The sequence below is a fragment of the Argiope bruennichi genome, chromosome 10 (genome assembly GCF_947563725.1).
Source record: "Argiope bruennichi chromosome 10, qqArgBrue1.1, whole genome shotgun sequence".
Classification (NCBI taxonomy): Eukaryota; Metazoa; Arthropoda; class Arachnida; order Araneae; family Araneidae; genus Argiope; species Argiope bruennichi.
Window position 1 is genome coordinate 53,416,339 of NC_079160.1, and position 72,089 is coordinate 53,488,427.

At 30.4% G+C, this 72,089-nt stretch overlaps 1 long non-coding RNA gene across 1 annotated transcript; it reads right to left on the bottom strand.

The window, feature by feature from the left end:
* Positions 1–8,102: 8,102 nt before the first annotated feature.
* Positions 8,103–49,048, bottom strand: LOC129988647 (uncharacterized). The gene is made up of 3 exons (XR_008785664.1): positions 48,671–49,048; positions 10,153–10,213; positions 8,103–8,312 (listed from the first exon to the last, which is right to left on the bottom strand). It is a non-coding gene; the product is annotated as an uncharacterized LOC129988647 (long non-coding RNA).
* Between the last annotated feature and the right edge of the window lie 23,041 nt (positions 49,049–72,089).

Below are 72,089 nucleotides of genomic sequence, written 5' to 3' on the forward strand. Positions count from 1 at the left end.
ATCGAAAATTATGATGACACTAAAGTCGGTAGTGGAAAAGGAATTGTCTCTTGAACAAAAATTAGAATTAGCGATAAATAAAAAAGAAATTCAACAAACCAAAATACAATTCAGAAATCAGCTATATCCAAAACCATCCGACGAGAAAATGATTTATTTAAAGATGAGGGATTTAGAGGTAAATACTTGGAAAAAGTATATCGCGCATTGCTAACAGTATCACCAACTAGCGTAGATGCCGAAAGAGCGTTTTCGACAGCTGGTCATTTTTACACAAAATTACTTTTCAGGCTTAATGACTGTCAATTTATGCCTTATGTTTTTTAAGATCACATTTTAAAAATTTGTAATAGTACCATAGACTGAATAGTGATATTTATACTTTTTTTGGGATTTAACTAAATAAGATGTCCCTTTATTTTTTTTTGTGATTCTTTATATACTGTTATAATTTATAGGCTAGAAATTATTCTTTGTGATATTTACACTCTCTAATAAAACTGGCAAATAAAACAAAGAAACACCTGTGTTTTCTTTCTTTTTCTAAAATTTCTAATACCGGTATTAAAACCGGTATCCCTGTATTAAGATCTAAAAAATACCGAATACCGGTATTGAAATTTTGGTCCAGTATTGCAATCCCTACTACCAAATACACATAAAAAATTTCATGAAAATCGGTCGAGCCGTTTCGGAGGAGTTCGAACACAAACACCGTGACATGAGATTTTTATATATTAAATGGTAATAGATAGGGTTGGAATAGGGAAAAATATTTTCTCTAAGTTATATAAAATAACAAAAAACGAAATCAATATCAAAGTTAATATATATATATATATATATATATATATATATATATATATATATATATATATATATATATATATATATATATTATAAGGATTACATATACATATTACTTACACAAAATAGCGAAAACTTAAACAAAAATTTTGAATAATATTTATATTGTTTTCACTAATTTTAATTTCTCCTAAGAAAATAGGATTTTTATAAAAGCATAAAATATCGACTGAACGGTGGCTAAGTCTTGTTCTTATTTTGGACACAATATTGCCTGAAATTGAAAATACTCGCTCACTAGCTTCTGAGCTTGATTTTATAATTTTCATGAAATCAAATAACAAATTTATTCGTTCATTCAAATAATGGAAAGTCAGCTTTCAGTGTCTTTCGATTTGTAAGTTTTCCTTCAGGGTCTTCAAGAAACTTATGAATTGATTTTTCCACGGCTTCTTTTTAAAAAGCATTACTCTGTTGAGTAGTTTCTTCTATTTGCTCTTCAACAGAATCGGTTTCCACATAAGAATTCTAGACAATATCTTTCCAGATAACTTAATAATTTTGGTTTTTGGAGCTAAAGAAAGTACATTAGATTTCTTCGCTGAACTAGAAATGTTTTATGGATTTTGCAAATACAGCTAAAGAGTTGGTAATTCTATTTGTCTTCTTTTTTGAATTCGTTCTTCTAAAGCATATAATAATTTCAAACTTGTTTCAGTGTTCAAATTTTTTAGTTCATTTAGCAGAAATTCAAATATATCTTCACTTGTTAATAAAGTCGCCTTAAGCCTTTAGCTGCTAGACAAATCGGTCCCAACCGATAAAATTAATTTTTTTTTTTTTGAAGAATTTGGAAGAGAGATTCAGGCACTCCATGCTTGGCTATAAATTGCCTATTTGGCGTCCCTGATTTTTTTTTTTTTTTTTTTTTTTTTTTTTACTGCGTATCATATTAAAATGATAAATATTTACATAAAGAAGCATGGTAAAAAAAAAAAAAAAATAAAAAAAAAAACCCCAACTTACCTAAATTTGGAAAACTATAGAAAAAAAAATGGCAAATAAAATGAAACACACATATATGCGCGCGGACACACATATCCTCGCATTAGAAAGAACAAAAAGCAAAAAATATCAGAATTAATCTTTGATAAGTGATCAATTTTTTCAAGGCCAGAAAAACCGTCAAATTCTACAAACGCATGCGCAGTAAGAAAAAGATACAATACATGTTATGGTCCCGTCAAGAAAAATACTTGCCTTCCACCGAACAGCATTTTTCAGCCTTTCTACGCATGCGCTGTCGACTGGCCGTCTTATAAGTGGCCGAGTGTAAACCGGCATTACGCTTACAAGTTGTGTAGTAAAGATTCTAACTGGTATAATGAATTTGTGCTTAGCACATAAGAATGTCTGCATTTGCTGATTCTCAAAGAAGAGAAGCCGAATGTCTGCATTTGCTGTTTAAAGCATCTAAATGTTGCATTTCCATTAACAATAAAAGTGAATGTTTGCGTAGTTAGTTGTATGTGTTGATACTGTATGTATCATATCATTCGAGTTAGCTTCTCATTTTCTTATAATTTGGAGCTTCGAATTAAGTTTCTATCCTCTAAAATAAATTAAAGAAATGAGAACCTAATTCCTGTCATTATGAAAATTACTGGAGTAAATATCACTATGAAAATTACAAGAGTATCCTTCAACTTTATAGCTGTATGAGTTTTTTTTCTCTTCTAAATTAACTGATTAGTTGCTGAAAATAAAATATGCCATCTCCTACTGAAAATGTTAAGTGCGTTTACATGAAATAATTTTGAAAAGAATAGCCTTATGAAGTGATAGTATTTTTACTTCTAATCATGCCTTAAAAATTTTCTTTGAGCAGCAAATATTTATGATAGAAACTAAAATGCTGTGAAATTTTATACTTTGAAATGCAAATCTAGTTGTGCGACCATTGACATTTATGTCAAATGATGATTGTTTCTAGAAAGGAGTTGTTTTATTTTTTTAATGCAATTGATAAAATTTAAATGCTTGTCAAGTTCCTTTCTGAATTGAAATATCATTTACAGAAAAAGTAAAATCTTCACAATCTAGTTGGAAAGAACGGAAAAAAAAAAAAAAATACCCAATCCAAAAAATATAATAGAAAAACATATAATATGTATAGCTTTTAAAAAACAAACATCATTTGGCATAAATAAATGTTAATGGCCGCACAACTAAAGTTGCATTACAAAGTATAAAACTTAACAATATTTTAGTTTCTATCATAAACATTTTCTGATCAAAGAAAATTTTGAAGGCATGATTAGCATTAGGAATACTACCACTTCATATGGCTATTCTTTTCAAAATTATTTTATGTAAACGCACTTAACATTTTTAATAAGAGATAAAATATATATTATTACATTGATCAAGCTATGAATTGCTTCAATATAATGTAAACATGGTATGTGACAAAATTTAAAAAGTTCACAAGAGAAAATATCGAACTTTTGCTGAAAACTTTTCAAGCATTAGTACCGTTACCAAATGGATTTGGAAACAGAATACAAGATTGGTTTATTGCACTTGCGATTAATTGTAAGATCATACAACCAGGTTACGGTTTTTATATATCTAAACAAAATGAGTTTAATTTTCTAAATCATTTTCCTGACTTAACTTTAAGAATTTAAATCCGAAGCTATTTGAATTTGTTTATGATTTGTACTGAAACTCTTGAAGTGACATTCCGTTTTTATCTTAATGAATTTAGTCACCATATTTCTGTTCGGAAACTACAAAATTGAGATATATAATCCTCTGAAATTACAGGAATCCTTAAATGCATATAATTAGGTATAGATTTTTGAGTAATTGCTGAATGATTTTGTTCAGAAAAATATCGATCCAATGTGTTTATTCTTTAAGCGGAAACATTTTTTTTTCGTCCTTCGATCAATTAACTTGATGGTCTTCAGTAACTTTCGTTTTATTCTGATTAAGTATGCGAGGAAGGTTTAACTAATCAAGATGATTACGAAGATCTCCTTTACAGAATATGGAAAAGCATTCTTCTCTTTTAGCACAATGAGTATCCTTGAAAATATTCGTCCATTTATGCATTGATTGACTGACATGTATTTTTTCTGCGATTCAATAGTACAGAAAATACGATGTGAAAAATATTTAACTGATCAAGGAAATTTATGGAGATGTCCTTTACAGAATACGAAAGAGCATTCTTTTACTTTCTAGTACAATCCTAGGTATCCTTGAAAATATTCGTCCATTTATGCATTGATTGATTGACATGTATTTTTTCTGCGATTCAGTAGTACAGAAAATACAATGTGAGAAAGATTAACTGATCAAGGAAATTTATGGAGATCTCCTTTACAGAATACGAAAGAGCATTCTTTTACTTTCTAGTACAATGGGTATCCTTGAAAATGTTCGTCCATTTATGCATTGAATGAGTGATATGTATTTTTTCTGCTATTCAATAGCGACAAAAATTCAAACATTTTCCATTGTTGAATGTCCCAATTCCAGATATTTTTTTCATATATGATTTTAGAATTTTTTTTTTCTCACAATATGCGAGCTGTTTGAACTAAGTACATTAATAAAACCGTTATATTCTGGTTTCCACTCTAATCATTAGCACTTTGGTTCACAGAAGTGTCATCCATGGTGTAGTGTTCATCTTTTCAGTCTGTGGTCTGGATTCAATCTGGGGACCAACCAGTTATAAATCGTGAACAATCTCAAATTTCACTCGCCGCCCTATCGTCCCATCTACGTTATAATACAAGATAATACGATAACTACAAAACGAAGAGATCTAGATTGATAAAATTTGGTACACAGATTTAATATCTATAGTGTAATCAAATTTTGTACCAAATCTGAGGAGAAGGTTTACTGTCTGTCGATCTGTACCTTCAGAAATATGTAAACACTATAATTCAAAAACGTAATGGCTTAAATATATCATATTCGGTATGGGATTTTGTAACTACAAGCGTTATTTTGTCTCATATGTTTATTTTAATCGATTGGGAAAAGTACGTTACAACAAAATACAAATTCTATTTCTGGATATAATTAACACATGTCAGAGATTTATCGCCAAAAAGACATGCCAAGGATGATTGGATAAATTCAGTAAAAATGCTAAATTTGCGCCAAACTGCTTCGTAACTGTTGTTTTCTAATGCTATGTAAGGCATTTTCAGGGATAACACTTTATTAGAGAATATGCGAGAAAGCTTTGGAGAGAACTCCCACTGGTTATTTCATATAATGCTTGATATTGTAAATAGATTTTAAGTCGTGTTCTACTTGATAAATTGCTTTAGTAATTTAACAGTCCTGCCTCTTTTTTTCACACTGTCAGATCCATTTATTCTTTGATGAGATAGCTTTATTGTTATTTGCAATATGCTGTATTTTAGTTATTATATTTTTGCTCATTTTTAAAGTAAAGGATTTTAAGAGACAAAAATATAAACTATAAGCATTCTAAATCTTTTCTGCAAGGAAAGCTGTATAAGTATTGATGCGATATTGGTGGAGATTATCATCATCTTATTCCAATACTTCTCCGTGCCTTCTGGCCTCCTTATTGGACCTTTCGCCTTTAGAAGAGCCAATTAATGCTCTAAAATTTAATGGCTAATTGGGTCCTCTTGGATATTGAATGAATGAATGAAAGGCGACACTCAACTTTTGTTGCATTGAATGCTAAAATACACTCGATTGATGCCGCTATTCAATGCTGCAATATGTTGAAAGCTGCTCGAGTTGTACAGGGTTTAATGGCGTACAGGCGCTTTAACGAAATTTATTATGGGATACATATAATATTAAAATATTATCTATAACAGATAATTTACAGTGTCTAATCATGTTTTAACATGTATTTGGTGTATTAAAGCAATTTAATTCAACGGGTTTAAAGCAATGCTGGAAACGACTAAAACTGTGAGGGGATCTTGTAAAATGTGTAATAAAAATTGAAAGCAACTAGGGAGAACAAATGCAAAAACTGTATTTAAGATAGTTGTTACATATTGTAAAGACTTTGGTTCACCTTTTCTATGTTTGGAGTGTTTCATATCTCAATATGCGTGAAGATTAAATACATATTTTACGTATCAATAAAACCTTTATATGCTTTATATTGTATTCATTTCTTTATATCACTGTAGTAAAAGTGGTAATAAATTTATTGAGATTTGTTCAAATTAAGCATTTCTCGAAATCAATGGCGCTCCGATAATTGGTGGCTCCTACCAAGAATACCGGTCCACTCCCCACCCCCACAATATTCAATGTTTTAAGGTTATTGCATGACATCGAAAAACAATTTAAAATATTGCTAAATGTAAAGGTTTATATGAATAATTTGCAATAATAATTAATAAAAATAACCGAGTTCAGTGGGAAGTATTAAATATTTTATCATCTACAACAGGGGTGGGCAGACCTTTCCAGAGTATGCGCTACTTTTAATTTTTTCAAGGTGTTGAGGTCCACTCAGTGGCACAGGTATAATGAGCTAAAAACGGTCTACAATATATTATAACTTAATAATAAATATGAAATATGTACTTACCTACAAAATTACAAACATAATAATGGTAAGATACAAACATAATAATAGCCACAAATATAATATAAAATGATGCATTTAATATCAAACAATTCAAAATGTATTAGAAAATAAATCATTTTCATTTAAAGTTAGTTCTCGTAGTTATAGTTAGTAGAAATTTCGGTATATAATTACTAACTGCTAATCTGTACTGGATTCTAAGTGGTCGTTCTGTGGGACAGAAATGATACGTTGTCTTGATTATGTTTATTGTTGTTTATTGCAGATTCACACAGGTAGGTGCCGGCGTCCTGGCATAGGGGTAGCGCGTCTTCCCCGTGATCTGGGCGTCTCGGGTTCGAGTCCCGGTTTGGGCATGGTTGTTCTTCTGTTGTTCTATCTGTGAGATGTGTGAATGTGCCCTCCTGTAAAAAGGGGTTGTGCAAGCGAATGAGTGATGCGTGAGTGGCAAAGTCGTACTCTTGGCCCTAGTTGGCGCTGCTATAAAAAATAAGAGACGTTCCCCCTCAGGCTTAAATCGCTGTCTTCGTAACAGTGGGCTTGTCAGTGGCAAGTGCCATAAGAAACAAACAAACAACACAGGTAGGTGGAGCCCAAAAACGATGTTAAATAATATGCAACTTTTTTCAATTCCTACTATTAGTTCACACTCTCCCTATATATATTTATATATCTTGTTCAAATTTTCAATCGTTAATAAAATACTTTTTATTCATCCACTCAAGTTCAAATACATTTTTTAAAAACTTGTAGTGGATGCCACTTGATGTTAATATAGTTTTTTCAAATATTAATTCATTAATTAAATTTAATTAATTTTAGTTTTATATGGGAGAAAAAAAATTTCTCTCATATAAGATATTTAGCAGAATATAAATTTAGGAACAAATACCGTCAGTGGCGAAATGCTCGCTGGAATTTTTTTTTTCAGATTCTTTTTTCATTATGGGTTCTAGTCTGAGTCAAGGAGGAAACAAAATAGAAAATGAAACTTGTGAATAAATTAGCTAGAGAGAAAGTATATGTGAAAGAGAAATTTTTTCTCTTTTGCCACTTAATATTGTGATTCTGTCATATATACATATAAATATCAATTGTAATTATTTAATGAAAAATAAAATACAATTTTTCTTTGTTGACCTAAGTAGGAATTGACTTAATTTTTTTAAAAAAATATTATTTGTTTTAAGTTAGGATACTTTATTTTGTCCATTAGATTCTAAAAATTATTCTTAGGTTCTGAACAACTTGCTTTTAAAACTGTCATTTTTTTAAGGTGAAAACTTCGCTTTCCTCAAGAAATAATTTATTTTAAATTAGTTCTTCTACATCAGCATTGCCAAATGGATAACACATGAACGTAACAATTGGTTTCTAGTCTAGTAAATTTTTGAAAACGTCCCTCGAATTCGGAGTGTAGTTTTATTAGTTCAACACCATATTCCGTTTTTAAAGAAATTCGTCAGAAATTTTTTTTACGTATCCCATAAATGTTTCTTTTAACAAGCGCGTCTTGGGTCTTAGTAAAAGCGTTCACCCCAAAATGTCTTTGCTGTACACCGATCGATCGCGATCGACTTAATGTCCACCCCTGATCTAGAAGATGTCAATTTCAAATCAAATGGAGAATGATGTCCGAAATAAAGTCAATTATAAAATAAAAAGCATTTAGCGAAGATTGCATTGAAGAATTGTCCTCTTAAGTAAACCTTTATTAAAAGTCAATTTTATATACACATTTTATTTACATTAGTATCACATTCTATATACACATCAATAAAATACCAGCTCATTAGAGATTATTCAGAAGTATTTTTGCCGTCAAGAGATAAAACAAGATTTCGTCTTTAAAACCACAGTATAAGACAGTTGTAAATCCATATAGCTCCTGGAAAAAGAAAAAGCAGGAAATTTAATTAGGATTTATTAAAACAACTAAAGATAAATTCTTGTTCATTTAGAAAGCTTTTTAATAAATTTTAAATTTATTTTATCCCATTTCTAGTGGGTAAAAATTTTCCCGCTATTTAGCTTTTTATTGAAAAAGGAATTTATAATAGGCATATTTCAAGCAAGTTGCGTCCTTAACTGAAATTTAAATTCACAGCCTTTAAAAAATGATTAATTCCCATTTTGGGCTTTTTAACAAAGCGCGTGACTTTGTTAGAAAGCTCAGTATATTCTCATTTTCATAGCTCGAATTTTTATGTAATTAAAAGGTAAAAATATTGGGATAAGGGTTAGCTACTTCTACATGGGTTTTGTACGATTCAAATGGAACGAATTATTGTCTCGTCATAACAAGCATCTTTTGTGCCAATTACTTTTTAATGGCTACTTTTAAGAAATTGGCGGTTGATAACACCAATGTCACAATTTTCAAGTTATTGTTCTTTTCTTTTTCAATATAAAGCTGTTCTTTATTGTTCTTTTTCAATGACTTGCATGTATCTTAATGAGAAAGAAAATTCCGCCAAAGAAATTTTTAAATAATCTAAATTTTCCTATTCTCTTAGTCCAATCAAAGTGATTATAAATCGATTTTCATTATTCTGTACTGTAAAAAACTTGCAAGATTAATATGAATAGATGTAAGGACATTATAAAATAATTGTCAATCTTAAATTCACAATAATTCATAAGGTATTACAATCAGAAAATAAATGCAATATATAGTGGATGTCGAATAATGTGATCACGGTTAAAGTTATCATTCGCTTTATGTAATCAAAATTCCATGAACCTGAATCAAAAAATATAGATATACACGAAAATATTCGTTTAGCCTGATCATCGCAATGTTTGATGTTATCAAGGTTTGAAATAAAGAATTGACCGATCCTTCATTTTCAACCCATAGATATTCAAGGCTTTTGACAACTGAATTAGCGAAATTTCCATCGGGATTGAACTATAATCCTAGATACAAGAGCGTCTCACCTTTGCACATCTACACCCACATCAAGTCTACAAATAAAAGGCTTGCATATATTTTGAACAGCGCCATCTATTGTTAAACATGCGAAGTACTATATAAATGACAATGGTTTTGGGTTTTACCAATTTACTATTACTTGATTGTTATCATTTTGAAAGTTTTCCATTTAGTATTATTGAGTTATTCGGTGTATAAAGATCCCAATCATGAAACGCACCAAACTGCATTTTCGACTTTCATTGCCTTTTTTTTTGGTTTGTTTGTTTGATTTGAAAAAAGCTGCTGCCGAATCCCATCCTACACTTTTAGGAACTTGTGGTGATGTTCCATCATGTCCCAATTGTCGGTTTTGGTTTCAACGATTTAAGAGTGATGATTTCGATGTCAATGACAAAAAACGGTCTGGAGGATCAAAAAAATTCGAAGACAGTCAAATGCCGAAAATTATGAGACGAAAATGGGAAACAGTTGTAGAAAATGATAGAAATTGTTTTTATTAATATATATTGTACCAATTTTTCTCAATAAATGCCTTTTTAAAGTGAAAAAATGATCAAAATACATGTAAGCATCTAATACATACCCTTTGCAAATTTATCCGAATTTCTGTTTCAGTAAAGACTGATTTACACAAATGATTGCGTCGAACTTTTTAATGAAATTAATCCAAGAATAATTAAAAGCAAATTTAACATTCTTGATTAAAAAATTAACTAGGCAAAACTATAATACAGAACGTGCACAGTTTTTTTTAAAACTACTTGCAAGAATGCCATAAAATGGTACTTACACTAAAATTTTGTTCGTTTCATAGATTCAAACAGCTGCCAACTATCCCCAGCATCGCTTAACTGAAAGTAAAAATTTTAAAATTAAATTCATGTTAAAAGCATTATATTCAGTTCTCTAGAGCAAAATTAGATTCTTAAAAATGCACTGTCACAATAAAATAAAATGCGAGTCAGTGTCATGATAGCTGTCTATATTATCTAATATGACATAAATAATGACGAGTTTCATAATTCTTTATTTGGTACTCACTGGTAGAGTACTTAAATGTCATTCTTTGCATTCATTTTCCATTGTTTCAAAATTACTGTTTAATTTAAAACGATTTTCTTATCGTTGCCACAGTGTTAGGCAGTAATATTATATTCTACTTTACGGCATTTTAGGTCAATGTCCTTGGTGCATTTAGATTAAACAAATTCCTTGAACTCTTGCTTGATTATGTGATGTTAAAGCTTCCAGTAAATTGGTATAGTTTAAATTATAAGATTTGAGTTCCAAGATTTAAATCGAATTATAATTATCTGTCTTATTGCCTTATAAAGACATTGAATATGTGCGCCATTATGGATCAATCCTACTTAAAAGTGTAACTACCCCCCCCCCCTAATTTTATTTCTCCCAAATCGAAGAAACACAGAAAATTCAATTCTAGATATATCAAAGAATTTAATGCCGCAAGTTTTTCAGTCGTAGCCTATTTTATTTCCGATATCATATAGAAGCAAATTTCTAATCAAATAATGATTCAAATTCTGTTATCATATTTCTATTAAATTTCAAACATACTGAAAATTCTTTAAAACTTTTAAGAAAATGCAGCATAAGAAGTTGACGAACTATTAAATCTAATTAGAATATTAATCCTTTAAACTCGGAAAAGTAATCCGATGCATTATTATTAACCTTATACAAAGGCTTATTTATTATTCCGAAAAATAAATACATACAATAATTTTTAAGTTGAATTTCCCTGAAAAATTAATCTATATCTTTCTTTTTTCATTGTACAGGCTCTTTTAACAATCAAAATAGAAAAATAAATAAAACGTCAAAATGATGTACCGTCTTGAATGGGGAGCGAGAGGCGCCATTCGAATGTAAAAGGTTAATACAATATTGTCACAAATTTTCATAAAATATGATTAACGCATTTTTTGAAATAAGCAATAACTTCTCATTCTTAGAAATTTTTTTGTATATCCGCAACTTACATTATCTACACTATATTAGGTATGCAAAGTTTAATTTTAAAAAATTATTTTCACAGTAATCTGAAAAATACTAATTTTGGATTTTACTAGGCAAATTCATGCACTTAAAAGGATTTACTTACGACGTGTTTCAAATATAAATTTCAAATCCATGCCATCAAATTCTGGTCGGATCTTGTCTGAAATCATCAACACGATTTTATCAAAAGCCATCGCTAAAGGTACTAGAACGACTAGAGCACCCAGGGCAATTGTAAACAAGTCGTAATTTTCCATCGTTATACAGAAATGTCTTGAATTAAAATAGCTCGGATTAATTACTAAAAATCTTCGTTAAAATGAAAAGTCTATAGTCCAGACAGCTAAAAATAATTTTGTTGCTCTTATTATTGATTCATTATATTTTGTTTCAGACCTAAATTTGATTCAGAGAACACGTGGTGTTCTTTATCTGCATGCATCCACAATAGGAAGTTACAGTTTGTAAGCACCATCTGTGTGAGGGCTTTTTAGTTTTGTGGATACAGGTGGTTTTATTGCAGCGGATAAAAGGTTTTTGTTATTTATTATTATTGTTATTGAACTAGCAGCTGCAATTACACAATGGACGCTTCCAATAACAAAAAGAAAGCAATGCAATTCGCCATGTGGCCTATATTTCAAATGTTTCAAATAAATTTCACTAAACATCAATCAATTATTACTAACTGATAAAAAAAACACAATTCCTTTTTTAACTTTTAAAGAAAATTAGTTAGTTTGTTATATAAACGTCCTGTTTTAAAGAAACAGTAGGGCTATTTTTGGACGGATCTTGTAATTTTGAACCGCGATCAGATGACAAAAACGACACCTGAGCCGGCAACCCCTCTCCAAACTTCTACACCACACCACACCACACCAGAGGGAGCACGTTTGGTCCCGATGCATTTAATGTGCACCCGATCCGCTTACACGACGGTTCTTCGGGGTGAAATCGGATCTCGAACCTGAAACCCAACGGTTCCGAAGCTGAGGCCTTACCACCGCGGGCATACTTTTAAAGAAAAATATAGTATCCAATCACTATGTTCCAAGAAGAACCTTTTTAAGAATTTTACATTTTTTACCCAGTTTTTCAGGGTCAGGAAGAATTAATGGTAGGCTTGGTTTAAAGATAATTAGTTTCAAAGAATGTAATTCTATCATATTTTTTCATATTAGGTGTACCATGTACGTAGACCTTTTGCACATTAACCATATAATCTCATATTGGTGTGTTTTAGAAGTTTGGATAGAGGACTACAGGTTCAAGTGGTGTCCACGTCAACTGACCATGGTTCAAAAGTATGTGTTTCGAATTCATTATGCGCAATTATTTATTATTATTATAAAATTTATTTTTAGAAATATATATTGTTATTTAGAGAGAGTAATTTTAGAATAGTCATGAGCTTTATATTGGTTCTAATATTTCTAATTGCAGTTGTGGCCCTGATGACAGAATATGAGCTTCAGAACTTGATTTCCCCTATGAACCATCTTTTACTTGGATTTAATGCTCATTATGTGGGTCTGAGGCTCATTTTATCCCCTTGGTGGGAAAATTTGAAGTGAGGAGTTGGTTTTAACATTGCTCTTCTTAATATTTGACTATGGCTTCAAATCATGAGTTCTATTTAAAAACAGTCTTCGTGTAAATTCAAAATGGGATGTAAACAAATGAAATCAACCAATCATATTTTTTTTTATAGAAGAATTCTTTGGATGCAATCGCTATTGCACAAATGGCTGTGAAAAATCGGAAAATCTTTGATAAAGTGAATGGAAGTATTTCTCTTTTCAGATATTACAATCGAATTTTTGTGCTGTAAGGTAAGTTTTTTTTCCCTCACTTTTCTCCAAATTGATACATTTTAGGGGGAAAAAAACCCTTGAGAATCTCAAGTTACCTTTCCCTAAAGTTAAAAAAATAACTTTTAAATAAATGCTTTTTTAAGGATCTCGGAAGTTTTTCTTTTTAAGTTTCAGTCGTGGTTTAGATTATCATTTACAAATATATAATTTTTAGTTTCAGTTTTGTAGTTAAAATAAATCTCTTTGTTATTTTTCTTTCGAAGCATTTATTTCTTCGATTTAAACGATTCCTAGTATATATTTTTTTCATTCGATTACTTCTTGGATTTCAATGACTTTACGAAAATTTTATTTAATTCTTTGACTGATGTACTGTCTAACTTCTTAAGTTTTAAATGGTGTTGATAGATTACTTGATAGTTTGTAAATTTTACTTTTCATATTATAACAAGAAAAAAGATAGGGATCGTTTGTGATTATAAACAGAGGATAGTTAGGATCTCAAACAATTATGTTCTGGTACCTTAGTAATAGATGTACAAAATGAATAATTTTAATACGTTATTGATATGTTTTTCTATATTTATACATATAATAAAAATTATGTTCAAAGTTATGCTGTTTTTCACAGTGTGATCGGTAAAACCTTTTTAAATCCTTTCAGCCATTTACACTCGGATTGTGCCTCTCATTCACCATTCAAGATGGTTGCATCATTTTGACGTTTTATTTTATTTATTTTTCAATTTTGGTTGTTTAAAACGCCTACAGAATGGTAAAAAGATGTTGATTAATTTTTCAAAGAAATTCGACTTAAAATATTTATGTATACTTATTTTTCAGATCAATAAAAAAATCTTTGTATTAGGTGAATAATTATGTATCGAATTACTTTTCCAAGTGCAAAGGGTTATATTCAAAATGGTGTCTCGCATAGGTGCTGAAATAATGTGTACCTATAGTAAAATGACTATGCTGTATTTATTAAGAAAAACTACAGCGCCTCTAACATAGAAGTAAGGAAGTTAGAAAAATAATTAAACATATAAAGGAGATCGGCCAAAAAGTCTCGTTAAAGTGCATGTTACATCATATTAATAATATAGAAAACACTTTCATGGAGTTATTTGTAAAATTGACGGAGATAATTAGGACTAAAATTACAAACTTTCCGTGCCTTGAAAAAGGATTTATTGTAAATTTAAAACATTCTTCGGTATTATCATACATTTTTCCACGCTAAGCAACGGCAAAGTGAAATTTAACAACGAAGGAAATAAATAATAATAATAGTAATAAATCTGAAAAAACTCGCTCATTTCAAATGCAAGGAGGAATACTGGAGAACACATTTTTCAATATTTGGACATTAATCAATTGCGGTAGATTAAATATTAAACTATATTTAAAATGATAATTTGGAATAAATTTTAGTGCAGTAGAATTCAAATTGTACAAATTCCCACGGGGGTGGGGGCACCTCGTAATTGAGGATGAGAAGCTTCCGATATGGAGGTTGATTATCACCACATTTGTGGATACACGAAAAGTTGGAGGTCTGGCTCCTCCCATCGATGATGGAACGTACTTCCTTAGTGAAGTGTTGTGCCGTAGCCGGTGATGATCCTTTGGACTCAATCACAGTTCCCTCCAGTATTATTGTTGCTGCGGTCTGGTCATTCAAGTCTTTCCGTATGCCTTCCAGCGGGTCGGAGTAGTTTGCGATTGTGATTATCAGAATTGTTTGGAAAGCACGCATTCATTAGTTTTAGTGTTTTGCGTACTAAAAAAAAAATCAAATTAATATAAAAAGAACTCGAATCGAACCCAATCTAGATATTATTATTGTTGTTGTTGTTTCTAATGGCACTTGCCATGGACAAGTTCGTTGACGAAATCAGCAATTTTAAACCGAGGGGGCGTCTCTTGTTTCTTTATAGTAACGCCAACTAGGGCCAAGAGTACGTCTTAGCTACTCACGCATCACATTCGCTTGCATAGTCCCCTTTTACAGGGGGGGGGGGTGGCGGCACATTCACACATCTGACAGATAGAACAGATGAAGAACAACCATGCCCGATCCGGGACTGGAGTCCAGATCGCGGGTAGGACCGCTACCCCTATGCCAGGACGCCGGCTAGATATTATTTAATTATAGAATCGGTTTTTACTTTCTCGTATACGTAGTGTAGAGAAAGTATCGTAATCGTCAAAAAAGAAATTTTGACGTATCTCCACGTTTTAGATCTCTGAGTTTGAAAAACACATTTTTAGAAAATATTTGTCTGTCTGTGACAAAGATAACTCAAAAACGCTTTGAGCTAAACGGTTGAAATTTGGTATAAAGGCCGTGCACACAATTTGCAAATTTCTATGAGATTTTTGAAATCTGATATCTGATAATTTGTATATGTTTAGTGAAAGTCTGTCCGGCTATTCGAATATACGTAAACACGATAATTACAAAACGAAGTGAGCTAGATAGATAAAATTTTGTACACAGATTTATCATCTATAGTGTAGACACCTGCCAAATCCAATGAAAGGTTGACTGTCTGTCTGTCTGTACTTTCAAAAAGATGTAAACGCGATAATTCAAAATCACAATCTCTTAAATATATCAAATTTGATATTGGAATTAGTAACGACTAATTTGTCACAAAATCCCATATCAAACTTGTGTAGTGTATAGTTTATGTCAAAGTTTTGTTCCAATCGATTCAGAAAAACGTGTCTAAAAACATATTGTATTTTGGAATACTATTAACGCATGTCAGGGATTAATCGCCAAATAACTCGCCAAGGATGACACGATAGATTCGGTAAATATACTGTATTCACGCCAAAAGATAATATTTCGTAACTATTGTACTTTCAATGCCATGTAAGGCGTTCTCTGGCATGACTAGTTTATTAGAGAATATGCGAGAAAGTTTTTGGGAGACTACTGCGATTGGTTTTAAAAAATTACAAGGCAACATATTGTTTTAGAATTTTTAAACAATAGAATATAAAGATTACAGAAGGTAATTAGGAATATTAGAATAATGTAACATTCAAACGATACATGATTTGAATATCAGTTCGAGCGCAAAGCTCTTATAGATTTGATGAAAGCATTAAATTTATATACTCACAAAACATGGAAAAGAGTATAAGGAAATTTCGGAGTTTTTTAAAGGTGAGGGGCCCTTAAGTAGTTGCCTTCTTTGTTTATTTGATAGTTTGGCCCTACCTCAGCATTTCACTGGCTCCGCTACGACGACATAGAGTTGCATGCATATTTTACACTTAAAACATATATAATCCAATTTTTTATTCAAGCAATATAGACAGACCTTTGCTGAGATCACACTTACTAATTTTGGGTGTTAATAAAACTAATTGTATAAAGAGTAGAAATAAAAAAAAAATGGATTTTATATCTTTTATGCCTAAAGTACGCATGCAATCCAATGCTTCCGCAGCGTCGCCAGTGTAATATTAAATCTTTGTTTTTCGCAATATCTATGTAATTCTTCGATTATCCTCCTTTCAATCAATCAAAATCTGCCCTAACCGAGCCAGTTCTAGAAAATTAAACTGTGCTTTTCATTCTTTTAAATAAAATTAACAAAGTCTGAGTCGACAAATTTCTCACAACTAAAATTATACAATTTTCAAACGCTTGGAAAAAATTAGTGCTGCCATCTATTGGAAATAAAATTAACTTTATATATATATTTTAGAATATTTTTTTATTTTACGGTTTCCTTTATTTTTATTTTTTTCTATAATCTTCTAACGAAAAGGAGAAATATCGAGTTTAATTTTTCTCAATGAATTTTTGTCAAAATATTCATTTCATATGCAAGAATAATTCTGTAAAAAAATGTTATTCATTTTTATAGTATTAGTTGTCTTTCTGAAATTACGGATATAATATCGAATATAGATTTTAGAATCATTCAGATTCTCACCTTATGCTACGAATTTTTTGTTTATTATTTTAATAATTATTTGCGCTCACTGTTCAATAAGGAAGTCTGCAGTTCTTATGTTGTTGAATCTTTAATTCTTCATATTAGATTGAAGCTTAATTTTCTTCGAGAAATTTATCTACATCTTTCAAAAGACGAAATAAAAAACACTTAACCTTTAATAACATTGCTCAAAACGATAGTGTGCTCACACACACACACACACACACACACACACACACACACACACACACACACACACACACACACACACACACACACACACACACACACACACACACACACACACACACACACACACCTTCCTTTATTATTAGCTGAGATCTAATAACTTGACCCATAATATTTCAAATTTATTAATTTCCATGTAATGATATCATTTTGCATTTATTTACATATCATTGAAATAAGCTTGGCCTTTACTGATTTCAGTTTTTATTTGTTTTAAGAAGTATATATTAAAATTTCATAAAGTATAATTCATTTATATCAAAGATATTGGAATTTTTTTGTATTGAACTTGCAAACTGAATTATTAGAAGATGCTTGAATTTTACATTTTGATATGTTATCAGACAACAATTTTTTTTTTTTTTTTTTTACTTTCTCGAAGTATAGAGAAAGTATTGTAATTATCGAAAAATTCCGAACTCGAAATGTTGATGAATTTCCGAGTCCAAAAAGCATATTTCTGGAATTATGTCTATCTATCTGCGAAATTAATCCAAAAAATGTTTTGAACCAGATGGGTAAAATGTGGTATATGGATTTAACCCCAAATTTGTAGATCCCCGTCAAATTTTGTATGAAGTTCATTTACAAGAAGTCTGTCCGTCTGGCTGTTCGAGTTCAAGCAAAAACGATAACTAGGAAAAGATAAAGAGGAAGATAAATAAAATTAGATAAGGTTAAGCATCTAAAATATAGATACGTATAAAATTTGGAGCCAAATTCATCAAGGGATTGACCGTTTGTCGGTCTGTACGTTTGTATGCATATAAGGTGGTTACTTAAAAGCGAAACAACTTAGATAAATGAAATTTGGTACACAGATTAAGCATCTAAAACATTATGTATGAAATTTGGAATCAAATTCATCAAGGGATTGACCGTTTGTCGATCTTTTCGCATGCATATAAAGGTGATCATTCAAAAGTGAAACAACTTACGTAAATGAAGTTTCATTCACAGTTTTAGCATCTAAAAAGCAGATTTTTTTTTTATGGAGTTTTCAACTTAATATCAGAGGGATTAACGTTTGTTGATCTTGACTTCTGCATGTCTTTAAACTCAACAACTAGAAAACACAATGATCTAAATGAATGAAATTTGGTATGTGGCCTTTTGATTGCAGTTGTGGTTCTAAGTCAATGAGGCCGCGGTGGTCTGGTGGTAAGGTCTCGGTTTCGGAGCCGGAGAATTTCAGGTCCGATCCCCGATTTCACCAAAGAATTGTCGTGTAAGCGGGTCTAGTGCATGTTAAATCCGTCGGGGGCCAAACGTCCTCCACTGGTGTGGTGTGGAATTTTGGAGAGGAGGTGCCATCTCGGGTGTCGTCCTCGTCATCTGATCGTGGTTCAAAATTACAAGGTCCGTCCCAAAAATAGCCCTAGTGTTGCTTTACAACGGGACGTTAATGCCACTCAACTAAACTAGTTCTACATCAAATTTTGGTTTCTTGGAAAAACGAATTTTTCAATAGTAATGCTGAAATTTTATCTGATGAAAATTATTAAAAAAATTTCACCTCATTATTAATATTTTGTTTAACATCTTCCGCACTCAAATTCAAAATAAAAGATTTTGTAACACTCTAATAATGCCAATGCACCAACCAAACATCAACCCCTTCGAACTATAACACTCTCTAATAATGCCAGTGCGCCATCCTCCTCTCCAATCCAAAGTACGGCAATACAACACTAGCTATAAGGCTGTGAGCATGAAAAACCTGCCGACCTCGAGAATTAAGTTAAGCTGTAAATTTAAGTATTGGCTAAATGTAGAATTGTTATTGTGTAATAGTAAGTGTAATGTATTGTATAATTGGGTGTCTATTAAATTTTTTAAAATTGTTCGAGCCCGTTTTCATGCATTGCTCTTACAATTTTAATAAATTAATAGTTCAATATCAATTATTTTGAATTGTTTATAATCATAGTTATTTCTGAAAAAAATCTAATAATTATGTGTGATTAACAACTTTTAATACTACATTTGGGGACTAAATTTCCATGCGTGTTGAACGTTTTGTTCGTGACCTTTACTGTATCAATTTCAATGATTGATTAATTTGCAATTTATGTCGAAATTTAAACTTATTATTTGATTTACTAAATTCGCTGAAAAAAATTAATATTTCCAAGTAACTCTTTAAAGAATCATTTTCCCTTAACGATAGTACATCAAATTATTTTAGTGATTGAGTATATAAAAAAAACTAAAAAAAATGAAAAAAAAATAAGCAATTTTATTAGATAAGAGTAGTTTTGATTTGTTAGTTAATTTTGTTAATCAGATTAGCGTATCGAGATGTTGCTTCGATAAGAGATTTCTAGGTTTTTGTTTTATTGAAAAATTGGATGAAAACTCACTCTAACTTTCATTCACCATTACGTGATGAGCAACTGCTACTACTGCTACCACCACCACCACTACTAATAGTAATCAGTTTTATTATTAAAACCACTACATTGGCAAAGTTTCTATTTTTGATTTCCAAAGTTATTTGGATATGGCAGCTTTTATCAGAGTTTTGCAAAATAGCCTATAATGGATCTTCAAAAATTCATGAATTTTTACTTTTTCGTTTACGTTGAAAATATAATAATCATAAAAAAATTCGAACAAGATTTTGAAAAAAAAAATCTCCACGATTTAGGCCTCTATGAGTTCAAAAAACTCATTTTTTGTAAAATGTCTGTGTGTCTGTCTGTGACAAAGATAACTCAGAAACCCTTTGAGCTAGATGGTTGAAATTTAGTGTACGGCCTTTTCACTAAATTTGTAGTTTTGTATCAAATTTAGTAAAATATATTCGAACAACCGAACTTTCTCTGGGTCTAAGTTAACAAAATAATTACAAAACGAATAGAGCTAGCTAGGTAAAATTCCATACTCAAATTTAACATTTATAATGTAGACACTATAATGTAAATTTGCAGCCATACCCAACGAGGGGTTGACTGACTGTCTGTCTGTACTTTCAGAAACACGATAATTCAGAAACGCAATGACTTAAATATATCAAATTTGGTATGGGATTTTGTGGCAACAAGTGCAATTTTGTGTCAAATTTTTGTTTCAGTCGGTTGTGAAAAACATGTCTAAAATACAAATTCAATTTTCGATTACTATTAACGCATGTGAGAGATTAATCGCCAAATAGCTCGCCAAGGATGACAGGATAGATTCAGTAACAATGCTAAGTTCATGCCAAAAATTAATATCTTGTAACTATTGAATGCCAATGCTATGTGAGGCGTTCTTTGGCGTGGCAATTTTTGTTAGAGAGTAAACGAGAAAGGTTTACGGAGACCATTCCCATTGGTTTATAAATATATTTCTCACGAATTTATAAAGATTAAGATATTTTCTAAGATCATATGTAAATGAATCACTTGCAATTTCATTCCCTCTTATTTAAATAAAAAACGGAACCAGCTGGTATTAATCAAATTAAGATTCTAGTCATACAGCATATCACAACTATTATCGGTAAAAATATCTCATCAACATAACATCTCAAAATCAAACACATCTTGTCAATGGTTTATCATATCAGATAAACCATTTTGTAATACAATAATCGCTATAAGATTGAAAATAAAAAGTTTATTAATTGTTATATCTCGTTGTTTCTCCTACACACTGTAATTTAACGCTTCACCAGTTAAGCGTGAACGTGTAATATCTTCCTTCAGTATAGCTTTCGATGGAAGGTGAAAAACAGGAAATCATCCAGATAAAATTTGAAATAACATAATCATCAGCGCAATGACATAATATTTATTCAAAAAAAAAAAAAAAAAAGAGGGTATTACAGGATAAAATTTGTTTTAATTGGATAAATTTGCTTGTTAATTCGTGCAACAATTAGAATGGTGAAAGCTGTTGGAACCGATCTTCAAAGTACTCAGATATAATAAGTAATTTTCGTAATTTCATCATACTTTCATTCGGAACAGATATCTGATAATTTAAAATATTTTGCTGTACAGTAAAAATTGGCTGATCCAATTTTTTTTTATTTGAATTTCTTGGAAATTCGAAATTTTTTCTATCCCTTGAATTTCTTATTTGCAATACTATAATTCGTATTTAATTTGGTTAATTCGAACTGAAAATTAAAAAAAATATTAGAAATTAATATGTTTCTAATAACTAAATGCATCTGTATTTTGTGTTCTTATAATCAGTTAATAATATACATAGAGTTTTACTTTCAAGATGACCATAAGCAAGCTTGACCCAAAGTCCCTGAAAGATAACGAGACAAATTCTATCTTTAGTCCTTTCCATGGCCCTGCACGTAAATTACAATAAAATTGTTGATCACGTGGCAAACAGCGCACATTACTTACTAATTTTTCATAAATTTAAACAACGTATTTTTTTCTTTTCTAGCTGAGAAGTAGTTATAATGGCAGAAATGTTTAACTTTCTTTTCTCTTTTGTTCTTGTAAGAGGATTATATGCATGTTGTGAAAAGTTTAAGGGTTGCCCAAATGAAAAGTGGACAAACTGAATGAAAAGAATACCTTTATTGGAAATCAAAAGAAATCGCCATGGACGTTGAAACACAGGTTCCATTGTAGCAGATCTATACCTTTTCTGCAGAAAGATGATGTTGATTCTTGAAGTCCTGCATAGCTTCCTTCACTTCGTCGTCTGAATGGAAACGTGTCCTATGTAATGCTCTCTTAAGGGACCCAAAGATGTGGAATTCACAGGGTGACAAAGCAGATTGTATGGTCCAAACAGGACCGGACTGGACAGGTGTTCCAATACCTCCCAATGGAATTTTTTAAGGTCAGCTGGGTTTTAGGGAAGACGTGTGGGGGGGGGGGCATTGTCATGGAAAAGGATCACTTGTTGTATGAGGAGGCCTAGCCATTCGCTTTTGATTACTTTCCATAGTTTCGCAGATTACTGCAGTATTGTGTGGAATTGATAATGGAGCAGGAAATGAATCAAGTGTGGTCCACGGTAATCGAAGAATCAGAAACCGCACGTTGTTCCTATCTGGACGCATCCATGCATAGCACGAATTTACTTTCGATCAATTTCCTCTATATGAACAGCTTTCACTGCTGAACGCCTTATGCAGTGCACACCTCCTACCGCCCTTTATATTCCTGTTCGGTAGCGTTGCTATAGCTGCAGTCATTCTGACGCGATCCTAAGTGTCCGCTTTCCATTTGGGCAACTATAATAGTTTCAACCTTTTTCAAATATTATAGGTACTGTCTATTGAAATAGTTGATTCAGTCCCTTATTAACTATGTAATATAATTTATCCACGCCTTTTCATATTTGTATTTGTGAATATATTTTTCCACTTGTAAAATGTGTCCCTTTGGGATTTAATAAATAATATCATTTGATCATAAAGTTTCCTTATTTTCTAAATCTATTGTTTGACAGCCTTTATAACCCCTAAACACCTGTTAAATTGCATTTTTCCCGGTGGGAGTGTTTTTAGCTATCTGGATGCATTTTACAAATATGTGTAATAAATTTTATTTATCAGAGCTTTTGAAATGCTTTTTTCTCACTGTTCAAATTCAAATGTATAAACACATTAACTTTTAACTCCTCAGTGTTGTGGGAGAAAAAAAAAAAAGCCCACATCTCTTAAAGTTTAATTCCAGCTGCTAGATACTGGACTGAAGAAGCCATTTATTGCACAGGCTTCAAAGAAATACCAGGGCCGTTGTGTCCTGGGGGTAAGGTCTGGGCTTCGGATCCGGAGGGTTTCAGTTACGAGACCCGATTCCACCAATGAACCGTCGTGTAAGTGGGTCTGGTGCACGCTAAATCGGTTGGAACCAAACGTCCTCCCGCTGGTGTTGTGTGGAAGTTTGGAGAGGGGAGGTGCCAGCTCAAGTGTAACCCTCGTCATCTGACCGTGGCTCAAAATTAGCCCAAGTATTGCTTAAAAAGGGACGTTAACTAAAACTAAAAGAAATATCTATGCAGATCTTTTCCGAGAAGATATCCATTCCGAGTGCATAAAACCTAACCTTATCTTTGTAATTGTCTCATTCTGTTTTGAGTTTTCATCCATGATCATAGCCTAGTGTTTGGGAGTAGAGTCTAGATACCAAATTTCATCTGTCTAATTCAAAGTGTTTTGTAGTTATCGGGCTCAGACAGAAATTCATTTTCTTACAAAGTGAGATTTAAAACGTGGAGATTTGTCTAAACCTTGAATTCAAATATATTAACGGTTACAATACTTTGTTTATGTAATTATATCTGTATATCTGTGAATCCGATAACTGACAAATGCTTTGTGCTAGGCGTATGAAATTTGGTATTGGGCTTTTTTCATCAAACTTTTAGATTTCTATTAAATTTTATGTTTAAGGGAGTTTATCTATATGCTTATTCGCGCGAAAGTAAGCAAGGTAATTAAAAAACGCTGAAAATTAGATAAATAAAATTTGGTACAAAGTTTTAGCATTAAAATGTAGGTTCATGTGAAATTTTGAATCAATTCCATCAAAGTGTTGGCTATCTGTTGGTTTGTACATTCGCATGCATGTACTTGCGATGTTTTCGTAGTATATGATGCATGCAAAATGGCTATAAAACTCAAGATTTTGATAATGAAATTTAATATGGGATCTTGATGTTAAAATTGTATTCCGTATCCAATTTTGGTGTCCATCGATTAAAAAAAAAAAGGGGGTAAAAAATTCACATTCTTTAGTATTAAACAGTACAAAACACTGAAGTGGAAAATATTATATAGCTATAGCAAAAAATAAAAATTTGAGCACTCGTAGTGTTAACGGCCTTTCCAAGGTCGTTATGTGGCGAAGAGAAAAAGGCATAATATCATTATTAGGAAATATGCGAGAAAGTTTTGGGAAGACTACTCATTCTGGCTTATTTAAAATGCTTTTACACAATTAAATCTCTTTTCATTTTATATATTAAAAATTTTTCATTTATGTTTCTATTTAAAAACAATATTGCCCCCAACGATTAAATTCAGTGATTCTCAAAAAGTAGCGTATAGCTTGGAAATATTGAATTTAAGTGCTTTCTATTATCCGACAAGTCTTAAACACATTCTTTGCCACAACTCAAGCCTATAATCTGAATAATTTAATTAGGGAATAGGAATTTGAATAAATTAATTATCTCTTAATGACAATAGAGAAAAATTAGTCTAATTAGAGAATGGGCGTGAATGACATGTGATTCACGCGGCAGCTAACGTGTTAATGAATTTTGTTTAAATGTCAGCGCAATATTTCCCTTGTTGTTTCAGACAATTCAAGGCCGTTATCTGAAGATACTAATAGTACATAACCGATAATGATGACATTTCCATTGCTTTTTGATGGCGATGGAACACTCATAATTAAATTCTATGCGTGTTGAGGTTGTCGCTAATTTTGCTTACAATTTTTAATATAGCGATAAACAATATTGCCTTAAATATTACGTTTAAAAGTTTGGAATGATTTAAAAAATTGCATTTAAAAATTTAATTTAATTAAAAAAATTACAAAATAATTCACCTATTTTTACTTTATTCCATATGAATTGTACAAAGAATAAATGTTGTTGTTGTGAAAGTTTTTATCTCAATTTTCGATAAATCGCCATGTTTCAGATACCTATGAATTCGAAAGAAATTTATAATTTTAGATTCGATTACCACCATCGACAATAATATATTGAGCTGTGGTGGTCTGGTGGTAAGATCTTGGGTCCGAGACCCGATTCCACCGAAGAATCGTAGTGTAAGCTGGTATGGTGCACGTTAAATCCGTCAGGGCTAAATGCCCTCCCGCTGGTGTGGCGTGGAAGCTTGGAGAGGGGGTTTCAGCTCAGGTGTTGCCCTCGTCATCTGATCATGATTCAAAATGACGAGGTCTATCCCAAAATATCCCTAATGCTGTTTTAAAACGGGATGTCAATATAAATAAACTAAATTAAAAATTGAAAGAAACATTTTTTTTTGCAGTTGTCTGTCTGTCTGTCTTTCAACACATCTCAGAAACGGAATAAGTTAAATGGATAAAATTTATTATGAATATTCTATAGTATAGGGTTTATTAAATATTCGATGAATCTATTTAGAAGGCATTCAGCTTATCTGCTCCTTTTGCATAAAAACAAATTTGAAAACAAGACAGATAGTTGCAATTTATCAAATAACTCTCTGTAACAAACTTGTGGATTTTGGTTGGAATTTTCGATAAATTTCCCCAAAAGTATTTTTCCGCGTATTTGTTTGATTCGTTTTAAACTTTAGGGTCTCGGTGGCCTGGTGGTAAGTTCCCGGCTTCGGAACTGGAGGGATTCGGGTTCGAGATCCGATTCCACACAGAATGGTCATGTAAGCGGGTCTAGTGCACGTTAAATCTGTCGGAGCCAAACGCCCTCCCACTGCTGAGATGTGGAAGCTTGGAGAGGTGGTTGCCAGTTCAAGTGTCGCCCTCGTCATCTGACCACGATTCAAAATTACGAGGTCATTTCCAAAATAGCCCTAGTTTTGCTTTGAAACGGGACGATATAACTAAACTAAACTAAAAATCGAAAGAAACATTTTTGCAGTTGTCTATCTGACTTTCAACACATCTCGACAATGGAAGAAGTTATATGGGTGACATTTTTTATACGTCTTCTATACAAAAAGTTATAGTGTTTTACTAAATATTTGATGAATCCACTTAGAAGACATTCAGCTGATTTGCTTCTTTTGTATATAAACATATTTGAAAACGTGACTGATAGATGAAATTTATCAAATAATTCTCTTTCACAAACTTGCGGATTTTGGTTGGAATTTTCGATCAATTTCACCAAATGAATTTTGACGTCTATTTGTTCGAATCGTTTTAAACTTTACTGAGTTCGAAAATATTATTTTCGGAATTACGGTTGCCTATTAGTTTTTCGAACACAATAATTCAAAAACATTAAGAGCTAGAATGATAAGATTTAGTATTAACAGTAAAATTGATGCCTCCTTCAAAATTTGACCGATAACCTTTAGGATAGGCTGAAAAACATTTTTTTTCGATATTTGTTCCAACGCACAAAAGTTGCCATTTCTTATCAATAATTAACAGCATCTCTCAAACTTATGAATTTGCGCAATCTTTAAAGTTTTGACTTCGAAAGAAATGACAACAAGCAATGCAAGGATTATGTTGTTGTTTCTTATGGCACTTGCCATGGACAAGCCGGCTGTTACGAAGACAAAGATTTAAGCCGGAGGGGGAGCGTCTCTTGTTTTTTTTTTTTTTTTTTTTTTTCTTTATAGTAGCGCTAACTAGGGCCAAGAGTACGAGTTTGCTACTCACGCATCATTCATTCGCTTGCACAACCCATTTTTACAGAAGGGCACATTCACACATCTCACAGATAGAACAACCATGCCCAAACCGGGACTCGAACCCGGGACGCCCAGATCACGGGGAAGACGCGCTACCCCTATGCCAGGACGCCAGCATGCAAGGATTATAAAACCCTCTATTAAACAAGTTCAATAGATAAAAACGCATTAAACACATGGTGCATGTTCACAATCATCGCTGTGTGGAGTTAAGAGTAGTTTTGAAGTTTGTTGCTTCTGATAAGAGATTTAAGTACTATCAGAAGTAATAGTATGTAGCAACCCTGTCTTACAATGTATAATCTCTTGAACTATTTGTCAGAATTAAGCAAAATCGCTGCTTCTTGCTTTCTAAATCTCACCAATATTGTTTGAACACAGTTTGGAAATATAACAGCAACATATATAAAAATTGCACGCAAAAAATTAAAAATTTAAGAATATAATTTCACGATAGAGTTCCTTTGTACATGATGGCTATTAAATCAAATTCCAATAAATATGGACTGCAGAATAATTCAATATCGATATTTGAAATAGCTGTGTTTTATCCAAATTTTTTTAAGAAGTTTGTAAAATGAAAGCAAATTTCATTAACGTAGAACAATTAAATTAATCAGCCTAAAATAAAACCAAATTTTTAAGCAAAAAAAAAAAAAAAAAAAATTGTTAACTTTTTCTAGGGCCGTGGGAAATATGCTTCCCACCAAATTTATCAATCTTTGTATGAATTTATGTAGGTTGGCATAAGTTCTGACAAATTTTTTAAGTAAGTCAAACTTAGATGCTTCAGTTCTTTATCTCAGACAAAATGATGTGTCATGATTTGTTACTTAATTATTAATTAATCAAATTAAATTTATCTAATAAGCTAAATGAATCCCTTTTCTTATTCTAATTTCAAGCCTAAAAATATTTGAACATAATATGACTAGAAAAAAAATGGCCCTTTAAAGGGTTAAGCCGATTGTTAAACCCTCAAGTCAATATTTGGAGTATATTAATAAATAATTGATTGCATTGAATTTAGATGAATGGATTACATAAACACTCTAGAGGTTGTGAGAAATAGCTTAGAGAACCGCTTTGCCATCTTTTTACTACAGGGCACCAAAAAGCAGCTCCTTTAGACGAACTGTCAGTCAACATCCGGTATTCGAGACGTTAATAGAATTGGACAAATATGCCATTTGCATTTTACATATGCTACCGTTGAGGTAAGTTCTTTTACCATTTTTTTGTTATTTTTAAAAATTTAAATTATAAAATGAATTATTTTTATTTTTTAAAATTTAAATTTTAATTTTAAAATTAATGCAGCTGCAATCGATAGCTACATTATTCATTCGACAAACAATAAAGAAAAGTTACAAAGATGGAAATATCTTCGAAAGCTGGCAAAGGCTCTTATGAAAGAATATGTCGAACACGTTTGCCTACTTATTTACATAGCGAACTAAAACTTAAAGTGTCGAAAATAATCTCAGAATTATTTTTTAGAACATTAGGTAAATAAAAGTTACACATCTGCCAATATATGTCAAGTGCACTAAAAATCACAAAGTTTAGCCATGAGATTTGACAGAAATTTATATGTTTGGAGCATTATAAGCAGGCTTGTTCAGATTGCATTGTAGAAATGAAGTGCATCTGAAACTGACTTGGTTTTATATGTATTCAAATTTCAATTATCATTTTTATTTCCATAGTGTTTTTATAATTTTATATTTATTTTTATTTAGAATTAGATTTCGCATTCATTCTTTCATTTTCAATTAGAAAATTCGCAATTTCATTTTCGTGCAATTAAGCTTATTCTTTGGTCATTTTATATTATTTTTGTATTTAATGATTACATTGTTTTTATTCTTTTTTAAAATAAAAATTGTTTAAAATAACTTTAATCTATTGCGACTTAATTTTAATAATAAACAATTAAAAATTCCTTTTATATAATAGTGCTTAAAGGAAAACAGTATTCAAAATTCATCTTGTATTATAGTTGAAAATTATTATTTAATTATTATTTCATTTTTATTATTAGTTAAAAATTATTTATTTTGTATTATATTCTTAAAAATTCATTTTGTGTAATATTGTATCTAGTGAGACCTTTCATGTTGAAATAGAAAGCGTCCGCTGGGAGGTTAAATTCAGTTTTTCAGCTCATATAAAAACAGTAGGCAGTATTAATAATAACTGTAACACATGTTTCGTAAATTCTCAGAAAAAGTATTTATTTTCAAGATGGGACTTTAAAAATCATTTTAATTTCTTCAAATTTATAATTTTAAGATACGTGATTACATTAAAAAAATCAATTTAAAAAAATATTAGGATTTTTTAAATTTAATATTCTTAATTTTTAAGTAGGGTTCTTTATAAAACCGTTAAAATTTTGTTTTTAAGTAATTATTTAAATTATAATAAACAGTGTAATTATTTTTTTTGAAACTATACCGATTTTTATATTTGCATTTATACATATTTTAATGCCATTATATATCTTTAGATACTATTTTTCTCAAATTCTAATTTTTGCTAGAATGTTCTTGCTAAAAATCTCATAAATTAAATTCTAATGCATATTTCTTGTTTAAATTTGGTATAATAATTTCTCAATATGATCTGCAATTCCTAAACAGGAAAATAAGTAATCTATTCATTTAGAAATATTTTATAGTTGTTTTAGTGCTTCACAATTTGAAAACTTTTTTTGACAACTTCGTATTATTTATCAGTGAAGCTCCAATATTACAAAGAAATACAGCTCCAAGATAGAAATATCGATTATTTTTCAGCTCGGCAACTAGATAATATATTTCTTAAGCTATCTGCAAAATTTTAAGCACATTATTTGATAAACATCTAAACTAGAAAATTTTTTCCTTTATAACTCTTCCTATATACCAAAAAATCCATTTTTTCCAATTTTTTAAAAACATTTTGCCACTTAACTGTTATATTTTGGTTTCATAGATATTTTTCAGTCTTTTGTATTCACATATTTAAAAATATAATTATTTTCGAACGTTTTTCTGAAAAATCCATCCCGAACGTAGTCCCGAACGCAAATATTTAAAAATATAATTATTTTCGAACGTTTTTCTGAAAAATCCATCCCGAACGTAGTACCGAACTCAAATATTTAAAAATATAATTATTTTCGAACGTTTTTCTGAAAAATCCATCCCGAACGTAGTCCCGAACGCAAATATTTAAAAATATAATTATTTTCGAACGTTTTTCTGAAAAATCCATCCCGAACGTAGTACCGAACTCAAATATTTAAAAATATAATTATTTTCGAACGTTTTTCTGAAAAATCCATCCCGAACGTAGTCCCGAACGCAAATATTTAAAAATATAATTATTTTCGAACGTTTTTCTGAAAAAATCCATCCCGAACGTAGTCCCGAACGCAAATATTTAAAAATATAATTATTTTCGAACGTTTTTCTGAAAAAATCCATCCCGAACGTAGTCCCGAACGCAAATATTTAAAAATATAATTATTTTCGAACGTTTTTCTGAAAAATCCATCCCGAACGTAGTCCCGAACGCAAATATTTAAAAATATAATTATTTTCGAACTTTTTTCTGAAAAATACAACCCGAACGTAGTTACATCATCCCCCCCCCCCAATTTAGTACAAAAGTAGGTAATAAATTTTAGGTTCTGAGAGAAATTCTGAGGAGTTGTTAACATTCTTTAAAAAATTCAATTTCTTTCCACAGAATACGCACTTAAAAAAATACAACAACCTACAAGTCTTCCATTTTGTTGATGAAATATAGGATGACTCAGAGAGAAATTTCAGAGAATTTAGCAATTTCGAGAAACGTATCCAAGTGCCACACTGCGAGCATTCATTAAGCTTGCAGTTCCAGAAATAATAATAATGAAAAAAAGTGCGTTCTTAATGATCCAAGGCCGAGAATTCTGTTCCACTGGAAGTAATAATTTTTACTTAATGCGAGCTCCTACTGAGTTTTAACTGAGCTCACCTATCTGACTTTCCAATACAAGCATAAAATTATCACAGACAAGGACAAATGCGGGAGTGAGCGAGAGAATGCATTTTCTTTTGCCTTCACTATATTTCAGCTGGAAGTTAACTTATAAATTTTGTATCTTATAAATAAGATTCAAAACTATGTACATCTTCCCGTGATGGCTTTTCAATAAAGCAGGCTAAACAGGAATTCGGTGTAACTTGGTTCGATATGTTTGATTTTATCTTCAATAATTTCAAACATATTTCATGTTCAAGTTGCAGTTTTCTCTTCATATATAATATGTAATGATATTTTAAAATCTTATTTAAGCAATTAATTTACTAATTTTTATCTTAATTTAACCCATATTAACTTAATTCTAAAATGTTCTCTTATTTCCTGATCCAATTTGTCCTTTTTTTAATTTAATTAATGCTACACGATCTCTGTAAAAATGCTTAAATCAGTGGTTCTTACACTCCGAGTAAAGGGATAAAATCTGCCAAGTTAAACAAATTTTTTTAAAAGATACCTATGTTCCTCTATCAGAATCCCTATTCCCATCCTTATCAGAATTTCATAGTATATATTCACTCGGAAAAAATATATCAGCCTCTTTTCGTTCATGTGTCGTGCTGTAGATTGACGTATCTCGTCTTTCTTGCTTATACACAAATTATGCCTCCCGAGATGGAATAAAAGCGAAGTTTAAAAATTCAAAGTGTCTTCCCACGCTTCGGCCACGAAACCGCTTAAAATTATATGTTTTACATTATATATATATATGCATATATAATATTATTTAATTGGCAGGTCTAAAAGTGTAATCTTACGAAGATGTGAAAGGCATTAAAAATTTTATATTTAATCAAAAGCAGAAAAATATATAAATTTGAATGATATATCTATTGATAATCTTCTACACTGTATACTCCTCCATTCTACTAATTACGTTCATTACTAATCAATGATCAATATACAAATCAATTTTATCAAGTTGAAAACCTGATAAAACTAGAAACATTAAAAATAAGGCTTAAATATCAATAAATCATGGAAATTTTTTTAGTGGAGGCCAGTGATTTTGGTACAAGTCTATAAGGTGAATAGCCTACGTCACAAATAATTTGTTTTAGTTATCATAATCAATGTAATGTTTATAAAAGAATTGACTTGTTGCACATGATCAGAAAATTCTGAACGGCAATTTAGACATGCAGTCATTCGAATCACTTTTCTCGGAAACCACAAAGAGGAAAAGATTTAATTTCATTGTTTATAATAAGCTTCCAACAAACAGTCAAATGTCACACAGGACTTAGTCAAAACTATTTCACAAAAAGTGCGTTTTTGCAATGATTACGAGGAAACTAATGGAACTTGTTACTGAGTTTTAACGATTCGAATATACCGATGGAGGAAAAGAACAGTGCTTAAGTAGCGTGACAGTTTCACAACCCCCCTTTCTAAGACAATGGCTACTTTGCGTGGAGGTTCCAACTAAATGGATGGCAATTGGTGGGGTCCAAACTGCAATCCCTGAAGGACAAGATGGAAATGATTGTTTCTGGAAAAGAATGGGTGCAATATTTTAAGGGTACTTTTCCGTAACAGATTAAAAATAATCACTGTAACCTTGACCATTTTGTCCCCGGACAATATGGGAGAGCTGGAATTTCCTTTAAACTTAACTTTTTCTTTGAGTGGTATGGGCCCATAGACTGTAAAATTTGTGAACACTATGCAGGGGTAGTTAATGAAAAGATTATTGTTCAATATTTATTACTTTTTTATATACAAAGAATTATAAGGGCAAAAAAAAAATGAAGTCGAGATTTTGACGTATTACCATGTTTTAAGACTACCCTGAGCCCGAAAATTACATTATTTTCATTATGCCTATCTGAGAATACGATAGCTGAAAAAACAATTTGCGGACATATGCAATTTGCTATATGGATTTAGCACCAAATTTGTAAACTTTTGTCAAATTTTAAATGAAATTTATTCAGAGGAAATCCTTTGTCTGGCTGTCTTTCGAATCTTTCTGTCTTTTCGAATACAAATAAACTTGATAACTACAAAACGTAAAGACACAATTTAGTATACAGATTTAACATCTAAAATGTAGATTTTTTTTATCAGTTTTTATACAAATCTGTCAAAGGATTGGTATAAAGCTCTCGATGTGAGCTTTCGCATGTATGTAAAAACAATGACTTAAAACAAGGAAATTCGGTATGATCTTGTGATATGGATTGTGGTTTCATATCAAATTTGGTTTTAATTGGTCAGAAAAAAAAGCATCCAATATATATATATATATATATATATATATATATATATATATATATATATAATATAATCGTATGATAAATTCCATAAAATTGTCAGATTCTCGCCAATGATATAAATTTCGTAACAACTGTTCGCCAATGACTTGCGGCCTCACGCTTCACCTAAGATTCACAATTTTATGTGAGCGAAGGGTGGATAAAACCTTTGTTAGAGAGTGTACGAAAAAGCTTCGGAAAAATCACTTACATTGATTTTTAAATACCAATTTATGCATGGTTTCACTAAACCCTCATTTATACTAGTTTAGCAAGTAAGCTTAGACTAGTCTCTTTAGCATTTTTCAGAGAGCCATGAACGTCGCCAAGTATATTGTTAATCAAATCTGTTCTTGAAAATATACACGTGGGGACACAGTTACATGATAAAAGTAACATTTAATTCCATTTAATCTTATGCTGTACTATGACATCTTTTTTTCCCATTTAGTATAAGAGTCTCAATACATTCTTTAATAAAATTGGAATAATGTTCCTTACTATTGAAGTTAACATTTTGTATCCAGTTTTTCTCAAACTGGAAATTAATACATTCGCTGCCATCACCTATAATTGTGATTCAGACCATCTATCTAATTGGACTGAAAGCTTTGTTGTCGTTTAACTGCAACTATGACGAAGATCTTCTAATTGGATATTAGGCGTGATTTACTGATGATTCACGGGAAATCCAATGCATTTCATAAGAAGCTTACACATAAATATGTATGAGGATTACACATTGTATATATGAAGATCAGTTTTTCTTTCTTATATAATTTGATCTTGTTTAAAACTACCATACAGGACTTCAAAAGTGTCCGGATAAAGTAAATAATGAATCATTTTCTGTTCTTAAGATTTTAATTATAATTTTTTGACAGTGACAAGAAAATAATTTTCGTTTGACAATAGTGATTAAAACTATCATTTAAGAGTATAAATACCGAAATCAAGAAATAATAGAGAAAATATCCTGAAATTTATCCGTATTTATTCTACATTTTATTTTAGAAATTTATTTCCCTTGCACTCGGAAGACAGACAATTTCCTGCAAATAGATTTCGTTCAGATTTGATTTGATCTAAAGACTACAGATAAAATCCTAAAGATCATATATCATCCATTTAGCACAAACCGTTTTTTAGTTATGTTCTCAGGCAGAAAAAAAGATAGATTTACAGATAATGATAATTTCAAAAATATGTTTTTCTATTTGATACAGGTTTGAATGTAAGCATTTTTCAAAATCTCCAGTTTGAATTGTTTGACGATTACAATGTTTCTCTTTGTATACGAGATATATATAAACCAATTATCGTTATATTTATTAAAATGAAAAATAGGAAATTTTTTATAGTATGGTAAACATGGAAAATGATTGATAAGCTTTTAAATAGTTCCAAAAACATTTAAAGGGGTCATTAATGTGATATCTCTGATTACTTTTACTACGCTTTCCAAAATTTTCATTTGCGGTATTTAGAAAATTTACCACTTTTAACTCTCAATGTTTTGATCGTTTAAAAAATTTTTTTCATTCGAATATGATGAAGTAAAATCTTGACAATAAATAAGAAACCGGACATTTATACAAATTATATATAAATGCTATTTTGATTATAAATTCTGGTATAAATATTAGTTATGATAGATCACAAAAAAAAAAAAAAATCCAGTTCCTTTAAGTAGAGCATTTGTAAATATAATAAATTTTAATAATACATAATAATGTTTAATAATACATAAATTTGCTATTATTTTTTTATTTTGATACTTCTTCTAAAAATAAAGATAAATTCATGCGTGATCATTTTCTCTAATACGATCAAAATTTAAAAAAATGAAAAGAAGAATGAAGAGGAAGATGTAAGAATTATAACAAGTAATATATATATAAAATTTTTTTATGTCAGTTCCTATTTAGGTCAATTTTTTTATTTTAGTTACTTTTCATTAAATAATTACAAACTAATATAAATATGTATATACATATGACAGAATTGCAATATTAAGTGGCAAAATAGAGCTTGGCGACATGGCGATGTATTTGGCGACTTTGACGACCAAATAGAAATGACTGGATAAATTTAATTAATTAATATTTGAAAAAAAAACCTGTATTAACATCAAGTGTCATCCACTATAAGTTTAAAAAATGTATTTTAATTTGAGTGGATGAATAAAAAGTATTTTATTAACGACTGAAAATTTGAACAAGATGAATTAGATTCTTATAACTTTTTAAAATTTTGAAAATATTTGCCCAAATTTTACAAAATATTTAATTTAAATTTTTAGCAGCCATTAAGCCCAGAATACCAACTGGTTGTACCGATCGGTAAAATAAAATTGGGGACTTTTAGCAAATGTTATTGAAACTCCATTTTGGGAAAATTTGCTTCTGTCTTTGAAATAAATAAATAAATTAATAAAATAATTGAATTCAAAGAAAATAATTGAACGTTAGTTCAAAAGAAATATCACAACAGTTATATAAACTTTCTAAAGTACTTTGCTAATTTTAGACACGGCAGATGGCAATGAAAAATATCTTTTATTGATTTATTTCCCTGATTTTCAAGATGTCTTTTGCTTTCCTCTTATTTTCACCCTTTATCCTTAATTGTCTCGGGTGTCGACCGCATACATTTATGGGTGAATGTATGTATCCGCACACATTCATTTATGATTCAAGGGTGAATGATTGCTTCATAATAAGTTATATAAACTTCATAACAATGCAATAGGCTCCTGAATTCTTCCTTTAAAGTTAATAAAGTTTCATTGCTGTTTCAAGCCAAAATTATTTAGTGTCGAATAACAGTGACATTTGATTATTACTTGTTCTAATTTCTGTAATGAGAATGAAAAAAAAATGTTTTTTTTTTCTTTATTCTAAATAAATTTTACTTCATTCTGAAGAAAAATATTACTGATTGTTTAAGAAATGAAGCTGCTAAAATATACATAAGATTGAAAATTTATTAATTTCTGAAGGTCATTTTTGAAGATTTTATGGGTAAAATTATTCAAAATATACTAATTTTCAACATTTTTTTTTGCACTGAAATTTTAGCAAAATGATGATATTCAGATGTGGAAATGAAATATTTAAGAATTTACTTATATTTAATTATGCATGCAAGTACCATATCATTAATCATATTTCAAAAGTCAAAAATTTCATTCTTTTTCTCTTTCTGTTATTGTTATGCTGGATGTCGCGATTCCCACTTAGTAGTAAAGTTTCTAATGACATTATTTAAACTAATTAAAGGTACAACCAAATGTTAAAAAGTCCAGCGCTTTTTTTAGCCAGTTGCTGTAATTGAAAATAATAGTATGTTTCGTTTGACATATGAAAAAAAAAATAATTTGCGTTGTTTTATTATTCTAAAAATATATGTTACTTTAGAACTTAAAAACTGTCCAGTAATATATAAAAAAGTATTTGGATCATGTTTTAAAAAGTTTTTATTTTTTATTTTCTTTTACTATTCTGTTTAAAATACTGTCTTCATTTTTTTCATAGGCGAGTTATTGATATCAACTTGTTTGAGAGACTCGAAATGAAAAGATTTATCATTTTTATTTATCAAAATTTATTACCTGAAACTGCTTACATAGAGATTAAATTGAATAGCAATAAAATAATTACCTGGTATTGGAAGTTGGGAAAGGGTAGACGAGATTTGCATTATTTAAGAATTTTATCGAGCTAATCTTGCCTTGTCGAATTCAGATATAAAATTAGTGTGATGCCTGAATGACTTACTTTTTATTATAATACACCAGTTGTAAAAAAAAAAAAAAAAAAAAAAAAAAAAAAAAAAAAAAAAAACTGTTAGGACCAGGACCAGAGCAAGAGTAATTGGCTTTCCGAGTCAAAGTTTGTGCTTCCCTTACCAATATATATACATATTTATTTTCTTAATAATAAAGCCGAATGTAAGTAAATTTGACATAAACGCATGTAGCAGCATATTTATATAATAGATATCAACTGCGCTGCATCATTTTGTGTAGAGACAGATTAAGAAATATGTAAAATAGGAAATTTCCTCGGGATTATGCAGAAATGGAAGTTCCAAGAACCCAGATTTTTTTCTTTTTTGTGATATTCTGGGAGAAATTTGATATACAAAGACAGTGTGCTCAAACTATAATAACTCTAACTAAATAATGAACTATCTTTAGTTTAAACTAAAATATTTAGAAGAATTTATATAAAGGAGGCTTATATATGCTATTCTATTTTTAGGGCGATGTGGGAATATGGGTTAAACGATCTACTAAATTTTAGTTCTTTATATTTTATAATTATCATGTTCCCTTGTACTCGGATAGTCAAATAAAATTTCTCGGAATAGAATTCATTCAAAATTTGAAGGAAGTTACACATTTTTTTTTGTAAAATTCACATGCCAAATTTCGCTTGTTTAGCTCAAAACGTTTTTGAGTTAATGTATTCACAGTTATAGATAAAAATAATTCCAAAAATTTGTTTTTCGAACAAGAAGTCTGAAACGTAGAGATTTATAAAACTCTCGAGATCGAAGTTTTGATCACTAAAATAATTTTTCTTCGTAGGTTTCGAGTACGGGGAAGTGAAACAAGCAATAAAATCCATGAAGTAAATCACTAATGTGAAGAATCCAATACAAAAATTTGTTCATTTTTTTAAAAAATCGGATGCTCCTTTTTTTTATTATTATTAAAGTGAGAAACAGTTTTTGGATTTATTCTCTTCTTCAAACTCTGAATCACTAATCAACAGAATTATGATTGAAGCTTGGGTGAAAATGATCAAAATGCAACCGATAGTTAAAAGATCACACACCAAATAGCAACCTACTAGTTATTTTTTTATGTTAATTGAATTCTTATTTTGTTAACATTTTAAATAAAATTCCTGTTCTGTAATGTTAAATCTAAATTGTCTTATAGCTTATTTTGTTATTTTTGAATTTTGTTTTTATTTATCTGAAAAACTTGTAGCTAATTTAAAATTTAAATTTTGAATTTAAAAAGCGTTCGGTAATTTTTAAAAATTTCTTTTAATTACAATTACTGAAAAATTCCTTTAGCAGCGTTTTTCCAAAATTAATTATTGCATCATAATTAATAATGGTGTTTCACGACAAAAGATATGCATTTGTCCGAAATACATAACTTTCATCTTCTGATCTATGCTCCTGAGGTTTACTATTCATTGATTGATATTCACGAAGAGCAGGATAGATCAAATTAATAAAATAATTTAACACAATAATTATTTTCTCGTTTCTTTTGAAATTATATGGACTTATTTATGCTGAACTAGAACCATAGTCAATATTAAAATGGAAAAATTCAACCGGACTGAAACGCATAATAAATCATAAATGGTTGAATCATATATAATATAGTGTGTGCCTGTGTGTGTGTGGGCGTGCGTGCGCGCGCGAGAGAGAGAGATTCGGGCAATTACTTTTATAAATAGTGCCAAGATATCGACCTTCCTTTTTGAAGCAGAAGTAGCGATGATCTCGTAACAAAAAAATATCCAAAAATTTTCCAATCAAATATTCATTTTTTTTTTTTGGATTTTAAAGAGAAAAGTGAACTCAGAAGTAGGAAATCGTTTTAAACAACCGCAACAGCACAAAACACTCGCCAAAGAGAGATAACCCGCTCAACTATACCTACTCTCAAAGAGATTACCCGCTTGTGCCCAGCTTAACTACTCCTAATCTCGACTTGACTACTATTGATTCTTGCTTGTGGGTCACCTCTTTTTATAAACTTTAAACAAACTAAATTTAAATCGAATCTCTAAATCTCACACAAGAATTCTAGATATAATAGAAATATCAAGAAGATTCTCGAATATTCGGAATCTTTCATCTTTGTTGCTGCAGCTGTCAAATTCGTCGCCAGTTCGCTTAATGATTGCAAAGTTTGTCTTCAAAGCCTTGACTGTGAGTCATTGACTTGGCATCCATTCAACAGCGTTATTATATTTGTAAAATTACTTTCTTTACCAGAAGACTTACAGTGCTGCGAAGTAATATTAAAAATTCGTAGCAATATGACTTCAGCTGCAAACTAATGTTATCTAATAAATGTCTTCCTGATTTCCTCTTATATTTACATAATGAGCAGTAGTTTGCGTTTAATTTCGTAATATTTCGAAGTAAATAGCGTGTATATTTTACCTCTTGTACATTTGGATTCAAAATTTGATATTAATTTACAATTTTGTGCAAAGTTTGCATATGAAATATCTTCATTTCTGAGTTCTTGAATTAGTGTTTTCACAAGCACACTGAGAGAAAAGAGAAACCTTCTGCCTTTTGAATGTTTAATCCTATATGAAACAAGAATAAAATTTAGATTCAGTAATGTTAAAATTTATCCTTCTAAGATGCTACGTTTTTGAATTCAAAATGTGATATAGATTTGTGATGTTAGCTATAAAAACAAGCTTAATTTTTTAAATATTTGATTCATTTCGTTTGGGAACTGTTACATTAACGATAAACTGCTGCATTAATGGAGTTTCATACTAAAATTAATAGATAAACACGATTTTGGAATAAAAACTGTTCATATAATCAGCTTTAGCCATTTTTGTTATTAAGTCAGAAGATAGACTGATTAACAGACCGTCAGATATTATTTTAGATATCTGACGACCACCTTTGCAAACCAGCTAATTCGCTCGCATATTGGTTTTTCTCCCTGCTGAATTATTAATGTAAAATGTATGTGATTAAAATTTCGCCTTATTGTTTGATAACATTGAATTTAACGGAATCAGTCAACTACAAATTAATGCGTATGCAAATTAAATAAGGTGTGCATTGTAAAATGAATGTGGAAGTGAAAATCTTATTTCGTAGTCAATGTCCAAGGTAAATAATTTCTTAATTGTATTATTGGCAAAACCACGAGATTATGTGGCTTGAAGGATCAATGAACTTAGTTTGAATTTTATCATAACAACAAAAAAAATTTATCTATCGAATCAATTTTTTAAAAAAATTGATTAAAATTGGAGAAAAAATTATATGTGAAGGAAATCAGCATCATTAAAAAGATAATCTTTTGTGTTTTAAGAAAATATAAAAATTACTTTTAGGAGATTTTCGGAAAATATAGTTGAAAAATACCAAAAACTTGCTAGATTTTTAAGTTTTAAAATTTAACTTAAGCTTATTTTTTAACTTAAGAATTTATGTTTTCATTAATTAATGTTATACTAAAAAGTCAAATTCAAAAACATTTTTAAACGCTCTTTTTTAAGTATATTTGAAGTGAAATTTTTCATTTTAATTATTTTTTATCTTTTAAGCTTTAATTAGTAAATCCTTATTATAAATATCATAGAATTGTGAAGTTTTTTATTTATTTTAAATTGATTACTAGATGGCGCCTCTCGTAAGAGCCGATATGTAATTGAATTAATCGATTTTTCTGATTATTAAGTTCTGGAAATATTAAAATAACTTATTGTGACTAAGAATAAATAAGTCCCCAAAATTTTAACTCTAGAACGTAGAGTATATAAATAAAATGAATTATAAAATATGAAAATGTAAAACAACTAAAATTAAATAAAAATGTATAAAAATATGTTTTTTTTCAAATTCGCGAAGAACTAAAGCATAAAATTGAATTTGCCTTTTATGATGATGCAATAATTTTTCTTCTATAATATTCTGTGGATATAAAAAAAGTAAAAACAAAATAATAATAATAATAATATAATCTTTTCCCTGCTAAGATTAAAATTTTTGATCTTAATCAATTGAAACTTGATTTGCCCTAGGGTGAACATGTGATGTGGCGACGGTCTGATTTGGTGTTCGGGTAAATGATCGGGAATCACTTAAAAGTGAATTAAGTTACTCCTGTTAATGATGTATGGATACCAGGTATTTCTGCCACTAAGTAGAAACAAAAAATACAATCAACCTCATGTATTGCTTATCATTAAGTTAAACAAAACGGTTATTTAACTTTGATGTAAAGATAAGATCGAAATGTTGCCGTAAAACAACGTAAATGTAACAAGGCTTTTGAAAACGATACCAATTTTATGCAAGTTCAGTTATTTCGATTAGTCTTTAACCTCGAACTTTAGAAAATAATGTAATAAAATTTGCCGAAATAATGTTGAAATAGCTGGTCATACATTTTCTAGCATAAAATGCATAATGTGCTTAAAATAACTTTCCTTGTTTGGAGGCACTTACAGTTAATATTTCTAAAAACGAGAAAACCAAATGATGAAAAAAACCCAGAAAGATGAATACAGAAAAAATAAGATACGAAAAGCAAATACCGCCATTTGGAGAGATTTTGACGATGTTGTAACTAAAACGAGACTGGAATTAAAATGAATGTATGGAAATTGGATTATGTAGAATTTCATTAATCGTAAGGTGATAAAAAAATGTAATTACAGAAATGAATGATATATAGAATGGAAGTCAGATAATATATGTATATATTTTTTTACTAACGTTTGAATCTTCTTGGTCCACGTGCAACATTTCCATTTTGTTGATCTTTACTGTGTATAAATATTACATCGCTGACTTCTGTGTATTTTTTTTTAAAGATTTTTTTCTTTTCCTGTGTAAATTTTTTTATTCTGTTTACATATTTTCCTCAAGCTGCATAAGAGATTTTGTTTCATTTCGATTATTGGTTTCAGTTGTAAATGCTTCTAAATAAGAATGATTTTGTGGCTAATTTGGATTTGTAGTTGCCACATTTCGTATCAGAAAATGACAAATTATGTAGCCATATTCTATTTTAAGTTTTCTTTTCACGATTACAATTATGTATAGTTATGAATTTTTTTTTTAAATTTTAACTCGTGAATAAAATTTTTGAAGGAGATTAAGGAAAGGAAAATGGATGAAAGTACCCATTTCCGTTACCCCATTTAGAAATAGTTTTGAAAGAAAAGTTTAAATGGATGATTTCTTTCTAATAACAGATTTCAGCAATGGTTTGTTATTTAGACTTGGTGTCAAAGGCACAATGCACCTTTGTTGTATTTTTAATGGGTTAGTTTCAGCTTGTCCATTAGAGCTACAGAGCTGAAATTATTTTAAACCTTGTGTTTTTATTTTTAAATCTGTTTGATTATTCTTTCCACATTGAAAAAGAAATGATGAAAATAATAACAATAATTTAAAGTGGGAAAAAAAATGAAACGATAAGAAAGAGATACATAAATTTGGGACTCATTGTGTACATCCGACCACCTCGCCACCACTGAATGAAGCAGTATCGATATGATTTTTTTGTGTTCGACTGCTGTTTTAAATTAAACCGCCCATAACACTGGTCCGTTCACCGAACTGACATTCTCCATAAGTATGGGACTATTCAGATTCCAACTCCAAAAGGCATCAAAATTTGCTCATTACGAGTTACTCAAATATTTTTTTCACGCGAATTGAGTAATTTTACTCAATCTATCATGCCATTCTTGGCGAGTTATTTGGCATTAATAACTGGCATGCGTTAATAGTATCCAAAAATCGAATTTGTATTTCAGACACGTTTTTCTTACCGACTGAAACAAAAATGTGACACAAAATTGCACTTGTAATTCCAAAATACCGCACCAAATTTGATATATTTAGGTCATTTCATGTTTGAATTATCGCATTTGCATGTTTCTGAAAGTACAGATTGACAGATAGTCTACCCAAAGCAGGAATTTATTCAAAATTTTACAGGTATCTACGATATAGATGTTAAATATGTGTACAAAATTTTATCTATCTAGCTCTCTTCGTTTCGTAGTTATCATGTTAACTTATATTCGAACAGCCGGACAGACAGACTTCCTCCGAAAAGATTTTACTCAAAATTTGATAGAAATCTGCAAATTTGGTGTAAAGACCATATACCAAATTTCATCAATCTAGCTCAAAGGTTTTTTCTTTTTGATCTATTGTGTTCACGGACTGATAGACGCAGGGACATTTTTCCACAAATGTGTTTTACGAACTCAGAGAAGTCTAAAACGTGTAAATATATCAAAACCTCCAGTTCGAATTTTTTGACGCTTATTATATTTTCTCTATATTACGTATACAATAAAGTAAAAATTTTTCACTTAAAATGAAAAATAATTAAAGTATTTTAAGTCTAAAACAAGAGAGTGAACATGACAATTCATAAAAAAAAAAAATAGAATTCTGATTCTCTATGGTATTGTCTTTTAGCAAACAATTGTTCTATGTACATATGAATAAACTAGGAAAACAATCCATGATTCAGTGCATTGTTGTGATTTCTGTTTCTTAAAGTAGTAATAACCACTTCAAAATAATTTCTTTTGTAAATTTTTCCCATAGTTAAATATATAATCGCTATTTATATTTCCAGGAATATAAATTATTCATTACATTCATTCATTTCATAAATTATTCATTCATTCAATTATTCATTACAACTCAGATTGGATTATTTCATTGATTTCAATCTGGTATTACGCCATGATAAATCATTTAGGTTGTTTTATCGGATTGGTTTGTTCAATCTTCATTGTTTTGTTAATAATAAATGTTATGATATTATTAAAATTCTTTTAAAATAAAGCACTTCATATTTGTAAAGAAAAAAAGTTAAGGAAATAAGAAATCACATTCAGAAATACAAAAGTAAAATATAGATAAAAAAACTTCGATTTCTTATCATTCAGAAGCTCTTTTATTGTATTTTTACTTTCTTAAATCGATTTTAGACAAAAACGATTTGTTGTATAAAGTTGATAAAGATAAGAATCTGACAAAAAAAAAATTCACAACAAGTCATAAATGTCATACTTATGAAGATACAATACAAGCAATTATTGAAAATAAATTTTCATACGCAGAATGCTTTAATTGTTTATTAAAATAATTCATTAATTTAAAATAATTCCTGACTAATTTCAAAATTCATAGCGCCTGGTGGACTATCTTAAAATTTATTAGGCTCGTCAAATTTTATTCTGAGCTTTAAACCATGTATTTTGTGTTACTAAAAGTCGGGGGGGGGGTTAAAACATAATTTTTGATTTGCTTGTAACCTGTAAATAAAGAAATTCTTTATGATTTTATTAAATTTTAATTTTCATTATTTGAAAGATAATTTTATATTATTTATTTCTTGTTTCTTAATTACATATAAAATCAGGCCAGTCGATGGTATGTAGTTTTGATATAAAATATTTTTTGGTAGTTTTTGAAATGCAATTATAACAAGAAACTTTATTTCCGTGTCAAATTTAGAACTAAATTGTTTGTGAATATACGTATGTCCAACGGGAACACTTGATTCTCTATGCTGTGCGGTGGAATGATGCAGAAAATAATAGCAATTGGGCATTATGTGTGGCCCTAAACAACGCACATCAGGAATCCGATCTTTTAAAAAGTTGGTAAGTTTAGTCTCTTATTTCAACACATTTTTAGCTTAATATACTAATGAGTAATTATTTTAGTTGATTTTTATTTAAGTTCTTTTGTGAAAGAATACATTTCAATTTATTTTTTAATATGCATATCAAGAGGAAATAATAAATTATTTTTAAAAAATCATCCTAATTAATAGTTAATGATTTCCTTAAAGTATTTAATTTTAATAAAAGATTACAAAGAAATAATAAACTTCAAATAAATATAACATCAAAAATTGCTATTTCACGGGACCTGTCAAATGGAAAGTAATATGAGCAACGAATGAATACATAATACTGCAATCAATATATTATAAAAAGTTGATTGCATATACTTCAATCAATGACTTTTATCTGTACGCGCTGTTGTGGTAATATTTTTTTTAATTAAAAAACTAAATTAGACTAAATTAAACACTTTTAATTAACCTGCCTCCATCTTCCCTTTCTTCAGTCTAGCGGTCCTAGGCAGCTGCCTAATAGGCCGAATTGGAAATACACCACTGGCAGAAAATTCACTATATAGTGCAAATACTTGAAAAATTCAAATGGAAGAACACTATTAAAATTTTTCGAAATGGAGGTCGAAAAATTAAAATTAGTCGAATGGACGAACACTATTAGAATTAACAGTGGAAAGACTGCTGTGTTCTCAATAAGGGAATTTTTAATTTTTATCAGAATATAAATATCACTGCTCAAAATTATATTAGATTTCAGTTTTCTCGTGTTTATACAACAAATGTTATTATTAAATTATGCACTTATGAACTAAAATTGATAAACAATGAGTGTGAAAAAAATCGTTTGTTCATGAATCTTTTAAAATCCCGAATTTATTTAACTGAATTAAATAAAACAAACTTTCTATGAAATAAATATAAAATAAATATTTTACAATTCCTTTACAAATTATTATTTTGTTATTTGAATTTTATTTAACTTATGAAACAGCAAATTGAGCGTTTTAAAATAATGATCTATACAATTCTTACTTATTAAAGTAAGTTTATTAACTATAAACTTAAATCGTTTGAATTCAACGAATCGTTGAATTGAACTCAGAATTATATATTTAAATATTATTGAGAATTAAGTTTATTAACAATTAACTTAAAGTTTATTAACTATAAGTTATTCATAAGTTATTGAATAACTGAAAATTGATTTAGAGAATCAAACAACAACTCTTCATTGTAATTTATTTATAGAAAGCTAAATCAATGAATAAATGTTTCAGCTATTATTTATAATATTTATGTTAAATAAAGTTTAATAATTACTAATAAAGTTTAAAAATTCTTTATTAATTTCGGTATTAAATGCGAAATATTAAGTTTAATATAAAATTAGTTCATACACAACTCAGGATTATATATTTAAATATTATTGAGAATTAATTTCTTCATTCGATTCTGTAATAAAGCAAGTATTTATTTTATCTAAGAAAAAATATAATTTTTAAAAAAGTTTAAAAAATTAAATTTATCTGAAATTTTAAAAATTGTAGTGTACGAGCCCGCCCAATTGATTATGCAATTGACCAATTAATTTTTTAAAAAGAAATTTCATATTTGTTGCTAATAAATGAATTTTAAAGCAGAGATTTCAGTCAAATTTTTGATATTTGATAAATTGAAAAAAAAAAAAAGATGCATGATATAATATGGAAGTAAAATATTAAATTTAGTATAAAATCTGATCTATAGTCAAAATAATCTCATATTTTTTAAAATTCCATACAATTATTAAATATTTCACTTTAAACTCATAATATATTTAATCAAATATTTATTGATTTTTTTTATTGAAAATAATCTGATTTTGCAGTTAATAAATTTTTCAGCAATTGTTCAAAATTGAATTAATTAAATTTTAAAAAATTGATATATTTTAATAAATAAAAAAAAGAAATTTTCCCTATTTAAAAGTGAAACATTAATGTAGAATTCAGTTCAACTAAGTTCTATATATAAATTGAATTTATATCAATAAAAGCGCACCATTGAAAGACAGAATTTCAGAATAAATATTAAAAAAACTTCAAAGAAGAAAAACCTAATATTTTTATTGATATTTCTTCCTTGTTAATAGTTTAAGGAAATATTGAGTCCAATAAAAAATAACTATTTTTTTTGCTTTAATACAATTTTTAGAACTTCATATATTGCGATAGCTTTCATACATATTTAAAGTTTTACTGAAATAGCTACATCAATTAGCTAGTCACACATATTAGTTCAATCTCATTATAAAATTTTTAATTAAAACTAAAATAAAAAATACCTTTCGAAATTAATATTATTTTCAAGATTTTTTCCTAAGACTCTAAATCTTTCTTTTTTTCTGACACAAAACGCTTCTTTATAAAATGTTATCGTTTTATCATGAAATAAACTATAAACATATTCGATATTTTTTAAAAAGTTTCTTTTCATAAAAATAGAGATTTGTGACTAACTATTTTCTGTATTAGTCATGAGAGAAAAACTCCAAGAATAGGTCAATATTGTATGTTCAACAAAGCACAGCTTTATGTATCGTAAAGTAAATGGCCAGCAAAAGTTAACTATTGTAATATATATATATATATATATATATATATATATATATATAATATAAATCCTCTTCTTAAAACTTTTCAGTATCTAAGATGCATAATTCACTATATGTTCATAAAAATGTTAAGAGAAAATATGAAGAAACCTTCAAATAAACCTTCATATCGTTTAAAATCTTCAAATTTGTTTCTTTTGCTTCCATTCTTAAACTTAAAAAATTCTGGTATCAAATATTTAATTTAAAATAAGAAATGGAATAAAAAAAAGGCCCAAGTTTTTTCTTCCTAGTTAAAAAAATATAGCTCTTGAGCTATAAAAATACAAGCAACCAAGAAAAATATATAATCATTGCATTAAAAAATTTAAAGTATTGAATTTTGTAATGCTCGAAGCATTAAAAGTACATACTAAGACTATTCATTATTTTAAATTTAAAAATTAGTATTATTCTCTCTAGTAATAAAGTTTTAATTTAAAATTTAAGGAGAGAATAAACAAATACCTACTATATCTTTCAAGGGTGTTCATTCAATTGTATGTTTTAGAATATCAGATTATTCAACAAGAAACAAAAAAAAATATTGAAATTTCTCATTTTTTTTTTTTTTAAATATAGAAAATCAGAATACATAATCGATTAATAAAAAAAAGTTGAATACTAAAAAATTCAAATTATTGAATTTTCGAATCTCCAAAGCTCGCGAGTATATGTAATTCCATAATAAAATACAAAAAAAAAAGTTCATATATATTTCTGATATTAAAAAAAAATCGAGTTAACTGTCCGTTTAATATCTGTGTTAGTAAGTTTAAGGAATAAATAATTTTCAAAAATAAATTTCGTTTTATTAAATAAACTAAAATAAATTTTTAATTAATTTTTCTTTTCAAATCAGCAATAAGAACATTTCATTAATTACGGAATTAATCAAATTTTAAAAGGCAATGTATTACTGATGTAAATATAAATAACTGTGCAATGCATGGTTAATAATATTATCATGATTAATAAAACATTTGCTATTTCAAAAATACAGAGGAAAATTTGAATTTGAAAATTGTTAACTCTGTTGTATGTTTTATGATATAAAATTATTCAACAAAGAACGAAAATGATAAATCCTGAAACTTGTAATTTTTTAATTGTAAAAAGAATACACAATCAATTAATAAAAAAATTAGACACTAAAAAATTTAAATAATGGAATTCTCGAATCTCTAAAGCTTGCTAGTATCATGCATGTCGTTGCACAAATTCCGCAATAAAATAAACAAAAAATTATTCATATATATTTATAATACTATCGAAAAATCAGAGTTGACTTTCCTTTCAGTATCTAAGTTAATAAATTTTAGGAGTAAATATTTTTCAAAAGCAAATTTCATTTTATTAAATTACTAAATTAATCAAAATTAAATTTTAAAAGGCAATGTATTAATGATATAAACATGAATAACTATTCAATGCGTGATTAATAATATTATCATGATTAATAAAAAATTTGCTATTTCAAAAAAATTAAATTTGAAATACAGAGAAAAATTTCAAATTCATACCTATGGTTTCTCTTATGGTAACTCTCTCTTTCGAGTAGTCCTGTATTCGTTTTATGACATCAAAATACACAAAAAGAAACAAGAAGAGCAACAGAGAAAACAGAAAATCTCCAAAATTCTCTTTCTCCTCTTCCATGTCTATCGTTTCTATTTTGCGGAGTGTTTCTTCATTCTCTTAGAAGGTCTCTGGAAGTTAGTTTTCCGCGATTTTCAGAGTCAAAGCTTCAAGGTCGTCCGCTGTGACTCGGATTTAAATCGCTACCTTTATGGAAACAATTATTCTATTCGCAAAACAATGGCGTTGTTTCAAAGTTCGTAAACCAAGCATTTCATAAATGGATTTCGGATATGCAGATTGTTTCGTTTTTCCGCCTGGACTGTTATCGTTGTTCTATTCTTTAGTTCCACACGTTCCTGGTCTTTCTTTTATTAAGGACAGATGACATCTGTTGATACGTTTGTCTTCTGGATTATAACATCTGTCGATTCATCGCTAAAAATTTTCAATTTTTTTTGTTGAAATTAATAAATATATACATGAAAGATGGCTTAAAGCTTAGGGAATGGATTCTAAAATCCTTGTCATTTAAAATTGAAACAATGCACAATAGATTTATTGATTGCAGATGCAGGAACTTTGTATTCATTTAAAAAAAAATAAAAGAAATGATAATTTTAATATCTTAATTCTTTAAAAGAAAATTTTCTAAGATTTATAATTCGAATCACTGACTACAAACACAATTCTTAATTTTTTTTTCTTGTCAAAATTTAATTGATAAATGATAGTAAGACCGAATGTTTTAAGTGGGTATAAGGTTTTAGTAATTTAGCTTTTTCATAAAATTAAATGTTAAAATTCCTTACTTCTTTACTTTAGCAATAACGTCAGAATTGCATTTGGTATAACTTTTTATTTCTTTTACAAAAAACTGGAAGCTGAATAGGAAATCGAAGCAATTTTCTGAATTAATTTTTAAATTTCATCCAACGGCAGAATTCAAACTGCACTTATTTTTAAATATTCTGTAGACTTCAGTTCAATAACCAATTATAAAAATAAGGAATTATTAATTATTTAGAATTTGAATAATTCCCATATTTCGGCAAAATTCGGCAATAATTGCCATGCTTGGATTCGCTTTAAAATCCATGACAGAACAGACTGAATATAAATGCATTCCATTCCTTGATGTTGCCAAAGAAATCTATTGAAAAAAGAAAACAAACAAGAAATAAGTCAATTCGCTTTAAAAATAAATTTGAATAAAATTAGAGCACATTTTATGAATTCAGCCCTCAAAAAAGAAAGCAACTCCGTTCATTCATCGATTGAGAATTAACAAACCAAATGAAATAACACAAAGCATTTTAGAAAGCTGACTGTGCTATGAAAACGTACAATTTTCCTCGTGTGAATCTACCAGAATAATAATAATAATAAAAAAAAACCCATTAAGAAAATCTTTTGTAAATATCTTTAATGCTCGACAACATCAATGTCACGTTCAACTACGTTTGTAATCTTTTAATTGCTAATCAATATTCAATTAGCGAAGGAAGTAATACTTTTTGAAGTGAAAATTAAAAATGTTTTTTTTTCCTCTTCTGATCTAAAAGTGCATTCTGAATGTTATGAATAATAAATGAGATGTACTTCAGAAAAGTACAATGAACCCCAACAAATATAATAGAAAAGACATCTCTATCTTTACTAATTATAAAGATGAATGTTTGTTTGTACTGGCGCTCTAAAAATTAGACCTTTCAACTTACATCTACCAAATTTGGAACATACATACTTGGAGTGCAGAAATGTATGTCTTGAGCGTTTTTTGGCGATTTAAATTAAAAATTAAGCTGAATTTTGTCATTTTTTCCCCATTCTAACTTTTAGAATTATTATTGCGCTAAAATAAATTTCAGATAATTTCAAAAATTTTAAAAAAATATTGTCATTTCAATCAAAACACTTTAATAGTCGTGCAAAATTTTTATACAGTCAGGCAATTAAAAAAAAAAATATTTCTTTTTGCCTAATTTCCAACAATGGATCAATTTTATCCCGAAATTGAAACAGTTTTCATTAGCTCATCACATTCGTCAGTTCGTTTTTCATCGTTGAACACTAAAGAAGCAGGATTCTGTTTAGTATCTGTTTAATTCACGAGACGAACAAAAAACAAAATAAAGTTACAATACCACAAAATTCGAAATATAGACGAGCTGAACATTTACATTTTCAGTAACATATTATATTACAGAAATAGTCTCCATTAGAAAGATTCATGTACATAATAAACAGAACTGAAGTAAGACAAATAAAATAACGTAGCTTTAATGTCTGATAGTTTGGAAGAATCATAGACATTAAGTTATATCTAAATGATTTAAATAATAATAAATATAACCAATATTAAAGGCAAACCTTTTAGTTAAATATAAAGGAGAAAATGGCTAGATCGTTTTCTCTAAAGATATCAGATTTAGTATAAATATATTTGGGAATGTACACATAGGAGCGATGTTTTTGAATTTTCCTTAATGGTAAATGAAACTATTCTAAATTTTTTAAAAATGTTTTTAATGATACCAATATAATTAGCATGCAATTTCTTTCAAAATTTTGAAAATTTTTGTGAATTATACTTGGCTTAACTTTTTACAATGGATTTAAATTTTGCAGTGAAATTCTACCGAATTCGTTATTTCATCAAAGGTTATATTGCATGATTTCTTCTATTGTAGAAGGCTAAGAGGAAAAGATATTGTTAGGCCTTTTCGTAGTTGTGTGTTTGAGGAATCGGGAAATGAAATTACATTTCCACAAAAGACATCGTGCAAGTTGAAACAAATTACCCGGATTGTTTGTAATGGCATTCTGTTGTCAAAGGACTTGATTTTATTAGGAAAGTTTATGTACAAAATATTGTTACGAATCTGTGATGCTGCTTCCCAGCATAGCTGGTTCCGTAGGTGGTCCCAGAGATTGGCGACAAACTTGGTGACCATTTGGCAACTTGGCGACGAATTTGGTGACTTTGGTGCCAAACTAGATTATACTCGAAACATTGAGAATTTTCCCGATCCGTCCAGTAGGAACCGAGTTACGCCTCGAGCGTTCCTGATTGGTTGAGAGGCTTCTAGCCCCGCCTCCTCAGACCTATAAAAGGAAGCAGTCCTGCCACTGCCGGGTAGTCGTAGACCAGTGGAGTCTTAGAGTAGTCGGAATCGACGGTAAAGAACTGACCTTCCAAGGATAAGCGGAGCAGCGACGGAGTGAAGCTAGTGCTGAACTAAGCTGTGCGCTACTGTCTGCAGTAGAGTCTGGTTGTATGCTGCACGGCTCGGCTGAAGATAATCGTCTTTTGTGCTGTATATAGTTGTCGTTTTTGTGCTGTCCTGTGTGTCTTCGTGTAAATAAACGTCATTGTTTTATTTTCTACTGCCGCCTGATGATTGAGCGTTCTCCACACCATATAACTCTCACTATCCAAACGAACCCGGAAATTTCGTAACAATATACATAACAGGTGTAACACACCTGTTATGTGAACTTTGAAATCTGCAGGAATTTGAATTTAACTTAAGACTACTTTATTGGGAGTATCATGAACTTCAAATTACGCATAAAAGATTTAATTGAAATTAAACACAATCAATCGCAAAACAAACGCTAGACAAACCAATCAGACATTACAAGAGGTTAAATTTGAATGATTTTCAGTTAATATAAATCTGGTTTTTACATTATATCGTATAGTTTTAAATGTTTCATTTAACATTAAATTATCAATATCATTATTTTTAATTATCTATATGTTAATTTCCCTGCTAATAATACTATTTTTAAAATTAATATGAGTAATTTTTTGTCATATCTCTTCCAGGATTTCCAATATTCCATTAGTAATTTTAGTTTTCTTATTATTCATTGGTGTCATCAATAATTTAATTACTCAACAATTCCTGGTATTATATGTTCCATAGGATTTTCCTAAGTTTTTTATGTTCCATAGCATTTTTCTAGGTATTTTATGTTCTCCCAAAAAGTTTTGGGGGGATTTGTTGCTGCTTAATTTTTCCAAGAATTTAATTACAGAATTAAATGATTAGTAGATCTACATAGTAGATTTATATATGACATAGATCTACATACGACATCTTTTGATGTGATGAAACTCTGCAGTTGATTGATGCGTCAGTACAGAGATGTAATCTGTCTCTGAAATATTAGCAATAATTTTGATAATATGGGGAACCGATTGGTGCATTTTTAAAAATCTTTTCTTATTTTTAAATTTTCATTATATGCAAAACCATTAATAAATTGATAACATTTTTTAAGATTTTTTTATAAGAATTTTTTAAAAAAAACGAGTTTCTAAAGCTTATCAAATAACACTTGTTGTCAAAAATATTAAAGCATTCTAATCATTTTCAGTTGGTGTATTTATTGTCTAATTTCTGCATGGAATAAAAATCGGAATAATGCAACTCTACCATCAAAAACATATTATTGCATTATTTTATTGTATTATTTTGTTACAATGTATTGTTACGGATTTCTCTTCTGCCGTCGGGCTCTTTTGATAGTGTGTGTATGGAGTGAGAACACAATCAGCAGGTGTCAGTTGAAAACAACGACGTTTATTTACACGAAGACACTAATACAAAGACAACGAGTACTGAGACGACAAATATTTACAGAAGAGACGAACATAGGACAGCACACAGTAGCACACTACAGACGACAGTAGCCCACAAGTAGTAATCGTCCACATCACACGAAGCGGCCAGACAGAATCCAGCAGGAGAGGGGATCCTCGGAGATTTGCTCTACGGTCTCTCCAACATCTGAACTTCTCACTGTATCTTCTCGCTTCAGCTGCTGACTCACTACTTCTCACAACTGGCTACTACACAAAAGATACGACACTGTCTCCACAGTAGACAACGGGACTCTATGCTCACAGCTGAACTCAGCACTCACTCCACACAACGCTGGCACTCCACTGTTTCTTCACTATCCTCTCGAAGACTCGTTACTTGTTGGCAACTCCGACTATTATTCACGACGACGACTCTCGACGACACACATGCAGCTTGAGAGTGCCGGCCTTTTATAGTGCCCGAGAGGCGGGGATAGAAGCTTCTAGACCAATCAGGCGTATCCCAGTTCCTAATGGACGGATCGACAAAATTCTCGAAGTTTCGAGTATTATCCATTTTGTCAACAAATTTGTCGCCAAGTCGCCAAATACTCGCCAAGTTTGTCACCAAGCTCTGGGATTACTGGCGCGGCATCCGACAACATCCAATACAGACGACTGTAAAACGGTCTTTCTTATGATGACACTACTCGTGCTAGGAAGCAAAATTACAGGTTTGTAACAGTATATTATGATATTAAATATGAATGTATATTTATATGGTATGTGCAATGGTGAAATTTTAAATTTGAATTTGAATTTTAATAAATTAAAAATTAATTTTAATAAATTAAAAAATTAAGTGAGATTTTGCCATTTTTTTTGTGATAATTTCTAAAACTATTTTTGCACAAAACTGAAATTTACGCTATTTTCAAAGCTAGAAAATTGGTTTTTTTTTTCCGCGGTACCAATTTATTTACAGTATCATTTCTTCTTAAATTTTACAAATTTTTACTAATTTATTATGCAGTTTTCAACAACAGATTCCATTGTTGTAAATGAATTAATGCCTTTTCATTGCTTCATCGTGAATTTAAATGAGTAATTTTCTTCCATTTTTAAAGGCAAAGAGAAAATTCTGAGTAGTTTATATAAGGGATCAGAAAATGACATTACGTTACCACAAAAACAATTTGAACAAGAAGATTTGTTTCTTTCAATATTCAAATATGCGCATACGATCTGGAACACTTCATGTTAATCTCTGCAGCATAATGAAGACAATCAAGTATGAATTTGAAATTGGTTTTGGAGACGAAATGAAAAACCAGTTTTATATAAAATCTTAAACAGATCTACAATCTGATATCAAAGGTGCTTACGAAATGAATTCATCTAGTTTATTATATTTTCCAATTGTTATGCTCATAAATACACAGAAAAATAAATAGAAAAGATAGTTAGAAACACGGATTAATATTTTATGCATTCAAAAAAGGAATTTCCCAATAAAGACCTGTTCCAGCAGATCATTAACAAATAGTTAAAGTTACAGTAGCTAGATTTTAAGAAACAAGGAAAAAACTAAAAGATCGTCTGACTCAGAAATCAGTGTAAAAAGGTTTTAAGTATTTAAAAAAATAAGATATTGAATAAATTTAATTTTAAAAACACGGAAAAATTGAATTTATAATATACATATGTATACAAAAGATAAATCAAAACATGGCGGTCTTTATCTGTAAACGTGTGATTCCAAATATCCGAGATGCGAAGATGAACAGAAAATTTACAACAAAGTTTTTACTATTACAGTAATTGAATAAAGAAATAAAACTGTCATAAAAGGCGAAACACAGCCAAAAAGAAATGACATTGAAATAAATTTATATAATATAATTAATGCACTGCAAATCCTTCTGTCTTTAAAGGCAAATGATTAAAAAAAGGATGAAATGAAATTAAATTATTGCGTTTAAATAAGAAGTTATTTATCTCTATATGCTTGTCTCAACAGTAAATAAATTTTAAATTTTAGTTTTCTGAATTTTAATGCTTTTAAGTTTTTTTTATTGCACTTTTTGCGTGCACAGTTATTAACTTATTCACACTGAAAAAAAAAAGATTAACGTTATTCTTAAAATGTAACTAATAAAAAAAAGGCAACTTGAATTATGGGTCTTCTTATATCTGTACCATCAAATTATTAATTTAATTTTCATATTAGTGTCTAATTTCATGCATTTTCATTATGTGTCTATTTTCATCTTGTTTTCAATCATTAATTTTACCGAACTAATTTTTTAAAATAATCTTTTTAGAATAATTGATTAATAAAAAACAAAGAGCATGAAATCAAATTACAAAGGTAATTATATTACACCATGTTATAAGAATCAATAAAAGCATCGAAATCTGCTTTCCGAAAAGACGTTTTTTTATGAGTGAATCAAAACACATCAATTAATCTCCTTTCATGAGATCCTCGAAATGAAACTCCCACATTTCAATCTAAACCGGTATTTCGTTCACGGTTTTCAATGTCGCACGTGTATAACTCTTTATCTCTAATTATAGATTCAAGTTATTATTGCTACTGTAAATTAAACGGAAATTCATAAAAAAATTTCACTTCCAAAAGCTTTGTTATTTAAATTACAAAATTTTATTTCTGCTAATGATTATCAGCCTTTAATTATGAAATTCAAGCATGGATATTTCTAGAAAAGTGTAAAAACAATTTTAATTTTTTGAAACGTCTTCATTATTAACCCTTCTTTGCATGGTTTTTTCTTTTCTTTTCTTTTTTTGTGTGAAATAAATCAGGGTGATATAATTCTTGCTTTAGATTAAAGGAAAAATGTTTAAAAAAAATCCTAGTATAAATATATAAAATAATTTTAAAAAAACAGTATGATGGAAATATCCATCATCATGCAAATTTACATGTTAAGCTCATTACAAAATCTTCAATGTTTCTCTCTTCTAAATTTTTACACTCATTATCGCCTTTATTAGCAAAAAATCTCAGATTAGCTATAAAAATTATTCAAGAAATGCCAACTCAGGTTTTGTCCTCGTCATCTGATCGCGGTTCAAAATTAATCGAGGTCCGCCCTAAAATAGCCCTTGTGTTGCTTTAAAATCGGATATTAATACAACTAAACTAAACTAAACTGAAACGTCCGATCATTTTAGTTGACATGTTCGCGACACCAATCATATATTTTCTTGGAAATATTCATTGGAGTTTAAAGTTGTGGCTTTCGGAAAAAGAAAATAACCAACAGGGTTTAATCTCTTGGTCACTATTTGGTGCAATATTTTGGTGTTAATGCTGGTCTATAACTTTTCTGCCAATCTGGAAGCAATAATACCCGTCTAGACGGGTATTATCGTATTTTTCTGTTCAAAATACCTCGGATATGATTCAGATTAAATTACATAAGGTTGGTTATACATATATACACAGCGGACTTTTCAGTTGCAGATAATTTACCGCCAGCGCTCACAGAAATCGAACATTTACACACAAGGCGATAAAATCTTTAAGATATACAGTAGACTCCCGATTATCCGCGGGCGGGTTATCCGCGGTGCGGATTATCCGCGCCTGCCGCACAAAGTTTTTTTTTTTTGACTGATTTTTTTAAAAAGATGCAGTTTTACAGTTATGCTTTTGTAATTACATAATAAATTACAGTATTAAAACAATACATATGTATTAATTTTTCTGTGTATCCTTGGCGCCTCTCGTAAATACTAAGCACTTTTCTGTTTTCATTAACAAAATGCATTTTAGGTTGGTCAGTTTTGTGTGATATACTAAAATATTAAGCGTTAGTTAAACATTTCCTGCTGTTTATTTTACGTTTTATTGTACATAAAACGATTTTTCAAAGTTGGAAGGACTGTTTTCTCTTTTGCTATACCCGTTTTTAGCTTTTTTCGTATTATCCGCGATTTTTGTTATCCGCGGCGGCCGCGCCACCCAATTCCGCGGATAATCGGGAGTATACTGTATATTGTAAATTAATCAACAAATCAACTTATTTTATTTTAACTATGTTATTTAAACTATTACTTAAGTATAATTGGAAATGAAAAGAGACTAAATTATAGCTTATTGGTATTTTGTCGTCGAATGAAGAGGGAAAGAATAAAAAATAGTCTTCATTCTTTTTCTTTTTTTTTTGCATACTGGCAGCTTTGATAAAGATTGCAGCGCGTCGATTTTTAAGCAGACTCATCTGTGCAAATCAACAGAAAATAGTAGAACAGAATTCTATCTGTTGAGAAATGCCAACCAGACACAGAAAGTCCAAACGTTACTTACTTCTTTGTTGTTGATACAGTATTTGGGCTACACAAACATTTGCTAAAGTCACATTCTGAACATATTTGACAATCAAAAAGAGAATATTTAACTATCGACTGTTTTGACCTAGCAGATACGTTGAATGTTCTCTTGGTATCCTCAGCAATAAATGGAGAATATTGCATCGGTCTTTTAATATTAAGGATACAATGTCAATTATAGGGTTGAAAGATATTTAAAGACAGAATATTACAAAAAAGGAAGCTCAAAGCAAACAAGGTGAAAAACATTCTTTGTAGATACAATATACTCCCGACTATCCGGTTTCCGTATTATCCGGCCTAGTTTTCTTTTATCGTAATTAAATGAAGAAGGCAAATTGAATTGGCAACATTGCCAAGGCATTGGAAGCGCACATTTGCTACGATTCTCCTAGGTGTCGTGTGCAAAATACAAGTTGTGGCAGGAAAAGAGCAGAGGTTTGCTCGTTCATTGTTTCGCCAATGTGTAAACGGACCTCAGTTGTTGCCGTTGTTCCTGATTATAACTGCATAGCGTGCAGTATTTGTAAATTATTCTTGGGGTATATTTAATGTTTTTTTAAAATGTACCACAGTGAATATTACAGAACTTGCGTTAAAATGTAAACAGTTTATATCCTTTAACTTACTTTTTCACTAATAAATTTTTGAAACATGCAGTATGGAATATTAACATATATATTTTTACGGATTTCCTCATCTCACCGCCGGATTCTTTTTGATAGCGGGTATATGGTGAAGAGAACACACAATCGACAGACGACAGCAGAAAACAACGACGACGTTTATTTACAAGAAGACAAGAGTACACAAAGACAACGAATACACAGACGAGAAATATTTACAGCCGAGACGAACACAGGATAACACACAGTAGAAGCAGACAGTAGTCCACAAGTAGTAATCGTCCATAGCACACGAAGCGGACAGACAGAATCCAGCAGAAGAGGGGTTCCTCGGAGCTTCGCTCTACGGTCTCTCCAAACGAATAAATTTCTCGCTGTCTTCTCTCGTTTTAGCTGCCGATTCACTACTTCTTACAACTGGCTACACAGTAGACAACATGACTCTATTTTCACAGCTCAGCTCAGCACTCGCTCCACACAACGCTGGCACTCCGCTGTTTTTTCATTATCCTCTCGAAGACTCGTTACTTGTCGGTGACTCCGACTCTCGACGACACACCTGCAGCTTGAGAGTGCCGGCCTTTTATAGATCCCGGGAGGCGGAGATAGAAGCTTCTAGACCAATCAGGCGGATCCCATTCCTAATGGACGGATCGACAAAATTCTCGAAGTTTCGAGAATTATCCATTTTGTCGCCAAATGGTCACCAAGCTCTGGGATCACTGGCTCGGCATCCGACATTACTGTAAAACGATCTTTCTTATGATGACACTATTCGTACTTCGCTATCCTCTCGAAGAGTCATTACTTGTCGGCGACTCCGACTACTCGACACACTCGATGACACATCGCAGCTTGAGAGTGCTGGCCTTTTATAGTTCTCGGGAAGATGGGCTAGAAGCTTCTAGACCAATCGGGCCGTATCTGTTCCTAGTGGATGGATCGTGAAAATTCTCAAAGTTTCGAGTATTATTCATTTTGCCGCCAAATGGTCGCCAAGCTCTGGGATCACTCCCTCGGTATCCGGCAGCATCCAATACGGATGACAGTAAATCAGTTTTTCTTATGATGATACTACTCATGCTAGAAAGCAAAATTACACGTTCGTAACAATATAAACTACCAGAACAGAGTCTTCTATTTTAACTCGACACCTTTATTCGTCAAATGCTTCTATGATTCACCGGGCTGCAGCCGCATTCACTTTCTACGTATCTTGAGATAAATGGAGGGTTTAGTACTGAATAAGAAGAGAGAAAATATGTATTATAACAGTGAGTCTTGGTATAAAAACTGTCTTCTAGTATTGGTTAGAAAAGAAATTAGTTCATAGAACTGCCTATCCGGCTTACTCTTCTGCCATATTAAGTCTAACTCGGGAGTCTACTAATTCAATATCAAATGTGTCGAGCAACTGTTCGTAATAAAACAAAAACCTATTGATGCTAAAACAATTGTGTTACATGCAGAAAGGTAAAACTCACTGTAGAAAAGCAACTATATAGACGCCAAAAAACCCACGTGTGAATTTGGTCGCGTACGGTTGTAGATGGATGGTGACGGTAAAACTACCGTTGGCTCCAGTGGCAGTCGACGTCTACATAGATCTGTCAATGGCAAATTGAGCGTGCTTTATTTTTCCGCTTAATATGTGAATTCTAATTTGCTTCAATGCACTACTGCAGGTACGGTGGCTACGGGTTATTTTCCGCATCGGAAAAATCTGCTGTGTGTGTAGGGAGCCGTGGTGGCTTGGTGGTAAGGTCTCAGCTCTTTAGCCGTAGGGTTTCAGGTTCGAGACCCGATTCCATCGAAGAGCCGTCGTGTAAGGGGGCCTGTTGCACGTTAAATCCGTCAGGGCCAAACTTTCTCCCGCTCGTGTGGAAAGGGGGGTGCCAGGTCAGGGGTCGTCCTTGTCATCTGACTACGATTCAAAATTACGCGGTCTGTACTAAAATAGCCCTAGTGTTGCTTTACAACGGGACGTTAATATAACTAAACGAAACTAAACTACAGTGTGTATAGGCATCCTATGCTATAGTAGAAAATTTAATGCATATTAAGATAATTAAACTATTTAAGAAATAAAAAAATATTATTTGTAATACACTTTAGATGTAAATATATAGTTACATACTAAAGTTTCCTTGCAATGAGTCCTTCTTTATTCATAATGCTCTAAAAAAATCTTATCACTAAAATTGGATTGAAACAAATAATGTTCTACATACAAAAAATGCAATACAAAATAAAAATTAAAATGAGCGATGTTAGTAGCAATAACCTCCAAATGAAGTCGGAATATTATGGATCAACATAAATATAAACTAAAAAAGAAATTGCAGACTTCGGCTCATTGATCTTTGCTATAATTCAGCATAAAAATATAAATAAAACATACCCATACTCTCCCATACCTAATTTTTATTTATGCCTAGCTTTATAACAGTTACATATAAATAGACTGTGTGAGTTATTAGAAGCAGAAACAGAATTTGGAATTGCATCAGCAGAGATATTTTTAAATTCCACCAAGCGTTACAAATGGCATCGGGCTATTATATACGATGCTGACAATTGTAATATGCTGTAGTTTTGGTCACTTGACCAGAACTATTTAATTAATTTTTTTTAGTTTCCTAAGATGTTTCCTTTGACCGTCTAATGTTTTTGGTAATTCCAAATTCGTTAGTAATTTCATTGATTGAACCATATTCTTTTAAATTACTCATAATTCTTTCATCGATATAATCGGGTCATGGTTGCCTCGTGGTAAGGTCTAGGCTTCGAAACCAAAAGGTTTCAGGTTCGATATCTGATTCCACCCAAGAATCCATCGGGACCAACCGTTCTCCGTGTGGTGTGGAAGTTTGGAGAAAGGGTGCCAGCTCAGGTGTCGTAGTCGTCATCTGACTGTGGTTCAAAATTACGAGGTCCCAGAATAGCCCTAGTGTTGCTTTAAAAAGGGACGTTAATATAACTAAACTAAAACTTTCATGGATAAAATCATCTATATATGCCCTTTGATTCATTTTATTAATTACATAAAATTTAAAAAAATATAAATCATTTGCATAATTCATACACTATATCTTATTTTTACATGGTTCTGCTTCGGCTGTTATAGGCCGCGGTGGCCTGGTGGTAAGGTCTCCGCTTGTGAGACGTATGGTTTCAGGTTCGAGACCCGATTCCACCGAAGAACCGTCGTGTAAGGGGGTCTGTTTCACGTTAAATCCGTCATGCCAAACGTCCTCCCGCTGGTGTGGTGTGGTGTGGAGAGGGGGTGCCAGCTCAGATGTCGTCCTCGTCATCTGACCGCGGTTCAAAATTACGTCCCAAAATAGCCCTAGTGTTGCTTTATAACGGGACGTTAATATAACTAAAACTAAAATCTTCGGCTGTTATCTTACTGCGTGACTTATATACTTGTCACGCGGTCCAAAATATTAGCTATTCATTTAGTGATTTCACCAGATACAGCTGGTAACTATATCAACTTCTTTAAGTTATTCATGATTTACATTTATTAAGGAAAACAGACATTTTATGATAGTGTCTTAATACGTTCGCTGTTACGACTCACGCTGGTATTTGGACCATCTACGCAATCAGGTGATCCCTTCTTTGTCATTTCTTATCTATGGAAGAGAAGGGATAATCAAATTAGATAGCTGATCTGGAACAATCAAATTGGTATGAATCATGACGAGTCATGTTGCAACCAACGTGTTAATTGAGAGACACCAATGCTGTAAATTTAAATTTATAAAAATGGAAGAAATCGTAAAAAAATAATATCAATCCGGAATTTTAAATAGATCTCTCTCTCTCTCTTTAAGATAGCAGAAAAACTTGATTCAGAGAGTAGTTTCTGAAATTATAAATGAAAATATCAAATCACGAAGAAAACGGTAAAAAAAAAGGCGATTTTGTTTAGTTTTATAAATTTTTTTCGTGAATTCATCGATATCATTTGGCTCCATAATTCAGGGGCTTAGTCATTTTTGATTATATAAAATATAAAACGGCCTTATGTAAAGTAACGATAAATTTAATTGAAGAATATTTTTGATTTCTTTTTTTTTAATAAAGAGTCAATGAACTAAAATATGTTATTGATTGTACTTGTGTACCCAACTTCACCAGTAACGAAATTATAGATTTTTTTTATAAACTAATACAAATATATATAAACGGTATATTAAGTAAGATTTTTAAATCTTTGACGAGGCATAGAAAGATTATTTAAAAAAAGTATCAATGCAATCTGAGATCAACAGGAAATTGTGAACGTATTTCCATTAATCATATGCTTCAATAACAAATTAAAGAAAATATCTGATTTATAAAGAAAAGCAAAAGAAAAATAGTCATTTATTAATGAAATAATTTCAATTATTTTCCAATTCTATGATCCTCTTGATAATTATATATTAATATTTTAAATTAATTTCAATTATATTTATTCAAAGTGAATTTGCAATCACTTGATATTAATAATTCATCAATTGTTTACCTGTATGATTTTTTTCGTAACCCGTATGTGAAATATAGTCAATATTTCATGATAGAGTAATTTTAATAAAATTCTTGCTTTGCTATAATTAGGAGTAGTTCTTTAAAGGATATAAATATTTAAAAAAAGTGATATTCATATTTTTTCCTTTTGAACCTCATCAGAGGTGACCCTGTTATGGTGGAGGCAATCCAGTTAGTAAAAGAATTTAAACTATCTTTGGCGACTTTTCTGTATGTTATAGAAAAAAAAAAATCTTGCTACGTCTTACTTTACATTCTGATTCCATTCTAAATTGTGGTTGAATCACAGGCCATCGTGGTCTGATTAGAAGGTATCTGCTTCAAGAAGGAAGAGAAATCCATTTTCAAACATCTCCGTTTATTTGGATCTCATGATGATGTCATTGATGTCCATTGTATAAATCCTTCTACTAGTGTAGCTCAGTAGTTTGAAGAAGGCGCTACTAGCTAGGAGACTTTTATCGTTAATCGACTACTGTTCAAAATTACTAAGTTCGCCACGAATTAGTGTGCTGGTTGTTTACAAATATAAGGGTTGCTCAAATGAAAAGTGGACAAGTTGAAAGAAAAGAATACCTTTATTGGGAATCAAAAGAAATTACCACGGGCGTTGTAACACAGGTACCATCGTTTAGATAGCAGGTCTATAGAAGGTAGAAAGTAATGGTTGATTCTTGAGCAAATCCGGCACAGCTTCCTTCACTTCGTCGTCCGAATGGAAACGTGTCGCCTGTAATGCTCTCTTAAATGGCTCAAAGATTTGGAAGTCACAGGGTGAGACAAATACAGGCGGATATTCCAACACTTTCCAATGCATTTTTTTAAGATCGTCTGGGCTTCACGGGACTGTGTGATTGACATTGCTATGGAGAAGGATCACTTGTTAAATGAGGAGACTTGGCCTTTTGCTTTTGTTTGCTTTTCGTAGTTTCGTCAGAGTACTGCAGTATTGTGTTGAATTGATAGTGTTCCCTTGGGGCAGGAAATCAATCAAAAGTGGTCCAAGGCAATCGATGAATCAAAAGTCGTACTACCGTGTTCTGTTCCTATCTGGATGTATCCGTGTATAGTACGACTTTACTTTCAACCAGTTTCCTCTAATACGAACAGCTTTCATTGTTGAACGCTGTATGCAGTACACACCTCCAACCACCCTTTATACTTTATATCTCTGTTCGGTGGCTGCTACAGTAGCAGTCATTCTGAAACAATCGCAAATGCCCACATTTCATTTGGGTAACCGTTATAATTCATTAACACTTTAAATGTTTGGTTTTATTCCCTATGCAATAAGATGACCTTTTCCATTTCGAGTATGCGTTATCATTCTGATCTTAGAATGCATGGTATGGTTAAGGGGTTTGAGGATTATGTTTATAGAATGATAGCGCCTTCCAAGGATTTAATTTTAATTTTTATATTTAATAAATGACAATCCATGTCTGTAGGAATCATGGGTATGCGGTTAGGCGATTAATACAAAATTACTCAAGACAATCACACCAATTACAAAAAGACTATAAACTTCCTTGGAAACAATGATAAGAAGAAAAATCTGAGCACAATGTAGAACGAAACTTAAAGATTTGTTTGCGGGTATAGTTATTGTTGTCTATGCAAGTTGCATGCATAGTTTCTACGTGATGTCTCTTGACCACATAAGCAATAATCCTGTGGTAGTCGACAATAAACACTATGAAGCTTGTTGCATGCATTTTTTGCATTAGGCGCCTAAATTTTCTGAATTTAATACTTGTGTTTTCATTTCATTTAGATATGTCCTAAGATAAGTCTTAACACCACATTCGTCTACAATAATCAATGAGATATAGGCAGCAAGAGAAAATACAAATTCCATTCATTTAATGCAAGACTCCGTGAAGATATACTCAGCCATTCATGCGCGTTCGATAGCCATATGCATTTTCTACTTGTGGCCATCTGAAATAATTTCAGTTTATTGGAACATTGGGTTCAGATCCAGTCTTAACGCCTCTTTTTCACGAGCAAAAATCTGATATTTTAGACAACTCGCATGACAGTTTAGGAGAGGACGGGACATCCTGCCCTTTTGACTAAGTAAAGTCGCATAGGGCAATAACTATGTATGCAAACACAACTTCAAGCTTCTCTTCTGTAGTATGTGTAATTATTTTCTTTATATAATAATTTACAGTAAAATTAGTCATTTCTAATTGTGTATTTTTTAAAATTCGGCAGAAATAAAATTAAAGTAAGTTAAGACAGCTATTTTACATCTTGGTCAAATATTTAATAAAACTTATCTTTATAAATGAAATGGAAGCTATTTGCAGCGATTCACGCAGCATGTCCATTGTAAAGGAGGCCGCAATGTATCTTTGTGTTAGAATCTTTGTCTCCAGAGAGCTGCAGGTTGAGACATATTGCTGCAAATGATCCACTGCGCATGGTTACGGTGTATGTAAATTTCTTATGTCCTTTTATTGATATGCAATAGAAATTTGGAGAGAGGGACAGAGATTTAGGCATTTTAGGGTCATGGGGAATTCATATTTCGATTTTTCATTCATCATTTGAAACTGATATTAAACTTAATCAACAAATTAATTATTTATTTTAATTATTTTTTATTTTAGTACATTTGTGACAATATTATTCATTTTTACAAAAAAAAAAAAAAAAAAAAATCATTGTCTACATTTATTTTTCAATACATATATTATACTGTTCATTCTTCTATCCTGAACCATGGACAGTTTTGCGCATGTGTCAGGAGGAGTTTATTTCGTCAAAATAGGGGTGAGAGGAAAGATAGAAGAAGGAAATTTCACGTTTAGCGATAAGGTAAACTCAGTTTATTCACAGGATTGGGAGGCGTAATAATTGCTCATTTTTATGCATATCACTCCTTTGCGAAGTGCCGGTATCCAAAAATTCTAGTTTCAGGATCTTGAAACAAACAATGGGAAAATAACTATAGAGTAAATCTCGAAAAATCAATTGTAATTCGTCTCAAAGACAGTTATAAATATTTAATTACTATGAAAGATTGTAAAGGAATAATAAATTTCAAAAAAATAAGATATTAAAAAAATTATTTTACCGGACTTATTAGTTAACTTAACGACTAATGAATAATTAATATTCCAATATATTACGAAAAAATAACGACTCGTATTTAATTAATATACATTTAATAATTCAACGTGTACACAAATTATAGCTGTAACCTTTTGTAAGATTATATTTGTAATCTTTGTTTTTTTAGTTGTGACCTTTTACAGAAAATTTATATTCCTTTCAATTAATTTATTTGTTAAATAGAGTAGTTACATTTTTTTAATTCTCTTGCATGCTGCACCTCTTCTTTCCTGCAGTCCTAGACAACTACCTAATCACTCTAGTCACAAAATTCGCAGCTGGAGACAAGTCTAGCCAGGGAATTATCTTCACTATAAATTCAGGAAATCTGTACTTAAAAAACTCTTACGTAGCTTAAAAGTGAGACATTGCTCTGTGTCAAATAAATTTCAACGTAAGTCATAGTTTTTTTAAGGACCAAGTGAGATTAATAGAAAAAAAATCGAAGTATTGTATTGATTATATAATATTGTATTAATTAACTCATTTAAAAGATTGACGTGAAAATGGTTTGGCATTTATTTTCCTTAGCATAATCAACGTACAGTTCATAGAAAATCTGAAGTTGTATTATATCGGGTTATTGTATTGATTATATAATATTGTATTAATTAACTCATTTAAAAGATTGACGTGAAAACCGTTTGGCATTTATTTTCCTTAGCATAATCAACGTACAGTTCATAGAAAATCTGAAGTTGTATTATATCGGGTTATTGTATTGATTATATAATATTGTATTAATTAACTCATTTAAAAGATTGACGTGAAAACCGTTTGGCATTTATTTTCCTTAACATAATCAACGTACAGTTCATAGAAAATCTGAAGTTGTATTATATCGGGTTATTGTATTGATTATATAATATTGTATTAATTAACTCATTTAAAAGATTGACGTGAAAACCGTTTGGCATTTATTTTCCTTAACATAATCAACGTACAGTTCATAGAAAATCTGAAGTTGTATTATATCGGGTTATTGTATTGATTATATAATATTGTATTAATTAACTCATTTAAAAGATTGACGTGAAAACCGTTTGGCATTTATTTTCCTTAACATAATCAACGTACAGTTCATAGAAAATCTGAAGTTGTATTATATCGGGTTATTGTATTGATTATATAATATTGTATTAATTAACTCATTTAAAAGATTGACGTGAAAACCGTTTGGCATTTATTTTCCCTAGCATAATCAACGTACAGTTCATAGAAAATCTGAAGTTGTATTATAACGGGTTTAAGGTAGGGGGATTTCAGTTCGTTACTTGATCCATCAACTACATTGTACAGTATGTGCCAAAATATACAGTATTGAAACTCGCGCATCCCGAACACGTGGTTGCGTTTGTCGACGAGACATAGCTCCAGCTACACGTGTTCACAGTAGTGAAAAGGAAGTCGTGTTGTGTAGTTGTTGTTGGCAAGGGGTCTCTCGACGGAGGAAAAAGCATTTATAGTTGAGCATCATTTCCGCTCATACGGTAGCGGTCTTGAAGGTGGACCGAGTTTGTAAAAGGTGGCAGAACAATTCCAAAAGAAGTCTAATAAGACGGTTTAATAAGTGATCGAGCCATTTTTTCAGGATTTGAAAGGTTCAGTCGTGCAAGGAACATTCAGATGAATACACAGTGGTATCAACAGAACGAGGCGAAAAGTCATACCGCTCGAAAATCTCTTTCCAGAACGAATCATTTCACGTGGTACTGACTTCCCATACCCGTTCCATTTTCCCGATCTTACATCACTTGATACCTACTTGTGAGGAATTTTGAAAGAGATTGTGTTCAACTGTGAAGATCCATCAATAACTGTTCTTTTCTTTATATGAGAAAAATCATCTCTTTTTGCAGGAGTCTGCAACAACCTTTGTTTCAGGATATGTTTGAGAATATGCGCGAACGATATAAAGATTGCCTATAGCGAGGTGGTACACGCTCTGAACACTTACATTGCGCATATCCTGGTAAAGCAACACGCAAATAATGTGTATGTATGTATGTTAATTTCTTTTGAGGATAAATACAGATGACATTAATGTAATTTTGTTCATCTTTTCATTTCAGTGCTGTATATTTTGGCGTATATTGTATTTGTGGTTTCGTTAAATCCTCCGTCCTGGCCAAACGTCATCTCGTAGCTGTGGTGTGAAATTTAAGAGAGCAGGGTGCTGTCCAGGTGTTGACCTGTGCTTCTTGATTCAGTAGATAATTACGAAAATCGTCTTCAAAACTCTAGTCTGTTGTGTTTAGAAATGAAATGTAAATATAAAATAGCAGAATATTTTCCCTCAGTTTTCTCATATCATTTTGAGTTTAACTTCGTAGTGGAATGGATAGAATTAAGTATGCAATTTAGACATCTTTTCTGTAATTGATTGGTCCCAAATCCTAAATCTACAATTTTGAATGAACCACGTATAAAGTTTCATTCATTTAGTCTAAGTTTTCATTTAGTTTAAGTTTTCATTTATTTTTAAAGTTTCATTAATTGGTTATTTGTTCGATTGAGCCATAATCTCAAACAAAAATAGATAATCGGACAAAGCGTCTATTCAATAATAAAATACGTCTAAAATTAAACATATTTACAATTTTAGTGTGTTGGTAATATGCTAAAAATATTTCATCAAATGATTTTAATTATAATGTGCACAATGTAGACGCCAGATAAACTTACAAAGGACGAATTTCATCCAAAATTGATAGAAATCTAAATATTGATGTTGAGGCTACATACTTAATCGTTTAAATCTTTCTAGTTTTTAGTTACCATGTCTGCAGTCCGACATAATTCTGGTAAATTTAATAAAAGCACACTTTAAAAATACAATTTTATTAGAAAATTTTAAAAATATTATTTTTAATAATCATCTACTTTTTAATTTTTAATTTATAATTCATTATTACAAATATAGTGGAATATTGAAATGTTTTTCAGAAAGGTTTCTACTAGATGGTGTCTCTGTTATGGAATAAAAATTTATTGAAGATGACCTTCTTAGAAAATCAAAGAAATGTTTTTGTGGTTGAGACCAAACAGGTGTGCAAAATTTCAATCACTAAGAAGTGAATGGAAAATCGGTAACAAAGCTTAATTTTTAAGCTACTTTTTCTTTATTCAAAATTTTATATAAATAAGACTTCGTTCAAAATTTGATAGAAATGTACAAATTAGGTTTGAAGTTCATGTACGAAATTTTATCCGTTTAGCTCAAAGCGATTTTGAGTTATCATTCTCAAAAATTGACTTACATTCAAAATGTTTTCTTCTGATTCGAAAAGGTGTGAAGCGTGGGGAATAGTTAAAATCTTCAAGTTTGAATTTTTGAAGATTATAATATTTTCTCTATACTTCATAAATAAGAAAATAATAAAGATCAAAGTTGAAAAAAATAATGATGAATGCTATTTTTGAATACTTTTTTCAGTAATTTTGGTTGGATTTGAATATAGTTGCAACACTTGCAGTGCTTATCCCGCGTTTTCTGTGAGTTTTTAAAGTTAATTCATTTTCTTCCACTTCCCTCTATTTCCGTGGCTATCTATTCTGTTACAGATTTAAATTATAATATGCTTGTGTAGGATAGCATATAAATAACAGCATCGTTTTAGATTTTTTTTTCTCATACAGACGCAGATTTGGAACTAAGGCATTGAGGGGACAAAAACAGTTCGATTTACAAACTTTATTTTCCCAGTTGCCAAATAAATAAGTTTGTAAAATATAAATTTCATGAAAGGTAAAATATTGGACTAATATTAGTACTTTATTAAGTATAATTGGCAGCTTCTTATATATTTCATTACGTTCAGTTAGTTAGCTATTATGATATTAATAAAACTGAAAGTCTGCCACAATAATGTGCACAAACATAGAGGCCGGGTGGTATTGAATCATAATAGAGAAATAAAAACAAAAATACATTAATAAAGTTAATAAAGTAAAATAAAAATATTTACCTAAATACATCATCAAATTGATCACCTTATTTAACCCTTTAAAGGTCCATTTTTTTTTAGTCATATTATGTTAAAATATTTTAAGGCTTGAAATTAGAATAAGAAAAGGGATTCATTTAGCTTATTAGATAAATTTAATTTGATTAATAAATTAATTTGGTTAATTAATAATTAAGTAACAAATCAAGACACATCATTTTGTCTGAGATAAAGAACTGAAGCATCTAAGTTTCTGACTTACTAAAAAAAATTGTCAGAACTTATGCCAACCTACATAATTTCATACAAAAATTGATAAATTGGGTGGGAAGCATACTTCCCACGGCCCTAGAAAGGGTTAAAGAGAAATATCATAATGTGCACTGCATAAAAACATCTAAATTCCCCCCCCCCGGTTGCATATAAATAGTGCTTTAAAAAGATTAAGCGTTATGATTAAGATTTTTGCGAAGAAATTAATCTTTTATTATCTTCTATAGCAACTAACTTTTTGATTCAGTTAAGTTCACTGTCGAAAACAGTAGCATTAATTTTTAAAAAAAAGAATTTATCAAGAATTCTAAATCGAGTGTATTTTGGCTACGTTTCCGATATATCAAAGTAAATAGAATGACATCATCTAACTGTAGCATTCCGCCCCCCTCCCTCACCAGCGAAAGTTCCAGAAGCCGAATTCTTCAACTTATCTGGTGACCTTTTCAAAATGGTCGTAAATATTCACTCTTTTCTAGGTTAAGTATGAACCTTAAAATTCAAGGTTGAGGCATACAGCAGTTTACTTCTTCGCTAATATAGTAAAAAAAATGGTTGCTTGTAAATCGATGCATGCGTTGAACCTTGAGACGAACTAAAAGGAAGACATTAGCATTATTAAGTCAGCTGCAAATAATCACAACTTTAACGGAATAAACATGAACTTCATGACAAAAATACTGCCGTGATGTGAATGAGTTTTACAGATGTTGAAATCATTGACGAGTAACTTAGAAGAAATGGACGTTTCGGTTGTAGGTTTATTAAATGTTTATTTTCTATTCTGGTAAAATGATGCGCACTATTTTCCTGCGAAAAAAAAATGATAGAAAAGTGTAGCAGAAAAAAAGAAAGAGGGGAAAAAAAAAGAATAAACGTTCTAGTACATTATTCGTAGTTTTTCATGCGAATGATTTATAATAAAAGAAAGTACTGCAGTCGTCAAAAAATTCACCTTGAAGAATTTTCTTGTTAACATCTTGAATTTGAAAAACTCTTTTGAGAATAATGTCATAAGTAGAAGGAAATATTAATCACGGCGATTCATTTCAAAACTGACTCAAAGTGAAAATCAGTCTGATAGAAGACGAACACAAACCAATAACTAAAACTACAAATGTAGAACTTGCTATATGGTATTTATGCTAAAATTGTAGCTCTACTGGGAAACATTATAAATAAAATTCGTAAAAAAAAGTCTGGCTGTCTATCCGTATACATGTAGGCAATATAACTTAAAAATAGAATAATTGGACAATTTGAAATTTTGTATATGATTTTAGGTCTACAATTGTAGATATATTTCAAATTTTAGCCCAAATTTGCAATGAGTTGTCTGACATTCTGTGTATCTATCTGGTCAAACATGTAGATTGTTTGCTATTCATTCATCGACGAATGCGCTAAATGCGCTAATTCATAAACCCAACTCCCTATATAGGCTATTTTTCTGTTGTAATTTTTACACCAAAATTTTAGATCTATGTTTACTTCTTTTGAATTGAATCAGTTGAAAAAAAGTTAGCAGTCTTGCGAGGAAATAAACTATTCTATTTTAGTAAATTTTACGAAGAGTGGAAAAAATAGTAATCCGAAAGTGACAGGACTTTAAAAAGTGGCATGACTATGACTTTATAAAGTGGAATGAGACATCCCGGTCAAGTTGCATCAACATCCGTTGTGTGGTTAAAGATTTACGTACTCCTTTAGTGAAAGATTGTCTTTTAAAAATGACCGATGGTTCGCTTGCAAATTGTAAAACTAGTTTAAAAAATACATACGTAACCAACTAAATTGCTTGGTTAGGTGGTAGTATTTCGTAGGGAATTCGGATCCGCAGTGATCGGCGTGGTTGATATTTTCTTGTGCTCTTCAAAATATGGCTATAAAATGA